This window comes from Ascaphus truei, chromosome 3, assembly GCF_040206685.1.
Source record: "Ascaphus truei isolate aAscTru1 chromosome 3, aAscTru1.hap1, whole genome shotgun sequence".
In the NCBI taxonomy this organism is placed as follows: Eukaryota; Metazoa; Chordata; class Amphibia; order Anura; family Ascaphidae; genus Ascaphus; species Ascaphus truei.
The window spans coordinates 367,779,517-367,851,605 of NC_134485.1; the positions used below are offsets into that span (position 1 = coordinate 367,779,517).

The following is a 72,089-nucleotide window of genomic DNA, read 5'->3' on the forward strand; positions in this document are numbered from 1 at the left end:
ACGGGATTGGCCCGTTACCAGAGGCCTCCCCCCAAGGTAGTGTATGTGTTTGTTACTGGGGAGGTGTAGTGGTACTGGGGAGCAGGGCCGCCAACAGATTTCCCGGGTCCCAGGACTAGAGTTACGTCCTGGCCCCACCCCCCTTGGCAGTATTCCAACCCCCCCCCCATTTCACACCTCACGAGCCCCTCTATTTCCCACCCTCTTCCCATGTATTTCTCTCCCCTCCGTCTCACTCTGACTCCCTTTTCCTCACTCACACACTCACTCCCTCCCCCCTCTCTTCTCACTTGCCCCCACCTTCTGTCAATTACCCCACTCTCACTCAATCCCCCCCACAAAATCCCGCCCACCTAAATATATAATAAAAATACAACCCCCCACCCCCAAATGCATTATAAAAAAATACACCCCCACCCCCAATGCATATTAAAAAATACACCCCCACCCCATATTAAAAAATACACCCCTTACCCCATATTAAAATACACCCCCACCCCAATGCAATTTAAATACACCAACCCTCAAATGCATATTAAAAAAAACACCCCCCAATACATATTAAAAAGACCCCCATCCCCCCAAAATACATATTAAGACCCCCACCTCCCCAATACATATAAACAAGATGCCCACCCCCCCAATACATATAAAAAGATCCCCCCATACATATTAAAAAGACCCCCACCTCCCAATACATGTCAGGAATCTGCCCCTGGGTTTGGCTGGAGCCCATCCATCCGGAACTTTGCAGGTTCCAGACAAACTATTCCGTTTCTGCAATCGCCTGCCTCTTGCTGCCTCCTGTGCAGCTCTGGCCTGATTGGCCTCCTGTGCTATTTAGTGACTGCCCCGCCCTCAGGAAGTTGCTGGACATGGACTTTGCAATCCAAGTTGCAAGTAACTGTGCTTGTCACAGATTCTCTGTTTGGCCTGCTAGGCCTCCTTGTGCCTTGTATCCTGCGCCTAGTCCCCTGCTGCCTAGGGCTTCTAGCATAGTACCCTCGGCACTGCTTCCTTGTTCCTGGCAGACTTCGCCTTCGCCGGGCTGTAGCGGCTACGCTGGTTTCCCCAGCGTTTCCTATGGCGCGTCTGCACCTCTGGTTCCTGCTTCCTCCAAGTGGAGGTCACTCCTGGCCTTTTCCTGACGCACTGCAGCATCTACGCTGCAGTGGCTTCTCTAAAGGTTCTAGCCTCCTATGCTGAAGTACCTTCACCCAAGATTTCCTGTTGATGACCTTGGCTTGCTTCCTCAACAACCACTCCTATGCCGCCTGCCTGGATAACGTTAACCCTACTTTCTCCAATCCTGACCTGGCTATGTCTGACTATGGAATCCGCACTCTGGACCTGACTCCATGGCCTAAGGTCGGTGCTTATACATCCCCACCTCAGCCCCACGGTCCGGTACCAGTTTGTGGCAAGCACGTACGTTACAACATATTCTAAAAAGCCCACACCCCAATAAATATAAAAAAAGACTCCCACAATACATATTGTGGTGCCATCGCTGTCCTCTAGGGGCTGAATAGGTTAGCTATTGGACTTTTGCACCACAGAGAGTTAATTTAATCCTCCCTAGAGAAAAACAGTAGCTGAAGCTAATCTGCCTACTCTGAATGATCAGGAAGTGCCTTAAGAGTATGGAAGCAGCAAGGCACTGAGAGACAGTTTTCCCCAGAGAAGGAGGGGGAGACAGAGGAGCTCCCCAGCTACCAGGATCTGATTAAAGAAGCTTGCAGAGAGTGAGAGACACTGCTGAGAAAGCCACTGCTGAAGCAGTGACATCTGGTTGCAGAGGACCTTAAAAGACTAAAGATAAGGCAAGCGCTTTGTTATTATCTGCAGACTTTGTATGGAATATACATGTTTTGCGGCTGACAACCGGCTTAGCTGGTGGCCCTGATAGTAAGGGCCTGAGAAGTCAGTTAGTTCCCTGAATAGGGATAGGATTTTATTTGGTTTTCTTAAAGGGACGGTGGGCCTATTCGTTTTGTTTATCCCTGTAAATAAACCCCAAGTATAGAGAAATACAGCGTTTCCTGCCTCATTTGGGATAAAAGAGACTGCAATGTGGTGTCGGCATCACAATATAAAAAAAAAGACTTACCTTGTGGATGATTGGGCCGGGTTCAGTGGATGTGGGGGCCCGGCGGCCGGCACTGCAAGTTGACCTCGACCTCTGGCCAAGCCCGGCTGCCGGTGATCTCGCGGCTGGACCCCAATGCCCCCCTCAGCAGCAGCCTGTATGCCTCTATCCCTCTGTCCCATGCCGAGCTTCCGACAGGCCTCCCTCTCATGCCATCGCGCGCCGGAAGCATAGAGCGCTGATGTCAGAGAGGCCCGTCGGCATGGAATAGAGTCATGCAGGCTGCTGCCAAGGGAGAGCCGAGGCCCGTCCCGAGAGAACCGGCAGACGGGCCTGGCCAGAGGTCAGGCCCAACTTGCACTGCCGGTCGGACCCTCCCCCCCGACTCACCGGGCCCGGGACGCCAACCCCAGCAGACCCACCCTGTTGGCGGCCCTGCTGGGGAGGGGGGTGGTATTGGGAGGTGGGAAAGTGGTGGGGGATGGGCGGGAAAGGAAAGTAAGAGATGGGGGTGTGGAATAGATGGGAGAGGGAGGGCTCTCATAAGGCCACTGACATGAGGAGTGGGGCAGTGGAAACTCAAGTCTTGGGCCCTGGGAAAGTTGTCTGCAGACCTGAGTATTTTTATGCACCAGTACAGGGGTTCGCAAACTTTTTCCCTGTGTTCCCCTCTTCTGCTCGTACCCCTCCCTTCCCCCACATTGGCTTCGGCGACAAATGACGCAGTGGGGTCATGTGACGTCCTATTGCCATGGTGACACGTCGCCCGAAGACATGGTAAGGGAATTTACAGAGGCCTCGCGTGGCCCCCGGCATTTAATTTAAATGCTTTGGGGAAGAGCGCGGGGCCTCTGTAATCACCGTGCCCCCCTTGAAAAATCTTGCACCCCCTGTTTGCGCACCCCTGCACTATGTATATGTTGTCCTGTTGTGTCCTCATATAGAGCTTATAGTGGATTTGTTTTGCAACTGCAAAGGGATCTTTATAGCAGAATTTCATGTTTTAGGGTAACGACTCACAGAAAATGAACATTCTGCAATAATAATAGCATGTTCTTGTATAGTGCTGCTAGTTTTACGTAGCACTTTACAGAGACATTTTGCAGACACAGGTCCCTGCCCCGTGGAGCTTACAATCTTTATTTTTGGTGCCTGAGGCACAGGGAGATAAGGTGACTAGCCCAATGTCACAAGGAGCCCACACCAGGAATTGAACCAGGCTCCCCTCTCAGTGCCAGTCAGTGTCTTTACTCACTGAGCCTCTCCCAATGCTCTATGAAGCCATATAAAGTAGTTCCTAATATTTTGGCATATTAAGAGCTTTTGAAATACTTTACTCATCTTATGACTGTCTTCCACACAAGTGATTTTTAGTTTATTTGTCCTTTGTGCCCTGAAGCTCAAAGATAACATTCCCATTAACTATTTCTTAACATATACTGTATGTAATCAATCCATGTCAAGAAATAGTACATAGTAAAATACATATATACAAATCTAAACTTATTGTACGCATGTATACATTCTCATTAGAATCACTAGTATAATTATATTTAAACAAAAAAAAAGAGATAGGCTTCCTTATATTTACATTCACCTAAGCTTTTTCTGCTAGGTAATAAGATAAGTAATCAGAAGTACAGAATAAAAAGGTGCTTGATAACGCTCTAACAAACCCAAAAAATATAAAATAACCACTTAATAATGTGTAAATTCGTGAAAAGTGATATAAACAATAATAAATAATCGTGCTTAAATAACAACGTGCACTATATTAAATAAAGTGAATAAGAGACTGAAAAACACACTGCAACCCTTGGATAAAGACTGTTCCACTTGTCTTGCATCAACTGTTTCTCCAAAAAAGCCAGGGGAGTGTATCCCGTAGTCATAAAAAATAAATGAAAAACATCACATAGTACAGTAATGTTAAAATACAGTGATTCTGTGTGCGAAGCTCAAAAAATGACTACTCACATGAAAGTAGCCAAAATCAAACAGCCATCCAACTTAGGGGTGGATGTGCCCTGTGAATATGCAGCAGCCACCAGCCACCAACCTCCAAGGAAGAAAAGGAAAAAGACCATATAGTGCAGACCAGTGGTTCCCAAACTTTTTCGGTTCAATGGTCCCTAAGGCGTTCAGGATTTTTTCAAGGCTCCCCAAGGTGACCAGGATTTTTCCACGGCGCCCAAAGTGAAAACAAAGTTGTATATACATACCTAACAGTTGGAGTGCGCAGTTTGTATGTCTCTCACACGGACACTCTCTCTCGCGCGCGCACTCTCTCTCTCACACACACACACTCTCTCTCTCTCTCTCTCTCTCTCACTCTCTCTTACACTCTCTCTTACACTCTCTGTCTCTCTCTCACACTCTCTCTCTGTCTCACACACACTGTCTGTCTCTCTCACACACTGTCTGTCTCTCTCACACACTGTCTGTCTCTCTCACACACTCTCTGTCTCTCTCACACACTCTCTGTCTCTCTCACACACAGTCAGACACACACACACTCAGACACTTACATACACACAGGGGAAATCAGAACGGGGGGGGTGAATCGGAGCAGGGGGGAAATCGGAGCAGGGGGGCAAGGGGGAAGCAAGAAAGGCCTGGAGCAGTACTCACCACGTGCTCCATGCAGGAAGAGGCGGGCCTCGCTTTGCAAGCTCGTATAGAGCTTGCTGCGGGCCCAAAAAAAATTCTGGCAGCGTGCTAACATGCTGCCTGGCGGATCGCGAGTACGCTAAATCCTGTCAGCCCATGGTGACGGAATTTATCGAGGTGCACGGCCACGCAGGGGCCCCGGGCCCCCTGACTACAGGACCCGGGACGCCAGTATCCCCTGCCACCAACAGAAATCGTGGGGCCCGGGACAAACATTTTAAGCAGGCCCCCCCAGTGTCAGCGGTATTGCCCGCTGCCACCCCCCCATTTCACACCTCACGAACCTCCATCCCATGTATTTCCGTCTCACCCTCCCGCCTCGCATGTATTTCTCTCCCCTGCTTCTCACTCTTACTACCTCTTTTCCTCACTCACCCCCTCTCTCCTCTCTGTCCGTCAATTACTCCACGCTCACTCATTCCGTCTTCCCCCCCCCCCCACAAGATATATACCAAAAAACTTCCTACCCCCCGAATACATACAAACAATCCCCACCCCCCAAATATATACAACCCCCCCCCAAATGCATACAAAAAAACACCGAATTTTTATATATATGTGTGTGTGTACACACACACACACACACACACACACACATACATATATATATATACATATACACACATACACATACACATATATATATATATATATATATATATACACACACACACATATACATACATACACATATAAAAATCAGACCGGTGGCTTGCGGGGGGGGGGGGGTGGCTGAACGGCCCGGTCCCTGCACGGGGAAGGTCAGTGCTGCGGGTGCCTGTGCCACGTGGGGGAGGGGGGAGGGAGAACTGCAGTGCTGCTGGGAGACATCTGTCTCCCGGTGCTGCTCGTCCAGCGCGCGCGCCGGGTCTCCCTCTCGCTTATTTTCGGGCGCTGCCAGCAGGGTGACCCGGCGCCGGGTTCAGAGGTTTTTTTATTTTTATTAATTAACTAACAGCCTTTGTTTCCCGCTGCTGGCGGCCCTGATCGCTGCGCCCCTCTAGCCAAGCCACGGCGCCGCGGCGCACAGTTTGGGAACCACTGGTGTAGACATTATTATATTTTGACAATAGATATACAAATTAAGGCTTACACTCTGTATGATCTAGATAGGCGAAAATGGATAGCGGGTAACAGGTGCACAGTGAGTCGCGATCTCCTGGGTTCCTCGTTGTCCTCCGCTTCACCGGAACACTGTATCCACGCCGGGGCTCCCGTCACGTCACTTCCGGTGCGTCGAGAACCACCGGGCCTGATGGTAGGAGTGGATTCTCGGTGTTCCTTCTCTTGGGTATTGCTAAACTGAAACACTCTGCGCGTTGCGCCGTTGTATGCTTACGGCAATTACCTACAGTAGTTCCTTCCTTATTGCCATACCCAGGACATACTTGAAAACGAGAGGTAACTCTCAATGTATTACTTCCTGGTAAAATATTTTATAAATAAATAAATAAATAAATCTGGAGTATAGAGAGTGCATATAGTGTGCTGTTACTGAAGTTCTCCAAAAAGTAATTGTTGGTTTTCAATTTATTAAGATATGTACTGTATTATATGAATACTTGTGCATCTACCCAAACTGTTTCATGAAGTAAACATGCGACAGAACACCTTGTGTTGATATTAATATATCTAGTCAATCTGAGATATCCTTGTAATATTTATGCTTAAAAAAAATGTTATTTGTTTTAATTTAACGCACATTTAAAACAGTACTGGTAGTATTTGCTGCTTCAATAAAGTATTCTTATATACATAGTCTACAAATCAGGTATGCAATATATTTTTAATTAAAGGCAGTATCAAATTAATTGAGGTAATAGAAAATGCTAACTAAAACGAAAGCCTTTCAGGTATATCATTGTTTAACCACACACAAAAAGTATTATTTGTAATGAATGTTGAACTATTAGTATATAATCTTCTCTTTTGGATGGACTGATCGTGAATAGAAGTTCACATCTTCTTAGGTATTCTGATAAATCCATTGGGTTTGATTTGAGGTGATTTTGATTCGAAGTTCTTTTTGTCAGTTCCAACGACAGTTTTAAGAAACTGCTCAAGTACTCTTCTCTCTGTAAATGCAAGTGCGAAAAATGTCAAGGTAAATCATATTGCACAAAATTTAATGATCTCACAATGAGCTGTTTGTACAACAGAAAAACGAAGGTGGTTAATATGGGTTCAAAAGACATATGGCCTCATTCTAGTAGCTCAGATCAGTTTGCTGCTACCTCGAACGGTTTGGCACGTTCTCACCAAATGGCTTGAAATTTGATTTATCACGGTATTCAGAAAGAATCTAAAGCCAACTCAAACTTTGCGGCAGGAAAATACCTAAACCGCTCGGGACAGCACAAAACTCATCTCAGCCTCACTCAAAGGTCTCCCCGTGCGATCTGGCTGCAGAGCTGCACAGAGAGCGATGCCTCTCCCTACGCATACAGTGGCGGCCGCCTTTATCCTAATGCGGCCGTATCGGCGCAACTCTGATAACCGCGGGCAGATGCAGTATTTTTATTTTTTTACGGAATATGTTCCGGTATTTTAGCGCTCATAATATTGAATGCGATGAAGTGCGTGGCATTCGGAAAAAATCCCATCAAAAAATTCGGAGATGTTGGAGAATAAAAGGGGCTGCGGCTGTATCTTGCCAGTGATTGCAGTGTTTTAATAAACATTTTAATACTAGTTAACGTGAGCATGGGGTCTCCGGAGCAGAACCGCGTTGATTCAGATCCGGGGAACCCCTTCTTCCCGAGACGAAGCCCCTGTTATGGAGTGCCGGTATCTCCTATGCAATTTAATATCCCGGTCACATGGCGCGGGACATTTAAACGCATAGGGATACCGGCACCCCATCTCGGGGCTGTATCTCGGGAAGCAGGGGGTCTCCAGACCTGAAATCAACGCAGTCCTGCTCCGGAGAACCCTTGTTTACGTACACTAGTATTTAAATGTTTATTAAAACAGTTTCATTACCTTAGCGACTAGCCGCTAAGGCATTTAAGGGATTCAACTTCAATAGCCTCTTTATTGACGGCAGAGGGGGTTGGATGAAGGTGGTAGTAGCCCCGGGGTGGGTGGTTAGGCCTTCCGGGAAGGTTGGGGGAGGAGTTAACCAATCACTACCATAGCGGTGTGGTAATGAAGGGATTAACCAGTCCCACTACCCCCAGTAGTAATTTTATTTTTTCAGGTTGTTTTTATTGTATTTTTTTCTTCTTATGTTATTCATTGCCCATTGACTGCTAATGTATTTATCTGTGCCCCTATAGGGTACAGATAAATAAAGTGCCATACAATGCATTTTTGGCAAATGCTTGTTTTAAATTGTTATTTTTTCTATTTCTGTTTATTGTTTGGAGTTAATTGTTGTGTATTTTTGGGCATGTTGATTTTTATAAATAATGCCCACTGACTGCTATAGTGACTTATCATGCCCATGCCAATATTATATAGGTATGATGTACCACTGTACCAATCAATAGGTAGAGGGTTGGAGTACTTGTGCCAGGGTGGGTGGTTAGGCCTCCAAGGTGGGTGGCGGGCGAGGGTGGGTTAACCCCTTAATTACTATAGGGGTTATTAACCGCTAAGGTGATTTAGGGGTTAGGGGCCATTAGATTGTATTTTTTCTTTCCTGCCAACGGAGGACATGGGCGTGGAGCATGGTGATAAGGACGCCCTTCACCCTGGCAGGGGTAAGTAGAAGTTGTATTTACTTTATGCTGCTGTATATTTTATTTACAATGGGCAAATGCACTATTATCCATATCTGGATAATAGTAATTTTGCCCATTACTGTACTGTATGTGTTAGGGGTAGAGGAGGTGGGTAGTAGGGTTGTTGTGTTTTTGAATGTTTATTGTGGGTAGATGGAGTGGGTGAAGGTGGCATTTGGTCCACGGTGGGTGTTTATACCCAATGGGTGGGTAGCGGGAGTGTTAACCCCTTCATTACCTTCGCGGTATTAACGAAGGTAATGAAGGGTTTAACTCCTCCCGCAACTCCCCCGCAAGGCCTAAACACCCACCATGAGCCAAATACCACCTTCACCAGATAAAAACACAGAAACACAGCGCACAACGCTCATAGTGCATTAAAAATTATATTAACACAAACAATTGTTAGAGTAGGTAATGTGCGTACATCAAAGTGATATTAGACAGGCATGTTAGGGAATTATGTTACCCATACAGTACACCACGTGGAAGCCGGATTGGATGTCGTCACAGGTACTGGAAACTGCTTCGTGATAACCTTGTTCCTGTTGGGTAGGTAGGAGTCTTTCAAAGTCCCCACTCGTATATATACAGAGTCCAGCCCATCTGTAGCTCACAGGAGAATGGCTGCTTCAGACAGAGCTCCATGCCGGCTGGATTCCTCTGGCTGTCCTCCGTTCAGGCACTTCCGGGTTGGTGACGTCACTAGTACTCGCGTCGCACACCTCCTGCCGGTTGCCGGATCAGCTACGGAGGACAGCCAGAGGAATCCAGCCGGCGTGGAGCTCTGTCTGAAGCAGCCATTCTCCTGTGAGCTACAGATGGGCTGGACTCTGTATATATGCGAGCGGGGACTTTGAAAGACTCCTACCTACCCAACAGGAACAAGGTTATCACGAAGCAGTTTCCAATACCTGTGACGACATCAAATCCGGCTCCCACGTGGTGTATGGGTAACAAAATTCCCAAACATGCCTGTCTAATATCACTTTGATGTACGCACATTACCTACTCTAACAATTGTTTGTGTTAATATCATTTTTAATGCACTATGAGCGTTGTGCGCTGTGTTTCTTGTGTTTTTATCTGTAAGTTCTAGGGGGTGCTCTGGGCCATCCCTGCAACCGCAGCTGCAGACGCTCCAATTTGTCTAGTGTTTGCTTAAGGTCACGTATTTACTCCATTTAATATATCACTAATTACTTCACGTTTCTTGAATTGTTTTAACTAGTTGCGCACTGATCTTTCACCTTACCACCTTCACCAACCTCCGCTATCCACAATAAATATGGCACTGGTAGTTAACCCCTTCCTTGCCTTAGCGGTTAGCTGCTACGGTAATGAAGCCGCCTGTAAATGCATGGATTAATGATGGGGGTCTCCGGTGCTGGTATTAATGTGTATCAGCTCCAGAGCCCCCCAGCTTCAATCCGATGCAGGATAAAAAAAAAATTATATGAAACTTCTATGCTGGCACCTACCAAATTAAAATTTCCCTTGGAGTAAATCGCCTTGTTGGAGACGGAAATGCAGTCCAGGAAGTGACATCACTGCTGGCAGAAGAGGCCGTTGTAACGGGAGGGGGTAACCAGGCTATACAATAAAGGTTAAGCCCTCTTGTTACCCCTGACATTGTTGGGTCCCTGGTAGCTACATAAGCATCATAAGCCAGGGACCAGGGATAATACATGTGGAAAATAAAGTTACCCTTGCTTTTTTCTGTTTTCATGTTCCCTTGGCCCTAGAACTGTGAGATTTTTTGTGTGTCAGTTTTAGCTGGGGTATTTGGGTAGAAATGCAATTATTTTGTTTGCAGGAATTCGGGGGGCAAAGTTAACGGTAGTCATTTAATTCTACCCGGCGAGCAGGCATGATTTGCCGGTATGCGGGGTGAATTACACCGGGGCTACCCAGTGTCCCCAAGACTCCTGGATTTCGAGCCCAAATATCCCCCATCCATTTCCCGTAGAAGTATAAGGTTCCCCACCTATGTTGCAATAAATTCTTTTTTCACTTCATTCAATTTTTTGAGACCAGCGTTTATTATTCATACAGTTGGGATCCTGTTTGGCTTAGGAGTGCCCTGGAGACTGTTTTTTCTTCTCCCCAAAGTGTATACTTTATTAAAGTGTATGTTATAATGTTTTAGAAATTTACTATAAGACTCTGTACAGTCAGCTAGGGCGCCGCCAGGTCTGTATAGAGTCTGTGGTTCAAAGGGGAGACAGGATGTTGAGAGGTGTCGGGGTGCTAAATGGCTGGGGCAGGGTGGATTACTGGGTCTGGAGAACAGAGACCCCCTGTGGGGTGGACCCTCTAGTCTGCCAGACTAAGTGGAGCCTGCCCAGTAGGTGGCAAGGGATTGACTGGGGGAAGCGGCAGAATGTCGGTGCATTTCCCATTGGTCAATTTGAATGTCCCGCCCACGGGGCATCCCGAGCTGGCTTGACACGACCCTTCTCTGGCGTCAGCCAAAGGACGAGACCCTTTTTCCTATTGGCTGGCAGGGAGGAATTCCCATGCTCTGATTGGTCGCTCCTCCTACCTCCATGTTGAAAATAGAACAGCAGAAGATATGTAAGGAGAAGTCCCAGTCAGAGAACCAGACCTTCCTGTTACTTGAGTCGATGAATCTAGGGCGGGCTTTTCAAAGTTGCTTTGTTCGAAATAGCAAAGTAACCGGCTTTGTTTTTAAGCTAAAAAAGCCTGCCTCGCAGAGACTAAGTCCCATCTTTTGCGGCCAAGTTCTACAAATCGTTGTAGCGGTCGCGGTCAGGATTGTGTGCCGAAATCGGTTCCAGGAGATTGAGGACTAGGTCCCGGGCAGAATTTTCTGCTGGATTTTGATCCAAGACGTCCGGAACAAGGTTCCGGTCAGGGTAAGACCTCGCAAGCAGGCGCCCTGCACCTAGCAAAGGCTAGATCTCATACCTGAGACCCCAGTAAGTATCTATATTTCTGTATTTTGTGTTTCTGTGTGTTTCCGAGGTCTTTATCCAAATACCTTTACCTGATTGTGATTCTTTTAATTGTCCAGCACCTATATAGAGTGCTTGTTTGCCTCAGTTTGTTACTCCTTGAGAAGACCAGTTGTTGGTTGAAACGCGTGGGAGGTAATTTTATTGTTCACCTGTGTATGCTGCAATAAATATTTTTTTCATCCTTACTCTACCTTGGGACCACAGTTTTTTAATTACACGGAGAAGAAAATCAGATTGTTTTTGGAGTGCCCTGGAGCCTGTTTTGCTTACTGGGGGAGGAGCTCACATTGCGGAAGTGCAGTGCAACCTGACTGACTACGGAGGAGGACGGCAGCGGAAGCTCTGTGCGGAGCCTGTGTGAAGCGGCAAGAGGTGATTTCCCTGCTGCTCAGCCTGTGAGGGAGGAGGACACTAGAGGGTATATCTAGCGGGGTAAGAGGATATTCATTGCCTTACTCTTAACCCACCCCAACTCCTCTCCCTGGACACTGCTGTTACTAGTTCATACTCCCTCTTCTGATCGTCTAGGATTCTACAGATTGTCTATCCATCTGTCCTTGAGCGCACGGCAGCACTTTTTTTGCTTTATCCAAATAATTTCACTGCCCATGTTTTGCCTATTGACTGATCCCTAAAATATAAATGTGTTAAAAGACCTTGTCTACCGTGACAGCCGTTATGGCAGCTGGGGCGCATGCGGTGGCCTCCTGCGCTGCGCAGGAGCCATTGCTGATGGCTTGGCGCACCTGCGAAGTAGACGCCGTCTGAGCGCACCTGCGCACTATCCACCAGCGCTGCAGACGCAGCACACAGACACACACACAGAGACTCTGAGACACCCACACACACACAGAGATGCCTGCGCAGTAGCCGCCGGAACACACACACAAACAGAAACACACAGAGACACACACAAGGAATTCACAGTTGGTATACACATAGAAGTGCGCAAATAGTTAAAACAGGGGGAGTGCTGCACACGCGCTTTATAAGTCAAACTTCTTTGCATTTTGGCACTTAAATTATCTTTTGATTTTTAATTAAAAACATCACCATCACAAATACTATTTCTGTGACAAAACAGTGAAAAAACACAAAGAAGTTTCACTTAAAATGTGCGTGCTCTGCACACACACTTTTTTTTCAAAGTCCTGCTCGCAGATCCCATCTCGCCACCCTTGGGCTGGCGAGATGAATCTTTGATAAACACGAAATTCCAGAGCTCTGATTATCTAATCGGGGCTACTAGAATAGCGCGATATCAGAAAAAATGCGATTTCCAGATGTTTTGCAGCTTCCGCGCAGTGTTTTGAAAATCGTCAAAAAATGCTATCCCCGTGCGATTTAACCAACTTATTGAGGCTTTCAGAATAGCTGCTCAAAAGCCTCGATAAATTGATTGTCGGAGCTACTAGAACGAGGCCCATAGCATTTGTGAAAAATGTCTGTGTAAAACTGATAATAAACATTTTTTTTTGGAGTGGATTATTAATATGGTCACAAAAAGCGATTTCTTGTATTAGTACACAACTGACTTTTTTCAGGTCCGCTGAAAAAAGTGTTTTGTCACAATCCTGCAATGGACTCACCATTATAAGTTTACATTTGCTGCAGTTTGCCAGGAGAGCAGAACTGCAGATGAATTTGGTTCCAAATAAAATGGAGTTGTCCTACATCTACACTTTTTACTCTGTATCCCTAATTTCTAATGTATTTGCACCTACTTCTACTATTTCTGTAGCCTTCCCAAATTCCTACAAGGTGCAACTTCACTGCTAAAAGTGCTCTTGATTTCTTGAAGGAAAAAATCCCACTGCTTTCTTACACCCCATTCAAGGGAACGAACTACAGTATAAGGCAGGGGTGCACAAACCTTTTTTCCTTGGGCCCTCTGCCTGCTCTCCCCCCCCCCCCCCCCCTCTTACCTTGTCTCCGGCATCAGCAGCGTCATTCGACGCCACGTTGTCATGGCGACACATCGCCAGAAGCCGGCTGAGAGGCATACGGAAGCATTGTGTGCTCCCATGGCACTTGATTGAAATTTTATGGGGAAGAGTGCTGGGCCTCTGTGAGCGCCAATCCCCTCCCCCCAAGAAAATCTCACGCCCCCCAGTTTGCGCTCCCCTGGTATAAGGTGTCATCTAGCATCAGAAGGTGTATATAGGCCATTGTGTTCTTGTATCTTACTGCATTATTTGTTTGTATGAACACAGTAGGTGCAATGGAAGAATAAATATAGAGAGTTACGTGGAGGGGGAAAAAAAAAAAGAGTAAAATAAATTAACATTCCAAAATAACTAAACACTATAAATAAAATACAAGGAAAACAAATTAAGTTTTAAACTTTCTTCAGTTTAACATAGCCAAATTACATTAACTTCTTTGTTGGGTATCAAAATGATATACTTGCAACCATAAATTTGCAGTGCGCAAGAATAGAATAAAGCCTTCTCTGGCAGTATTAAAAGATCTCACAGTACTCCCTTCTTTCTATCCTGTAAAATCTTAATCAATGTAATAACTCTATAATTTGTAGTGTTTTTTTGTATGATCAAAAGCCATGTATCAAACAAGTGATGAACAATTATTTAAAATGAATGTTTTGAAAGACCCTGTAGTCATATTCAGTGTTGTTCCATAATGTAATATACTCATTTTTTCTGAATATGAAAAGCTGTTTTAATATGAGAGTACAAAAAGAGATGGGTAAATGACTTTGGTCACTTAGTGCAGAGTTATTCCAAACTTCACAGGTTGTATTATAACCTATGTGTAGTATAAAATTACCTTTATTTGCAACACTTTTTAGATAGTTCTTCAGCTCTTCTGGATCCAAAGAGCTTACAACTGCGGAAAGGTCAAGATAATCCTTCCCAAAATGCCGCTGGTATGTGGTCAATTGTCTTATGTTCTCTTGGTTCTTGATATGAGCATATGTCACTGAAGGAACTAAAAAATATATATACTTTTTAGTAGACTGTATAACTGGATTAATTAATTGTATCCATGTACCCCCCCTCCCGTCACTTTTTTTTCTTTAATTTCTGTTCCCATTGTTTGAGTAAACTTCATTAAATAAAAAGTAATACAAAAATAATAACAGGAAAAAAAAAGTAACGGTTCAGTAATGTTATTAAGGGAACTGGAAATAGAGAGGTTACAAATAACAGTACTCTTATCTAGGGGGGCAGAATTGTTTTCATGATTGCAATCAATCTCCAGCATATTCCAAATAATATTAATTTAGCAATATCTACATGCTAAATAAATTCCCAATAATGTGTGCATATGCTTGAGAAACCACTCCAAATGTAACCTAACAGTTAACAAGCAAAAAAAATAGATGGAACATTTTTAAATTAAATCTTTTTTGACGTTTGTTTTCTCATATTCCTGCTTCATAGTAAACACAGTAACAGTGCCAGGGTTGTGTAATCAGTCTGATGCTTACCAGTTCCTTTTGCAGGAAGATGTAGATTTGAGTAGCATCCATATTTGTTGGTGAAATTCATGAGTTCAGGAACCTGTGGTTGAATTTGATAATTAAATCTTGACTCGGTATCTAGAGGATGAGGGATTTTGTTTTTCCAATCCGATGGAGCGTCGATGGCATATTTGACTTGAAAGCCTGTACATATCATTATTAGATTATAATAAGTCACAGATAGTCGCAGCATCTCTGAGCAGTGACAAAATTACCATATAAAATAACAGTTTGCTGCCACCACAATATAACAGAAAGCAGAAGAATATAATCTTGACTCCTGTGTTTGAGATGAGACTTCAACCGTGTATGTTACTGTACCCCAACCATTTTATGTTTTTTATTCACAAAGACCCTTATTAAATATGCTATGAACCTATTATCACTCTAGCGTCAAGCTGGCAAGCACCATTCCTTTTCTTAAAGTAGCAATGCCCTCAAATATTTTAGCTTAAATTAATTGTGGAGTCCTTCGGAGTTGATACATCATCCCCTGACCTCTGGGGACCTTCCGGATCCTGAGCTACAAGTGTTTAATTGTATTTTGTAGTTTCTTTGAGAAAAAAACTCTCCCAAAGATGTTGTAGCTTTCTATTGGCAGCCGGAGGCAAAGGTTGACCCCATAGCCATGTCCACAAAGCAAGTATTCTTGCACGGTGGACAAAATGTCTTGTCGCTCGAGAAGTGGAGGGGACTCCAAACAACGGATCAGCTCAGGGTGACCACACGATTCAGGTAAAAAAAAATGTAATTGCTGCTTTAACTGGGTCTTAAAGCTTCAAATATGAGGCGATTAGGTGGGTTGAGGGTATGAACAGTAGGCAGATTATTATGGTTCCACTCTGCTGCTCAGGATGTCACTATTTTCCAGTCTGTTTTGTTATTTCCTGATTAGGCATGCTCCTGACCTCTCCCACATAAGAACAACTTGACCCACCTAGTCTGTGACTGACTATGATTCTACTTTGCCCTCTGATATTATGGTAGCTTCTACTTATCTTATAGTGATAAAGTGAAAAACAGACTCAAACAGATAAAAGGGTTGAACACTAAATGTGAACCAATATAGACTTAAATAAGTGAAAAACAAGAATAAAATAAATTCACGTGTATACAGTTCCACCCCCTGCTCTGACCCACTGGGAGGGGTAGTCTTCACTCGTCCCCAAAGGTTACAATAGTAGACACGAGATCCAGGGGGAGCATGGGGAAGAAACAAACAAATCTAAGTGCAGCAGAATGGTAATGGGTTAAATGAAAAGTTCCTCAATCTTGGCTCTTTCAAAATGACTACTTACTAGATGTAAGAGTCATGAACAGCTAGGTTGACTATTAGACAGTGGAGAGTATGCGCAATAGTGGTCATCAGGGTGGTTCTGGTACTCAGGAGGATTGGTTCCACAATGCAAAAGAGAGAACAAAACTGGCATAGCACAGATCAACCAAGATATAAAAATGTTTATCTAAATAAAAGTAATACACTCACAATATGAATGATAAAAACGGGCATGTCACACTTCATAAGTGTATGAGGGTATCAGCAGCCAGCTGGCTCACCATCCCGCAGCTCTCGGTACTCGTCTGTCTCTGCCTCTGCTCCAGTGCGTCGTCGCACGGCTCAGCGTCTGACGTCAGATCCGGCTTCCTCGGTTTGGTGGGGGTTGACCTTCAATGACTCCTCTCCAGACAGGCTCCGTGCAGAACACTCCCACTCTACGCGTTTCACTACGTGAATCACGTTGGCTTCGAAGAGCTGCGGGATGGTGAGCCAGCTGGCTGCTGATACCCTCATACACTTATGAAGTGTGACATGCCCGTTTTTATCATTCATATTGTGAGTGTATTACTTTTATTTAGCAAAACAAGAAAAAACAAAAAAGCGCACCAAGATGAGAGATAGATATTGTATTAGCAACAAATAATAAAATTAGTAACTTACATATAAAATTTCTTTAATAATCCCCAATTCTGGTGTCTATCACAGGAGTAGGGCATCACATACGAAGTATGAAGGGTAATCTCAGTTCTGAGAGATCAGACCCGCGCGCTGGGGCTGTCTCTGTTCACTCTCCTGTCCTCCACGTGTGGTAGCGTGGTGCAGAGTGTAGCACACATGTGCAGGAACCGGGGCCTTCAATAGGTGTCCTTAGGATGCCTGTCCGTTTTTGATAGCATAGAAACGATCGGAAATAAGCAGGAACGGTACACTTGAGTGTGTACTGGTGGTGGGTAGTAAAACCGCCAGCCACAACAGTCGCGACTTCGTTTAACAAAGTAAACTTCTTCAGGCGACATATCGCCTGAAGAAGTTTACTTTGTTAAACGAAACGCGTCGCGACTGTTGTGGCTGGCGGTTTTACTACCCACCACCAGTACACACTCAAGTGTACCGTTCCTGCTTATTTCCGATCGTTTCTATGCTATCAAAAACGGACAGGCATCCTAAGGACACCTATTGAAGGCCCCGGTTCCTGCACATGTGTGCTACACTCTGCACCACGCTACCACACGTGGAGGACAGGAGAGTGAACAGAGACAGCCCCAGCGCGCGGGTCTGATCTCTCAGAACTGAGATTACCCTTCATACTTCCTATGTGATGCCCTACTCCTGTGATAGACACCAGAATCGGGGATTATTAAAGAAATTTTATATGTAAGTTACTAATTTTATTATTTGTTGCTAATACAATATCTATCTCTCATCTTGGTGCGCTTTTGTGTTTTTTCTTGTTTTGCTGATATTGGTACCACCATCGGGGTTCCGGTGGAGACCACATTTGGAGGTGGGGGAGACACCTCATAAACACAGAAGCAGCAAAAGAACTGAGAGGGACCAACACTCCAAGTTTAAAGAGCCAGAGCGCGGACTGAACTTTTCATTACTTTTATTTAGATAAACATTTTTATATCTTGGTTGATCTGTGCTATGCCAGTTTTGTTCTCTCTTTTGCATTGTGGAACCAATCCTCCCGAGTACCAGAACCACCCTGATGACCACTTTTGCGCATACTCTCCACTGACTAATAGTCAACCTTGCTGTTTATGACTCTTACATCTAGTAAGTAGTCATTTTGAAAGAGCCAAGATTGAGGAACTTTTCATTTAACCTATTACCATTCTCCTGCACTTAGATTTGTTTGTTTCTTCCCCATGCTCCCCCTGGATCTCATGTCAGCTTCTACTTCTCTTTCATGCATTCTGCTTAGATCTTAAGCTTGTCCTCACAACATTACATCAATGCTCTGTAATTCCACGCTTGTTTTAGACATACCAGTTTGTCTAATCTGCTGTCTGTCCAGACCTCGGCTTGTTTTGACTACATTTTCCCTTTATCCTCCATACTTCTGCCCTGTTCCAGGTCATTGATATCTATTCCCACAACTGCGATGCTTCTATTAGTACTTATATTAAAATATGAAAGTAAATAAAAGGTAAATATTGTGGCGTCTGAAAGTGATGTTTATTATTCAGCAGCCTACTATACCTTGTGGAATTCCTAAGTAGTCACTTTTATAAGTAGAGCAGTACTGTGCTTTCATTGCTCTTTGGACTTCTTCGATTGTTGGTGGCTTTATCCAGGGCGAGTAGCTGTCCAAAGATATCTTTTTTTCTTCATGAGGAAGCCTCCATATTGTAAAAGTCTGATGTTAAGAATACTTCAGTAAACAATACTAATGGTAACATTGTACACCAATATTTGCGCTAACAAATATCTTATTCATCCCTCCAATTGTTCCTGACCAACTGAAATGTAATCTACAAAATATTAAAAAAAATATTGTGGGTTATTCAATAATCTGTGACAGAGCCGATTGGGGCAATATAACATGTTAACTCAATGGGAATTTCTGTGCAATTGTTCCCCTGATCGGCACTAAAACAGTTCAATGAACAACTCCTAATGTGTCTTAAACACCAAACTTTCAAAGAAACATAGTTGCAGGCGGTAATCATACCCTTACTATGTAGAGCAGCGTTTCCCAAACTTTTTTTCCCGTGACCCGGTTATTTTTGAACTTCTCCTTCGTGACCCACTAAAAATGTAATCGCCTATAGGTAAAATAAAACAGTTATGAATGTCCATACAGATTTCATATATTCTCCCAATCCCCTCTATTCTCTCTCCCCCCCCCCATTCGCTCTCTGGCCTGCACAGACGCACACAGTCACTGAGCTACAGACACTCACACAGACAGACCAACACAGACACTGAACACGCACAGACACCGCCACTGCTGGCCTGCACAGACACACACAGCCACTGATACACACACACAGCCACTGATACACACACACAGCCACTGATACACACACACACGCAGCCACTGACAGACACGCAGCCAGTGACAGACACGCAGCCACTGACAGCCACACAGCCACTGAGCCACGCAGCCACTGAGCCACGCAGCCACGCAGCCACTGACAGCCACGCACTGACAGACACGCTGACACGCACACACTGACACTGATACATGCACACAGCCACTGACACACACACAGCCACTGACACACACACACAGCCACTGACACACACACACACACACACACACACACACAGCCACTGACACACACACACACACACACACACACACACACACACACACACACACACACACACACACACACACACACACACACACACACACAAACACACACACAGCTACTGACACACACACAGCCACACACGCAGACACTGCTACACACACACAGGCACTGATACACACACACACACACACAGACACTGACACACACACAGGCACTGATACACACACACAGACACTGATACACACACACAGACACACACAGACACTGATACACACACACACACACACACACACACACACTGATATACACAGACACACAGTGATATACACAGACAGACACTATACACACACAGTGAATTACAGGCAGCGACAGATGTGAGTGACTGGAGGGGGGGGGGGGGGCGGGGGAGAGGAAAGGACGGCGATCCAACAAGTAGGTGGCTCCACCGCCTCCCCCTGCCCGCCAGCGCAGCCACCCCCATCTCCCGCACCAAGGGGAAGAGAGCGCCAGGACAGGAGGCACAGGTACAACACCACACCCCCCCCCCCCCACCTCCTATCCAGGGCCGCCAACAGAAATCATGGGGCCCGGGACAAATGAAAGGAGCAGGCCCCCCCCCCCGAACCCATAGCGCACCTACCACGAAAAAATATCTTTTATCGCACAACTTTTACTTAACTGTTTTCTTATTGAGATATACAAATAAATAGGTTTTATTGTAATGTTTTTTTTTCTGTATTTTCAACAAGAGACATGTGACTGCCTGCCTGCGTGGGTGAGTGGGTGGGTGAATGACAGTGACTGGGTGGGTGAATGACAGTTGGGTGTATGACTGTGATTGGGTGGGTGAATGTGGGTGGGTGAATGAATTTGAATGACGGTGGGTGGGTGAATGAATGACGGTGGGTGAATGACGGTGGGTGGGTGAATGAATGACGGTGGGTGGGTGAGTGACGGTGGGTTGGTTGGTGAATGACGGTGGGTGGGTGGGTGAGTGAATGACGGTGGGTGGCAGACAGTGACTGGGTGACAGTTACTGGGTTGGTGGGAGACAGTGACTGGGTGGGTGAGAGACAGTGACTGGGTGGGTGAGAGACAGTGACTGGGTGGGTGAGAGACAGTGACTGGGTGGGTGAGAGACGGTGACTGGGTGGGTGAGAGACGGTGACTGGGTGGGAGACGGTGACTGGGTGGGTGTTAAACGGTGACTGGATGGGTGGGTGGGAAACGGTGACTGGGTGGGAGACAGTGACTGGGTGACAGTGACTGGCAGGGTGGGAGACAGTGACTGGGTGGGTGGGTGACAGCGACCAGTGTGACTGGGTGGGAGACAGTGACTGGGTGGGAGAGAGTGACTGGGTGGGTGACAGTGACTGGGTGGGGTGACTTACCTTGCCGCCGGACACTTTCCCCTGCTGCCCCCGATATCCCCGCGGCAGCTGCCCGGGACGGGAGGTGGGCTTGGGGCGGCGGGATGTGGGCTCGGGACGGGGGGTCACAGGAGGTAAGCTCGGGGGGAGCGCAGGAAGCTGGCCGCGGGGGGAAGCGGGCCGCAGTAGGAGCTAGTACGTCCCCCTCCATCCCACGTAACGTGCGGGCCGCAGAGGAGCTGGTACTTCCTCCTCCGTCCCACGTTGGGAGCAAGGGGGGGGCCCTGCTTGCCCTGTGCATGCGCGCGGGACCGCGGGGGAATCGCTGCCATTTTTTTTTAACTTGAGCGGGGGGGACAGGATGGGGACACCGCGCGGCCAGCCTCGCTGCAACCCGCCAATTATGGTTCGGTGGCCCGGTGCCGGGTCGCGACCCACCATTTTGGAAACGCTGATGTAGAGCATTATGGGGATTAATGTGAATAGAAATACGAAGAATCATTCTACAAAGCAAAACATGTAATGTTAAGGTGTGATGGGGAAGTTTAATTAATACCTTTTAGCATATTTCACTGTACAAACCTCACTAAATGCCTGAGTGTCTTACAATGCAGGTCTTACAGTAGGTTAAACATTCAGTACATTTAAGAAGCCAATATTGACCTTATTAGGGTTAGGCTTGTGGTTTCTTTCGCCAGAGGATGTTGCTGTCCTTATAAGGTCAGGTTTAGAGTATGGCTTCCAACAAAACTCGTCAGTATAAATGCTCATTCCAACTGGATCACTCAGGTAGTATGGGTTTCTGTAACCTTTAGAAGTTTTGGGACTGAGAAAATGAAAGTAGCAGTGAGAAATTGAACACAAAGTACTTGAAACAGGCTTTACAAAACCTTTTGAATATGACGTGTGGATCAATGTGAGACACGTCCGTAAGTTGACCTGTATTGCTGACAATATAATTGCCTTACTGAAACAGTAGCTTTTACAGCTGTCCCATAGTTTTCTAAAACCAAATACAAAAAACAGAGCATCTGCTTCAGACTTAACTATGTTTAAAATATCTCAAAATATCAGTAATTAAAGTCATTTGTAGCAGCATCTGAGAACTGTAAAATTACTGTGGAAGTGTGAGGATTGCCCGTCGGCTCCGCCCCCGTGACGCACACAATGATGGGACAGGTGACGCGCACCGCGCTACCAGGCTGGGGGACACGGCACTTCCCGTTCTAAGGCCCCGCCGTGACACGTCCCGTGACAAAGCGACTGACGCGTGCCGCTCTACCAGGCTGGGGGACACAGCACGGATCTCGCTCAGGCTCCGCACCCGTGACATCATGGGTGAGGCGCACCACACGCAAGCCCTGCACTACCATGGGCACACGAGGAGTTAACGCCATCAGCAATTATTCCACACCTGCACTCCTCCTCGACCCTGCCTACCAGTGGACTGAATATGTTTAGGGGCGGTTCTCATTCATTACTCTGCAGCTGTGTGCTCTCCTACCATTGGCTGCCTGTCCTTTAAATACTCAGCCAGCCCTGCTACAAACTGGCTGAGCACAAACTCTGTTATGTACTGTACTTGTGCTTGCCTCCAATATCCCGCTGCCCTGCCTTGGCCTTGTCTTGCTTCTTGTATTTTTGACCTCAGCTTGTACCCGGACTACTGCCTTCTCTGACCCCTTGACCACGGCTACGGATAACGACGATTCTATCTTCTATACTCCTGGGCACCAGCACCATGCGATGACTTTCTGATTTCTCCTATCGTAGACCACAGCGAGTATTACAGCCAATCTGTCCTCTCCTATCCTGACCCAGCTACTCGACTACCACTCTGCACTCCGAACGAGCTTGCGCGGTTGTAGTTCGGTGACTATCAACATCCCCACCTCAGCCCTGCGGTCCTGTTTAGTTTGTGGTGAGAACTTGTTACAGGAAGGAAGGCCTTGTGGTTAGGTCAGAAATTGTTCACATAGTGCATTTTAGGCTTTAACAAACTCTTGTGTGGTTTATTTCTCCACGTCAATAACAGATATGGGCATACTGCCCATTTAAGGCAAAACCAAATCATAAAAAAAGCCTACTCCAAATTAGGGAGGCTTACTAGACATACCAGTCTAACGTACTGACTGGCTAGCTAAGCTAGTTCCAGCCTAAACATTATACTTAAATGTCAGGAAACCAAAATACAAAAGTCCTTAACTGTGGTGTTGGGAATCCATCACAGGAGTCTACAGGAAATCCCTCTGGAACGGACACAATGCAGAAAGGGCAGCTGGGTGTGGTGTCCATCAGACCTAGGGAACCATACCAACCAGCATCCTTACAGGTTGGGGACAACCTGGCAGCTGGCAGCTTAATGACTGCCTTTAAACCCCTTTGCAAACAACAGTTAACTGGAACATCCTAGTTGATTGCCTCTCCAGGAGGTGTTGAACCTCCTGCATGCTGGAAAGCATACATACTGCATGCTCTCTCTAGCATACACAGACGGTAACTGTCACACTACACATACCAATTTTTTAGGAAATTGATTTTGGACTTACCGTACTGCTTCAGTTGGTGAGCACATTTTGCGTGTGTACTCACGATTCATTGTCGTTTCATATGGGTCCCACATTTTTCCTCCTGTATCACATTTAAGGAAATATGGATAAGAAATTTAGTCTAATTTAGTGAGAAATTCACTCATGGACATATAATCTTTTTTGCTTGCTACATTTCTCAAAAAACCTGTTTGTGGTAAACAATACATGGTGTTTAGAGAAAAAGAATGCAGAGAGGAGTTTGGGATTTTAACTATTGGTGTGTTTAAACAGGCACTTGTAAGTGATGTACAAATGTATAAAGCTCAGGACATTTTAACCCTTTCCCTGCCAGAAGGGCCTGCAGTGCATTGCAGTCAAAGGGTTAAGCTTGTCAAGATCACAAACCTGAGAAGAAAGGCAGATGAACACTCAAAAGTCATGTGAGAGCAGCAATGCTAATAATCTGCCCATATTTACTAAGCAGTGCTATTCCATAACACATCTTGTAGACCATTCACTTGAATATGGGCCTAAACTCAAGTCACTTATGTTATTAAAAAGAAATCATCACACACAAGTAACAGTATGAGTATTTTCAATATTTATTACAATGTTATTTTTAAACACAGTAAAGTAAAACTTGTAAGATTTCCCTTCCTTCAGTTCCTCCCTGTATGAATGCTCAGCTTTCTGGGCAAACTTGCGGTAATACTGGCAGTCCCCAGAAATGCTAGCACCGGTTTCTGGGTCTTGGGAACTGGCCACCACGCAATGGCTTCCCCCTTGGCAGGATGCCCCCTGCCTACCCTGTGCCCGATATATAGGGTGACCATTCGTCCCGTTTTTCCCGGGACAGTCTCAGTTTTTCGTGTGCTGTACCGGTTGCCTGACTGTCCCGGGAATGTCCCGTTTTTTTGAGTCGGCGGCGGTGCGCGGGGATGGGGGCGGTGCGCGGGGATGGGGGGGCGGTGCGCGGGGATGGGGGGGGCGGTGCGCGGGGATGGGGGGGCGGTGCGCGGCGGCGGTGCGCGGGGATAGGGGGGGGCGGTGCGCAGCGGCGGTGCGCGGGGTTGGGGGGGGGCAGTGCGCAGCGGCAGGGAGGAAGAGGATGCAGAGCAGCTCGGCAAGTATTTTTTCTTACTGCCACGGGTTGGCCTTTTGCAGAAACGTGCCGGGCCGCAGGGGATTGGATGGAGAATGCCGGGGGGCGGGGATGGAGAATGCCGGGGGGCGGGGATTTAGAAGGCCGGGCCACAGGGGATTGGCTGGAGTATCCCGGGGGCGGGGCTTTGCCTCTCCCCGGCACTCTGGCCTTCCCTCTGGCTCCTCTGCAACCCGGCTCTCTCCCTCACACCCCCGGCTCCCCCCCTCACTCCCCCCGGCACCACCCCGGCACCGCGGCTGCCCCCCTCTCTCCCCCCGGCTCTCCCCCTCGCTCCCCCGGCAACCCGGCTCTCTCCTTCAATCCCCCGGCTCCCCCCTCACTCCCCTGGCACCCTGGCTCCCCACCTCGCTCCCCTGGCACCCCGGCTCCCCCCCTTGCTCCCCCGGCAACCCGGCTCTTCCCCTCCCCCTCAGACCCGCTCACAGCCTGCCCCCTCCGCCGAACCCGCAGCCGCCACAGGTAGGCATATGGGGGGCCTGGGGAGGAGAGGGAGATGGAAGTGGGGGGGGGATAGATAGAAGTGGGGGGGAGATGGAAGTGGGGGGGGGAGAGGCTGCTTCTGCTGTAAACGCTGCTTGCATGAGAGTGAGTGCGACAGTGTGTGTGTGTGTGTGTGAGAGTGTGACAGTGTGAGTGTGACTGTGTGTGTGTGAGAGTGTGACTGTGTGTGTGAGAGTGTGACAGTGTGTGAGAGTGTGACAGTGTGTGTGAGTGTGACAGTGTGTGAGTGTGTGTGTGTGTGTGTGTGTGTGTGACAGTGTGTGTGTGTGTGTGTGTGTGTGTGTGTGTGTGTGTGTGTGTGTGTGTGTGTGTGTGTGTGTGTGTGTGTGTGTGTGTGTGTGTGTGTGTGTGTGTGTGTGTGACAGTGTGTGTCTGCTCCCATTGGGAAGCCACGAGCTGGGACCCGATCCCCACATCCTCCACAGAACCTCCCTGCCTAGCTTCCCCTAGGAGATTGGGCAGAGTTCTGCTTGCCATGTCTCCCGATGGTGGGCTACACACCGACATCACCACAGGGCCACTCACATGGTATTCTTTTAGCATGTTGATGTGGTAGCTCCAGTGTCAACCTAGTTTCTATCCCAGATCCAGACCTACCACGTAATTTGACTTGTTTACCCACCGGATTACTGGGTACAGGCCGGACCAGGCAGCCAGGAGTTTGTTCTGGCGAGTCGGCTTTAGAACAAGCATCTGCTGCCCCCGGGATCAACTCACTACTATGGGTGTTTCTATCATATAAGCGCTTCTGCCTGGTTTGACCTCCCTTGATGTTAGGCTGTGCTAATCCAATCAGATCGGCCAATCTATCTCTGAACTCCACCACATACTGGAGCAATGACGCATCCATTGTGGTTCCCAGTGCCCTCCTTCAGCTTCCAAAAATTGAACCACTCACACTGTCCGTTGGCTTGAGGATGGTACGGAGCTGTGCGGAGAGGGGTCACCCTGCACGCAGCCCAGAGACTTTGGAGCAGCTCCCTCATGAACTGTGCTCCCTGGTTGGTCAGGATCTCAATAGCGAAACCTATCCTAGTAAAAATATTTATGAGTGCCTCGAACACCTTCTGGGTGTCAATGGAGGAAAGAGCCACCGCCTCTGGGTACCTGGTCGCAAAGTCCACGACCGTTAAAATATGCCTTTTCCTTGACCTACTGGGGATCATCAGGGTCCCGATTAATGTCTACTGCCACCCGCTGGAAAGGTTCCCCAATCACCGGTAGCAGCCTCAGTGGGGCCTTGGTTCGATCACCTTGACGCCCCACTCGCTAGCAGGTATCACAGCACACAGAACGCCAATGTTTCCCACGATACCCCTGGCCAGTAGAAACTCTGGGTCAGTCTGGCTCTCGTACGAGTATCCCCCTGAAGCCCCGCTAGCGAGATCGCATGTGCCAAGTTCAGCAACTGTGCCCGGTACTTACTAGTTACCACCAACTGACATTTGGCGGTCCATGGTCTGTCTGGAGCTGCTGGGGCATTTTCCCGGTATAATAGTCCATGTCGTCACAGGATTCACTCTGATTCCGGCTTGGAGGATGGTTCAGCAGCACACTGCCTCATGCCCTCCATGCTCGGGTCCATTCGCATGCCTGATCACGGGCCCTAGTCCCACAGTAAGGGATATCAGGCACAGTCAAGGTGGGCTCCACTCATCCACCTGGTCAACCTCCTTTGAAATGTCTGGAGGCTCCAATGTCCAGGGAGCGATGGGTTCAGGGTTGGGACCCTGAACAACAGGTGATGCTGGGTCGGGATCCTGTGACTCTGGTTCCGACTCACTGCAGCCACAGCATCATCCTCGTAGCTGCATTGGAGCAGACCCATGTCATTGCCCAACAGTACTGCAGCATCTAAGCTAGGCAAAATGCAGACATTGCGGATGCCTTCGCCCGCTCCCCAGTGCAGGAACACGTGGGCTACTTGGAGGGATTTGCTGCCCCCATCCGCCAGGGTCACCTTCATCCCCTCCCGGGTAAAAGGAGCTCTGGCCCGACCATATCAGGCTGAACCAGAGTAACAGCAGCACTGGAATCCAGCATACTGGCGGTCATCCAGTCGTCGGTGGGACCAAGCCAGACCGTGGCAACCTGGGTTGCTGCTTCGGCTGAAACAATGGGGTCGGTCACATTGGTCGCTGCAAATGGCATCGGGAACATAGGAGATGTGTGCTGGATCATCTGGGCTGCCTATCCAGGTGACAGCCCGGGCTGCTGGGGTATGTTGCCAGGCCCCTGCATCCTGGGGCCTGGAGAAGCTTGGGGCAGTCTCGTTTCACGTGCCCTATCTGGTTGTACCCAAAGCACCACCATTCATGGACAAACTCAGTAGGCGCCAGCCGGGTGCTAGTAGGCACGGTGGCTGGCCACCAGTAGCTTGCGCCGGATCAGGCGGGATCAGGCTGTCGAGGCCGGAAAAGCACTGCAGGGTTATGGGGCTGCCTCTGGAGCTGGGGACGTGCGGCCACGAAGTCATCTGCCAGGGCGGCCACTTGCATCGTGCTGGCCGGTGACCCACTCTCGCACCTCGGGCAAGCATTTCAGCATGAATTGCTCTTTGACCATCAGGTCAGGGAAAGTCTTAAAAGGTGTCGCCTCACACCCAGTGATCCACCATTTAGACTGGTGCTCTAGCCAGGACATGAACTCAAGGTGCGTGTCCTGGGTCCATTTGTTCAGAGCTCTGAACTGGGTCCAGTAGCTCTCCAGGGTAATGGCATAACGTGCCAAGAGAACCTCCTTCACAACTGGGTAGTCCTTCGCATTCTCCAAGTCTATCTCACGATGTGCCACAGCTGCTTTGTCGTGCAGCTGAGGGACCAGGTACTTGACCCTGTCCTCCTCAGGTAAGTTGTGTATTTCACAATAGTTCTCAAAGGACCACAGATATCTATCGATGTCACCCGTGTCCTCGCAGAACGTGGCGAAGCTGCCATATGTGAGTCGGGGTGCCCGACTGGCCCAGGACCCTCGACTTCCAGAGGCGTTCAGGACCTTGATCAAATAGGTGCCCGAGCAGCCAGGAGCTGAAGCATGGTGACTCGCTCACCTTGTGCCCAGGTCTTTCAGCACACGCCGGATGTCCGCTGGCATGCCCACCTCTGCTGCAGGCGGCCCTGTCGGAGCCTCCACCGACTCATCGCTGGAGTTGGTGGGCGATTCCCATAGTCAGGAATGGCCCAGAGCCCTTGTAGGCTACAATTTCGGAAACCAGCTGCTTCTTGTCACGGTTTCTGGCAGGTACTCCACACTTCTCACACCGGGGTGCGATATGGTCATTGGTCCAGGACTGATACTTGGCCCACATCCTTGTAGTCTGTATGTCGACTAAGCTACAGGGAATGGTAAGGGTTGCAAGTCTGAATACTGGAGCAGTTGTAACTTTGAGTTCTGTGGTCTTCAAAATTGAGACCTTACTCAGGACAGATATTTATGGAAGAATATTGATGCTGAGCCTAGTGATCCCACCCCTGCCAACAGAAAATACCCTGTCATGGGAGACCAGGACTAACACACCAGGGATCAATTCGCCAGACAGAACAACAGAGTTAATCAAAGTGAATTTATTGGAAAATAATAACCACAACTGTTACAGACATAAGACACATAAAGGGAAAGAGCAGTGTAATAAGCGATGATGCGGTGACTGTGAAAAATGACACAAAATAAGTGACAGTATTATATACAATATGCTTTACATTTAAAGTGAGGGCTGCCTAGGTAAAAGGTTAACACAAACCAGTGCAAATAATACAAAAAAAGGGGGAGAACCGGCGCCTCTAAAATATAAAATCTGACCAAATATAAAGTCCAACAAGAATGAAGAGGACATAAGACACATACACTTCTGACTGGGGTAACTGGGGAATACCCTGCAGGCCTAGGCGCAAGCACCCCTGTGAAGACATTTTCCCTGTTCTACTCCCACGCAGGCACTGCTATCAGAGACCCCAACCGACACATCATGAACCCAGAACTCTAGAATTCCCACTAGAACGCTAACTAGGGGCCCCTTTCTCCACCTTTTATACCCGATGTCATGGGAGAGGGGGTTTGGCCCGGGATTAAAGGGGTTACACCCCATTTGGCCACCCCCTGCTCCCACTTGGGAAGCAATGGGTTAAATGGACTGCGGTCCAGTAATGTGTTTTACCCTGCTTCAGTACCCAAATGTGTACTCCCCTTTAGAATATGTATTGTTCCCATTCCAGTGTCTGCACAAACACAAACACTAGTATTGATGCGGGAGAGAAAGGGTTAATAGTTAGAGTGATTATAGCCCTTTGTTCCACTTTCCCGCCTTTTCAGGCTCCATTTTGCAGCTCTCCATAGGTCGCCATTGCAGCCCAATGCAACCCTATGGAGATTCTGGCGATTTGGGCCCGTTTCCGTAGAAGACCTGCAGGTGGCGCCCGAGAGGAGGAGCGGCGGTTCCCCATAGTAAGTCAATGGAGCCATTCATTTCAATGGGGATTCCTCAACGCCGACCTCCAGGAACGGGTTGGCAGCCATCCAAACCGCAGACGGCAGAAGCGAACACAATGTCTAGAAAAGAGCTTTGATCACTCCCCGGTCAAGTTCAAATACAATTGGCGTGGGAAACTTAGGTTCTAGGGCACCCAGAAATAAAATTATTTTTGCCTCTAGACCCTAGGAATCCCCACACTCGACCACCACCGGGTCCGGGAATGAAGGACCCCTGTAAAGGGTCACGCTCGCCAAGAGGGTCGCGCCATTGATTCTAATGGTGGAGCGGAGGTCCCATTGACTCCTATGGCGGCGCCGGCCCCATGCATTTCCTATGGCGGCGCCGGCCATAGTGAGTCTAATGGAGGAAAGACGCGTGGCTTTAAAACGGCTAAGTCCAACAGTGTAAAAAGTGTAAGCCTATATCTCCGTTTTTGTGAGGACCAGAGGGTTGGGATTTGGGTCGCAGGTAGTCACTGTTCCGGCATGACTGCATGGCCATTTCCAGCCCTCTTGGATCAACCAGGCGGAGTATAGGCAAATGTTAAGATTGTGAATTTTACCACTGACTTCAATGGCGGAGTTGCTCCATTGAAAGCCTTTAGAGGTGGAGCCCGTTGATTTCAATGGGAGGGTGAAAAGCAGAGATTTCTTTTAGCTATAGCGGAGAATCCTGCATTAAAGTTAATAGGGGATTTTAACTTGTTTTTTGTATCTCCGGTTCTGGGGGTTGTGGAAGGCTGAAACTTGGCCACTTTGGCAAAGGTCTTCCGGCATGAGGACCTGGAAAATTTCAGCCCGCTCAGACCCACAGAACGGATTATTTTAATATGTGTATATATAAAAGCATGTATTGTATTTTGGGTCTGGTAGAAAAACCCAGAGCCCATATAGTATGTTAATGCTCAGGGGAGAGACAAATGGTCTACAATAAACCCCTGGTCAAAGACTCCCCCACCCTGCTTGTGTATCACAAAGGAAAGCAGGACGTGGGTACTTTATGATAAGTGTTGTGTTTCACACTTTGGGACAAAGGGTTTCCTGGCCCAAGCAGACATTCAGATGCCAGTCTTGTGGGAGGGGGGCTAAGGAAATAAGCCCCTGATTAGAATAATATCCGCCCAGTGGGCAGGTATTACGTTGCCCCTCAAGTGAGGTGGCCAGGAGGGATTGGGTGCAGATAATTGTTCTCCAATGACTTTCACTCAATGCCAGAGTATAGGAGTGGAACTCCATATAAACGAGTGTAAGCTCTATACTCAGTGTCTTTCGTCTTTTGTGTCTTCGATTTTACCAACTACTTGATGCCTGATTGCTGTCTGTATTGCTAATCCTGTAACCTGATTACTTCATCATCCCAACCCCTACGTAAGTGTTATTTCTTGTCTGTTATTTGTATCATCTCGTGTGTTCACCTTTTTTAAGGAATAAACTATATTTATTATATCTAAGTCGTGTTCAATTCAACCCAGATATATTTTGGTGTGTATTATTGTAACCTATCACTAGCTACCGTGACACCCGATGCCACAACATGGATACATGAAGGGAGAGTTAAGGCCAGGTTCCTTCAATATGACCCAGCCCCTGACTGGTGGCTTAACATGCAAAATTACTTTGGGTACATAAAAAGAGTTACAAGGAAAAGGTCACTGACTACTTGCAACATTTCTCCTGTGTACAGAATGAACCCCTGGTCCCTGAAGTGCTGGAACCAGGCTACACAACACACACACATCTATATATAATATGAATGTATTACTGACAGGTTGGGGTAATGGCGGGATTAACCTTTATTAAAAGCAGCCACGTCTACCCCTACCAGCACAATGGGCATATGAAGTATTTGACTGGGGGCTAAAGTAGCATGGTATAAAAGGAAAGGAAAAACTGAGTAACACAGGTGGTGAAGGGTTATGGAAAATTATATATGGAGACCAAAAAACAAATATGAAAAGTTCAGAAGTACCTATATACCATATTGTGACCGTGCATTTTGATGGTGGCTGGGTCTACAATCTCTGGTGAGGTGAAATCATAAATACGCATCTTGTTCTATTCCTTTCTTAGATGGATTCTTGTTTTTGTGTACAATAAACTTGTGTTTTTATACAAATGTGAGTGCCCGAGCTCTTTACTCTTCCTTGGAAATCTGCTGTGTTTGATATTGCAATTGAACCCAGGGGATACTACTGGTATGTTGTATTTTTACCCTTGTATGATAAATAAAAAATATCACTTGTGAACACATTCCAGGGATTCTGGGAAATGACTTGCAAATGAGCACAGTGTCACCTTGCATTTCTTTCCCAGAATTCCTGGCTGCAGTGTAAGCACTAAGATAATGGGGAAAGGCAGTGTTGCTGTGAGGAGTCTGGCATCGCGGCGCCCGCTCACTGGCTTCTCCTCACCTTCTTTATCCCCGCTGCCGTGGTGCGTACCCCTTGCTGGCGCCGCTTACCTCCTGCTGCTCTGGGGGTTCACCGCCGTCCTCAGCGTTCTCTCGGTCCTGCGAGATCTTCCCTCTCCCATGCGGCTGCCATGTGTCCCGGCCGCGCGCGTGAACAGCGCGTGCCGGGTGAAGATAATTTATTCACTGCTCTAGCAGTGAAACCACGCCTCCAGCAGACTAATAGGACCTCCTGCCAAAACAAGAGTCCTCACCTGCCTGCCAATCAAGTGGACCTATCCAGGATGGCTCCACGCACTCCTCCGGGTCTGCCCCCACCTCTGATTGGTCAGCCACACTTTATAATGCCTGTCCTCCCACTCACTCATTGCTCGATATAGTTTCCACTAGGATTACTACTCTGGCATTCTCTCTCTTATTCTCTCAGGTTACGACTTGGCTTGGCGGACGTCTATCTCTGGCTCTCGACCCCTGCTTGGACAACGACCTTCCGGAATTCTCCAATCCCTGACCTTGGCTAAAACGGCAACGACGACGGCACTTCTTCACTGGTACCAGCAAGTATTGCTAGCTAACATCACCTGGCCTGGCAACGCCTAATTCACCACACTCCGGACATGCTCCTTTTGCTGCGGGTGCGTGCCCATATACGTTCCTCACCTCAGTAGAAGGGACGGGTCTGGTCTGCGGGCAGCACCGGCGTAACATTATGTCGAGCCCACAAGACGCAGACCAGACTGATGTGGACTCTATGATGACGGCCATGTACCAACAAATCCAGGCCTTAACGGATCAAGTGGCTCTCCTCTCCCAACAGGTACAGGACCTTTCTCTACAGGCACCACCTGCGTCTGCACCGCTGGCGCAGTCCGATTCAACATCCACTTTATCCTCAGATCCGAAGATTCCGGCTCCGAAGCCATACGCAGGGGACCCCCACGCTTGCCGTGGCTTTCTCAACCAATGTGAGATCCAGTTCGAGATGGCTCCGCAGCTGTATTCTACTGTTTGGAAAAAGGTAGCTTATGTATACAATCTGCTCACAGGTAATGCACTGGCATGGGCCTCCCCGATCTGGGAACTGCGTCCTGATATTACTCGAGATTACGCAGCCTTCAGACGAGACTTTCGACAGGTCTTCGATACCCCCGCACGACAAGAGACTGCTTCTGATTCCCTGCTGCAGCTTACACAGGGACGTCGGCCTGTGGCGCAATACGCCTTGGAATTCAGGACCATAGCAGCTGAGACTCGTTGGGGTCAGGAGGCCTTAGTCTCCGTCTTCTGGAATGGCCTATCGGACTCCCTGAAGGATGAACTTGCTTCACAACCCAGGCCAGGACTGCTGGAGGACCTCATCACCCTGGCTATTCGTATGGACCAGCGTCTTCAGGTACGCCGCGCTCAGCGTCAGCAACCCCGGCCTACGCCTTTCCGTACTTCCTTCTCCAGGTTCTCTACTACCTCGAGACCCATCTTCTCCCCGCTGACTGCGCTGGAAGCCCCAGAGCCGATGCAACTCGGAGTCCAGCAACCTCGGTCACCCTTACGACAATTTCGCTCGACCGGAGAATCGTGCCATCATTGCGGATCTTCTCAGCAGCGTACCCGTGACAATCCACCATCTCCGGGAAACGGCCAAACCCAGTGAGTACGAAGTGGTGCTTCCTGGGTGCTAAATCTCCTTGCCCCCTACCCAGAAGGGAACTCCCTAAAAGATTGACCATTTCCGTTTCCCTTTCCGGTCCTACCTTCCGCACTTCCTCAGCAGCATTTATCGGTTCCGGCGCGGGAGGGAACTTCATGGACCAGACCTTTTCTGAACAAAATCAGATCCCACTTTCCGAGAAGAATGCCCCCGTTGCCTTGGTCGGGATTGATAATCGGTCACTCACTCCGGCATATATCTCCTTGGAGACCGGACCTATCACCCTTTCTTCTCACTCTCACAAAGAGACTCTGGGCTTTGACGTGATTCATGCCCCAGGTACACCGATCACGCTTGGCTTGCCCTGGTTGCAGAAGCACAATCCGCTCATTGATTTGGTATCCCCTAATCCCATTGACTGGAGGTCAAGGTCAGAGGAATCTTCTTTGTCTACGGAACGTCCGTCCTATCTACTAGCTAACACATCCAATCCTCAGAGGGAGTTACCTTCCCCCTAAGCAGAATTTGTGGACGTTTTTAGCAATCCGAGCCTCTACCCCCTCATCGTTCCTACGACTGTCCGATTGACATGGTACCTGGATACACCTTGCCAAAGGCCAAATCTTATCCTCTCTCGTTGCCCGAGACGGAGGCCATGGATGAATATATTCGTGAGAACCTAAAGCGGGGCTTTATACGTCATTCCAACTCTCCCGCGGGGGCCGGATTCTTCTTCGTCAAGAAGATGGTACTCTCCGACCATGTATTGATTACCGGGGTCTGAACCATATTACTGTGAAAAATCGTTATCCACTCTCACTCATCTCCGAACTCTTCGACAGACTTCAGGGGGCCAAACTCTTTACCAAACTTGACCTCTGTGGAGCATACAACCTCATCCGTATCCGAGAGGGCGATGAATGGAAAACTGCCTTCAACACCCGTAGTGGGCACTACGAATACCTAGTGATGCCCTTCGGTTTGTGCAATGCACCAGCAGTTTTTCAGGACTTTATCAATGACATCTTTCGGGATGTCCTCAATCGCTTTGTGATTGTCTACCTGGATGACATCCTTATTTTTTCCCAAAACTTACAGGACCATATCATCCACACGAAGTTTGTGCTTTCACGCCTCAGAGAGAACCGGTTGTTTGCAAAAATGGAGAAATGCATTTTTCACCAGTCTACCACTTCCTTTCTTGGGTACATTATCTCCAACAGAGGCTTAGCCATGGACCCAGAGAAACTGAAAGCCGTCGTGGATTGGCCGCAACCCAATTCCCTGAAATCTATTCAGCGATTTTTAGGTTTTTCCAACTATTACCGGAAGTTTATTCGTAACTTTTCTACCATCATCGCTCCTATCACGGCACTGACCCAAAAAGGTTCAGATCCTTCATCTTGGTCACCTGAGGCAGCCACGGCTTTCAAAACACTGAAACAAGCCTTTGTCTCTGATCCCATCCTTCGACATCCGAACACTAATTTCCCATTTACCCTAGAGGTTGATGCTTCTGACTGTGGGGCTGGTGCGGTTCTGTCTCAGAAATTTTCTCCCCAGGACAAACTTCACCCTTGCGGGTTTTTCTCTAAAAAGTTTTCTCCAGCGGAAAGAAATTATGACGTGGGCAATAGGGAACTTTTGGCCGTCAAACTGGCTCTTCAAGAATGGATGCATCTTCTAGAGGGGTCAAAAGAGCCATTCACTTTTCTCACGGACCATAAAAACCTGTTGTACATTGAGAATGCCTGTCGTTTAGGTCCTCGCCAAGCCCGCTGGTCGTTATTTTTCTCCAGAGTTAATTATGTTCTCTCATATATTCCCGGCACAAAGAACGTCAAGGCGGATGCCCTCTCCAGGCAATACTCTTCTCAAGAGAGACCGGAGAAGACCACTGAGTCCATTCTTCCTAAACAAAGGATCATAGCGGCTGCGGCGTTCAAGAATCTTGAGAAGATCATCAAATCACAAAAACATCTCCAGACCGGTCTTGAGGTTCCGAAAGACACTTTGTACGTAGAGCCCAAATTCGTTCCTGAGATACTGGACTGGGGACATGCCGTCCGTTCAGCAGGGCATCCAGGATTCAAGAAAACGTTGGATCTCATCCGTCGCACGTTCTGGTGGCCCAATATGGCCAAAACCATTCTTGAATTTACACGGTCCTGTCCGGTATGTGCACGTAACAAGATTCCTCATCAGAAACCTCAGGGTCTTCTCTTACCCTTACCTATTCCGGAGCGTCTCTGGTCCCACATATCGATGGATTTTATTGTGGAGTTGCCTAGGTCGAATGGCATGAACACCATTCTTGTAGTAGTGGACCGGTTTTCCAAGATGGCACATTTTATCCCTCTCAAAGGATTACCCTCCTCACCCACCCTAGTTGATATTTTCTCCAAAGAGATTTTCCGTATCCATGGGATTCCCACATCCATCGTATCTGATCGGGGCTCCCAATTCGTCTCCAAATTCTGGAGGAATTTTACCAAGAGACTGGGTATCTCATCTTCCTTTTCTTCTGGATATCACCCTCAATCAAACAGACAGTCCGAGAGGGTTAATCAATTACTCGAGAAATACTTAAGGTGCTTCGTCTCTAACTCTCAGCATGACTGGGCAGAATTACTTATCTGGGCTGAGTATGCCTTTAATTCCTCCAGGAACGAGTCTACCCGTGAGACTCCCTCCTTTATCAACTACAGATTCCATCCGGCTCGCCTACCTATTTCTAAAAACTCCTCTGGAGTACCAGCCGTGGACGAGCATATTGCCCTCCTACAGGACTCTTGGTCCAGAATTCAATCTGCACTACAAAAAGCATCCTTGACATCTAAAACCCAGGCTGATCGTCCCCGCCGTCCGGCCCCCAACTACAAACCTGGGGACAAGGTTTGGCTATCCTCTAAGAACATCCATCTCAAGACTCCTTCCCTCAAATTGGCACCTAGGTTTCTGGGTCCCTTTTCCATCATGGAGCAGGTAAATCCAATTTCCTTCCGACTCCAACTACCTCAAAGCATGAGAATCCCGAATGTCTTTCACACCTCGCTTCTCAAGCCCTTCATCTCCAGTAGCCTCTTTCCGGACCATACTTCTAAACCAGACCCTGTGATGGTACAGGGTAACGAAGAGAATGAGATACAGGCTTTACTAGATTCCCGTCTTTCGAGAGGTAAAGTTCACTTCTTGGTCCATTGGAAGGGTTTTGGACCCGAAGAGAGGTCGTGGGTACCCCTTAAAGACATTCATGCCCCCGGACTCCTCAAACGCTTTCGAAAGAAGTTTCCATCTAAACCATGGAAGGATCGTCCTGAGGCGGGGGGGTACTGTGAGGAGTCTGGCATCGCTGGCTTCTCCTCACCTTCTTTAACCCCCGCTGCCGTGGTGCGTACCCCTCACTGGCGCCGCTTACCTCCTGCTGCTCTGGGGGTTCACCACCGTCCTCAGCGTTCTCTCGTTCCTGCGAGATCTTCCCTCTCCCATGCGGCTGCCATGTGTCCCAGCCGCGCGCGTGAACAGCGCGCGCCGGGTGACGATAATTTATTCACTGCTCTAGCAGTGAAACCACGCCTCCAGCAGACTAATAGGACCTCCTGCCAAAACAAGAGTCCTCACCTGCCTGCCAATCAAGTGGACCTATCCAGGATGGCTCCACGCACTCCTCCGGGTCTGCCCCCACCTCTGATTGGTCAGCCACACTTTATAATGCCTGTCCTCCCACTCACTCATTGCTCGACATAGTTTCTACTAGGATTACTACTCTGGCATTCTCTCTCTTATTCTCTCAGGTTACGACTTGGCTTGGCGGACGTCTATCTCTGGCTCTCGACCTCTGCTTGGACAACGACCTTCCGGAATTCTCCAATCCCTGACCTTGGCTAAAACGGCAACGACGACGGCACTTCTTCACTGGTACCGGCAAGTATTGCTAGCTAACATCACCTGGCCTGGCAACGCCTAATTCACCACACTCCGGACACGCTCCTTTTGCTGCGGGTGCGTGCCCATATACGTTCCTCACCTCAGTAGAAGGGACGGGTCTGGTCTGCGGGCAGCACCGGCGTAACAGTTGCAGACCTGTTTGAGACGTGAATGTACTTGTCACGGGAGACCAATGCTTTTAACACCAAAATACCAGGATCCTTTGATTGAGCAAAGCAAGAGATAAAATAAATACACTTACTAGTTATGATGTTAATAGAATGGAAAATGGTGCTCAAAAGTACTGTGATCTGTGTTCTTGTATTAGAGGAAAAGAGCAAATACTGGGTAATAAATGATAAAATAATCAAGCACTAAACCTATAAAGGGCCCTACAGTACCCTGAAGGTGGGGGTAAGTGCACGGAGACACCTCCCCTGCCTCATTGGGTAGGCACCAGGTTAACGTACTCACGAACTCCCAGTTGCTCTGTCCAAAGCGTGCTGCTGTATCCAGGTCAGGAGTATCCAAATGTTGAAAGAGAGCAGATCTGGCAAAATAAACTCTTTAATGACAAGCCATAAAAAAGAGTTTATTTTGCCAGACCTGCTCTCTTTCAACTTTTTGCTGTGCGCTGCACACATACTGCATTTAGTTACGATGTTAAGTCTGGTTACAGGATGGATCTTTCACTGCATGATGATTCTTGTTACATGATGGAACTGCTTCACCATGGGCTGCAGGGTTTTTTATGCGCTCAACAGGCCTATACTTAACCCATGCAGCCAATCTACTCTGTGGGAATAATTCCTTCCCCCTATCACGGAGTTGCCACGACTTTTCAAACCTGGCAGAGGGGCTTCTCAGTCTGCTCTGGGCATGTGCTAACTTTGCACCTGGTCCACTTAGCATATGAGGCCCGTCCCCTCTATCTGGCGCTGCTCAGTCTGGGCAGAGCAGCCATTTGCCAGGGTGGCTTTGAAATTCTCTTCCTTTCTAACAAAATGTTTAACACCTCCATATCCTGGATCGCCTTTGAAGCTGTTGCTAACAAAAGGTTTAACGCTCCCATATCCTGGACTGCCTTTGAAGATTGGAGTAGCCACTCTGTCTCTGGTGTGTTAGATGAAAATCCCCATATGCCTAACATGTTGGTACAATTAAAATAGGGGCACTTTAACTCATCCATTTTTTATATAACTCTATAAAAATTGCGCGACATGATAGTTCCTGATTTTACCCAAAGAGTGCTAACAGCAAATCTCACGGCGCTAGGAGCTTCCTAGCGAAAGTTAGCAAAAAGCCGCTTGCTAAGCTGCTAGGTTTTAAAACCATTTTTCCTTTCACACGCTTACACGAAAACACTGCCACAGTTATACACATAGGGCCTCATGCAGTAAGCGACGATTATGTGAAATCGGCAAGCTTATCGATTAGTCATGTTATTGGCGTTTTTCCCTCTCCGTATGCAGTAAGTGCCGAATACATTCAAAATCAACCAGAAAACAAATCCGCCCACTCTCACGATGATGAGCCGATCACACACAGGTGTATCGGCGTGCGTGGCGGGGTGCTGTTAGGTTGCACAATCACAAATCTTGCTGAATCAGGCGAAACAAGCATGTTTTTGATTGCGCGCCATATTTAAAGGCAACGTGTACTGCTAATCATTCTCTGTGTTGTTGGGAGTGAGAGAGAGAGAGAGACGCACAGAGCTGGACGATTGAAGATTTGCATATTGACTGAGAGACTTGTTGTGTATTGGGTGAGCTTTGTCCTTTGTTGTTTTGTTACATCTTTGTCTTGTTTTATATGTGGAAGTGGGTCGTGTGATTGCCTGTACATTTCTTGTCTGTTTTTTGTGAGTGCTGGAAGTATGCCCGCAAAGCGTGGGAAGAGTGATGCTGGTGGGAGTGGGAGTGCTACTCGTGCGAGTACGCGTCGGAGTGAACGTTCTGTTCAGGGGAGTGATGTTGCTGGTGCACCGAGTGGTGTTGCTGGGAGTGGGAGTGCTGTTGTTGGGAGTGGGAGTGCTGGTGCTGCGAGTGGTGTTGCTGGGAGTGGGAGTGCTGTTGTTGGGAGTGGGAGTGCTGTTGTTGGGAGTGGGAGTGCTGTTGCTGTGAGTGGGAGTGCTGGTGCTGGGAGTGGGAGTGCTGTTGCTGTGAGTGGGAGTGCTGGTGCTGGGAGTGCTGGTGCTAGGAGTGTGAGTGCTGGTGCTAGGAGTGTGAGTGCTGGTGCTAGGAGTGTGAGTGCTGGTGCTAGGAGTGGGAGTGCTGGTGCTGGGAGTGCTGCTGGTGGCGCAGTTGCTGATGGGGTGTCTGGTGGTGGCGTGCTTGCTGGTGGCCAGCTTTTGGAGGCTCTTCCATTGGAAGAAGGAGAGTCCAGTCAGCACCAGCCAAGCTCTGACCCTAAACCTGCTCGGAAAAAACGTGTGGAGAAGCCACGTAATCCTCGCTTCAATGACCAGGAAAATAGGGCTCTTGTCACTGGCATTCTGGAGCACTATGACAGTCTCTATGGACATTTAGTAGGTAAGTGTAACTTTACATTTATTATTCAAATACATGTGATCCTAGGTCATCTGAGTTTTGTTCATATGCAAATATGGGTACACAATATCTTTCTATGTTCATTAGTGTGGAAACACAGCTTTTTATCATGCCTTACAAGGACAAATAAACACAGGCGGTCAATTTGCCAGAACTGCATACAATATGAATGCAACCTTGCTTACATGTATAGGTTTAGTAGTGAATGCTCATGTGCTTCACATATTACACATAAAACAGCATGTTTGCTATCTCTTGGAACAGCTAGCAGTGTAGGAAACTGGTGCTTATATTATTATTAATTTACCTCATATCTTTTATATGTTTTTCAAGGGCGGACAAGTGCAGCAAGCAAAAAAGAAATGTGGGACACAATAGTCATTGGTGTCAATGCCTGTGGGAATAGTGTCAGGGACAAGTATCATTGTCGGAAAAGATTTGATGATATTAGGTCCAAATTGAAAAAGAAAATACAAGACCAACGCGTGCATGCTACTGGCACTGGAGGTGGGCCCACACCACAACGTCTCATATTGACTCCATTGGAGGAGCTGCTTCGGCCAAAATTACTTACCGTCGTCGTGGAAGGCTTGGCTGGTGACCGTGACATTGGAATTTATCCGTCACAATTTCCAGCAGGTGATAAATATTACTGTACTAGGCGTGTCGTTGCTTACAGTTATTTTGCATATTTACACTGCTTTTTATACTGTCTTCACAATATAAGCATACCTGCATCTATATATGTATATGTCTGATTCTGTATATATATATCTCAAAATAGACATATATGTAGTAGTCCTACTAAAAGCAGTAACTAATATAGCACGTGCCATTGCGTGCTCATTTACATGTGAATTCCCAAAATGCATAGCTGCAGTGGAAGCAATTGATGGTGGGCGAAGATGGGGAACAACAGGGTAGTACACATGTGTAACACATGTTAATCAGAAATTATTAGTAGCTACAGGTACAGAACAGAAATATGTATCATATTATTGTGTATTTTATTGATTTTACTCCGACAAACATGACATTACTGCCTATTTTAAGCATGCATCAAAGAAATTGCATGTAACGGCCTACAAACATCACTGGCACTAACACATCTATAGTTGCTTATGAAAAGGTCCATTTTTGCTTTATGTCATATACAGACAGCATAATGAGGCACACGTATCATATGTTATGTCATTGTTTTCATAACTTAAACACTGCAGATGACTACTTAGCTCATCTACCATTGTGTTAAAGCAGCTGCAATTAATATCTCATCACAGCATACACTTCAACAGAGGGGGTGGGGTTCAGCACACACACTAATTACAGCCTCATTTCACGGTCAACTTAGTTCACACCATTTGCACCTGTTTCAAGTCATTGAAAGGTGTGGCTGATTAGGCTTTTTGGGGAAGGGAATACCTTTCTTACAACCTGAATAGCACAACTGAAGTTAATCACACTCATTTGAAAGCTTAACTCTAGCTACTAAATGCCCCAACAACTCATTACTTATCAAAGCGTACGTCACACATTAGTTCACTCATATCTATAGTTGAACTACTATGAAAGACACATTATCACACACTGCATGTGTTGTCTTGTTGAGTCACAGCCACATTCAGGTGTGCCACATCTTCGATTAATGTACCACACATATCCTCTACCAAAAACAACACTTTTTGCAATATGACCACCTTCATGATAACCATTGTGAATGGTCGTCTCATGATAGTTATGTACATTATGATACTGATATCACTACACAACATATGATTTTTATGTACTCATTTAATCTATTTATCCTCACGCATTACTGCAGAAACATAGTATGTTGTATGTTAGGGAACTCAAAAATTCTAAGTACACAGGCATGTACAGTGTTATTACAACTATTTATGTTCACTTTCACACACATTTTCGGTTAAGGAACTGATGTTGTTAGTTAATCATAAATACAGAACATACAATAAGTGTTTGTTCAATATTTACACATGTAAATGTAAAACTTATGTTATTGTTATATATAGTTGCCCCTGGAGGACATGTGTCACCTGAGATGGAACAAGTGTCTTCACCTGGGTCAGCCAGCTCAACACTACTAGAAGGTGAGTGTATCATTTGCTGGCCATATAATATGTGCTCTTCTATATGTTATGTTGTCATGTGCATTATTTGTTTTGCACATCTTCTTTAAATAGGATTACTTAGTGTCAGTGAAAATTAAGTGTAAGGCAACATGTATTGTGTTAGTGATGTTAATTATCATGTAGGACTTCTGAGTTTAGAGCAACTTTTCATTCATTCATATTTCATACTGAGTCCAAACATTATTCGTAAGTCAAGGTAGTTTTTAATGAGGTTATAAAACGTATGCTAACATGTTAGGTGTTACTTAGGACACAGTACAATTACATAGTAACACAGCATACATTAACATGCCATTTAATAATGTGTACATTTCTTTTTAGAACATCATGGTGATGAGGATGATGAGTATGATGAGGATGACGCCACAGAAGAGACTGAAATACAATCATGTGACCATGAAGAGGTGCCAATAGAAACTGTTGTACCGCCAAATCGTCCATCAACTTCCACATACGATGCAATTGTAGCTTCAGAGGGAAAAATAGTGGACGCAGAAAATCGTCGCCATTCAGACATGATGACAGTGCTGGAAAGGATGATTGGACTGCAGGAAGAAACAGTATCACAATTGGCACATCTCCACAGAGTCTTCATTGAAGTGCCTAAACAGTTGCAAAAAATCAACACCTCATTCGAAGCATTAGTTGTTCAGCAAACACAAGCTAATTACTGGAGAATGACTAATGTACCACAATTCAACACCTCCCAGCCAGGATCTGTTCATGCAGGTCAGTTTTCACCACATTCATCTGATATTCATTCACCAGGCCCAAATGTTACCGGTCAAGTAGCAGACATTGCTGTGCAGGTTCCTGATGACATCCTACCGCTGCCATCTGTACAAATTCAGCAGCAGACACCTACAAAGGAGGCGACAAAAACAAAATAAGACACACATGAAACAGACCAACCATCACTTGTGCAGTGTCTACCAACTTGCTCACATGTGTCACTGGGCACAAGCCCTGTCCGTGAACAGTCACTACCCAAAAGCCCTGTAGGTGAGTCGCTGCCCAAAAGCCCTGTAGGTGAATCGCTGCCCAAAAGCCCTGTAGGTGAGTCGCTGCCCAAAAGCCCTGTAGGTGATTCGCTGCCCAAAAGCCCTGTAGGTGAATCGCTGCCCAAAAGCCCTGTAGGTGAATCACTGCCCACAAGCCCTGTAGGTGAGTCACTGGCCACAAGCCCTGTAGGTGAGTCACTGGCCACAAGCCCCGTAGGTGAACAGTCACTGGCCACAAGCCCTGCCCGTGAAGTGCCAGAGGCCACTCAAAGTGGCTCTGTTGTGCCTAAAGTTGGTGGCAAAAGAAAAAGGAAAATTCAAGAGACAACAAGCAGGCCTGTTACTCGCTCGCAAAAGGAACAAAAAAAATAAATGTTATAATTCAGAAAATATGTCTTTGGCCTTGTTTTGTTGACTTCAGATTATCTAATTACTATTGTATGTATGCTGAAGACTGTGTTGTTTCCAAACTTTCAACTATGTTCTTGTACACGTGAAGTTTTGGAAATGTTAACACTCATAATTAATTGTGTTATAAATATTTATGTTGTAATCGTCTGTTCAGTAATGGTCCACCAGGAGCCAGTTGCTAAGTTTAGAGAAGCTGCCATTGACTTTGCAGCAAAACATTGCATTTGGGTGTGTTAATTGATGTAAGAATTGCATATGCATATTAGTCACATGCAACTATTAAAACACCTAAGTAACTGCAAACATCTTTCTTGTACGTGTACAGCAGGATTATGTGTAAATTATTACTTACCTTTGCCTTGCTTGGCCATTGTAATTTTGTCCTTTAATCAGTTGTGTGTTCGTTTCTATAACATCTCAGAATGTATAATAATATATATATACACACACACACACACACACACACACACACACACACACACACACACACAGAGTGAGTGTGAGTGTGAGTGTGTGAGTGTATATATATATATATATATATATATATATATATATATATATATATATATATATATATATATATAGTACTATATAAACTGGTATACACAAACTAATACACTTCATGCTTCCTTGTGAAAACACTATTTTAATAATACAGGCCTAATGTTTGAGAAATATCCTAAGTATGAGACTCTAACAGTATTGTGCTTAAACAAATGTTTATTACTTAATTCAATCATGTTTCTCACCATTTAAATAGGTTTCATACAAGGTATACTTAATGCCATCAATGTTGTGTGTACTCCTGCAATATAAAAAAAAAAAAAATATTATATATAAATATATATATATTTTTATAAGAGATATATTTATATATATATATATATATATATATATATATATATATATATATATATATATATATATATATATATATATACACATGTATTTAAACTCATGCAGACAGGGAGTTAACCAGACTTTCACATACACACAGAAATGTAAGCGGGGAAAAAACATTTCTTTTTGCAGGTGTGTTTTTACTGATATGCCTGGCTAAGAAATATTTTCACACACTGGTCTTTGTTAGTTTTCAAAAAAACACTATGTGAACGCATTCACAGTCTAGGGATGTTTTTCACAAACGAGATAAAAGAAGGAGAAATGTTTCTCCCACAGTCCCATATCACGAACCACAACTGTTAACCCAATTAGACAAACAAATCCAATTGGCGTTTGAAATAAGGAGTCAAAGTAGTTACTTTTGTTGACCTTGACAAGGAAAAACAGGAGTTTGTTAGCCATTCAGCACATTCATTTTGATGAGCAAATAACACAGACCTGCACACAGCTTTTGTGCTACTCAGACATGGCTGATGAATTCGTTAACAATATTAATCCCCTTTTAGGGTATAAGTACATGATCTGTGAAGCCATCTTGAACAGTCGCGGACAGAAAGCAAGCACACGCCAAATCGATGATTTCATTCGAGCAAAATATCCTTATTACCAAGACCGTAAGCATGCACGGAATTTTAATTCCTCAATAAGATTCACTTTATCAAGTAATGACTTTTTTGAACGTGACCAGGATAAGCTACAACACACCTATGGTTTCTGGAAGATTGCCCCGGAAAAACAATTTATCCTGAAAGACGGCACTTATATTGTCGTGAAAGGCATATTTATTCCTAATGGCAATAGCAATGTATCCGCTACTACTGATCCGTTTGAATCGATACGTGCTGCAATATCTGCAGCCTCCATTCCTGAAACCCACATTGTACAAGAACAAAAGTACTATGATTATGTACCAAGCCTTTCAGCTGAAAATGCATTGGAATGGGAACCGGAAGAAATGAACCTACCTCCCGACCAATTATTTGAAGAAAGCAGTGGCGATTCCTATGAGCGCATCCTGGAGGAGATATGTGCCATACTGGATTCAGCGGTTGGGTTAAGCGTGGATGAAAATGGCTTGCATTTCTGGAGCGACCAGTTGCAGCCAGGCGAAGAGTTAATTCTAGAAGAATGGTAAATATAACAATCGTTATGCGTTGACTCTGCGTTTAAATTTTTTTTTTTTTTGTAACCACCATTTTCACTTTCAATGCGTGGATACAGCGTAACATTGCAGACTGCATAACATGTAGCGATCACAAACAAATTGTTTCCTAATACAATATAGTAGGACCTGAAAGAGTAGTACACATTGCTGACGGAATAAATATACGTACTTTCCTATCCCTTTAAACATATTAGCAACATTTTACCATTACTCTAACACATACCTGTTTTGTTATCATGCAACATCTACAACATTGAAAACCGGGTCCACCACGTATGACGTGGGACCCTTGTCATGGGCCAAGGCGTCCTTAAAAAGGATTAGTGATGTAAGTCCCGCCCCCAAGCGACGTGCGCGCCTCAAAGCCTATTGGCTGTCATGTTTTGTTATAGTAACGGTAACTGCAGTGTGTGATGCGTGCGGCTCAGTGTTTGTAGGCGTACCCTGGGCGTTAGCCGAATGTTAATTGAGTGGGAGGAGTGTTAGCGTGCGTTTCACGCTGGCTTAACATGACGTCACACGTATTGCATTTGCGCATTGTGTTATCGGCCGTGCTTTCTGTTCAAACACGTCTGTTTAAAAAGAATACAGATGTACTCGTTTAGAACGAATGTAGTTTCGTCTTCATTGTATTTGAAATAAAGATGTTATGTTTACTGGTATTTTCAACATGTATTGAACGCACAACGTACGCTTTGTTTTGCGCATGCGCTAACAGTTAGTGGAGCCAAGCGTGAAGTGCGTGCGCACACAAAGATGTGCGCGCACATCTTTCAGTATACAGGCAACGTTCACTTCTTATACATAGTTATGCCTGCTACAAATTTAAAGAAACATTACATACTGATGAACAGTTTTACTTCTAACATATAAGTGAGTGACGTGTGTATCTACACAATCATATAGAGCTGCGTAACGCGTTGTCACGGATGCATATCTAGTAAGGTGCCATCTTTGACCATCATGTGTTTGCTGTATTTCAGAGATGTCGGGGAAGATACAATCGGATCAATGTATGATTTCAGAAGAGTATACCTTTATATGAGATGATTGTGAGGAGGAGCCACCGACTACTATACTACATATGGAACTAATTTTATATTGCTTGCAGCGCTTATTAACAAACAATTAAAAATGTGATACCCTTATGCCTATATTGCATAAGCACTTAATTAACATAATGATGTTGCAAAAGAGTGCCTCATGAATTTTTATTGAGTGTTCTTTAATGACTACTAACATTTTATGACATGGTGTGTTTTATATATAACAACCATTCCCACTCTGCTAACACATTTGTGTATTCTAATATGTAATGGAACGTATGACTGTCGAAACTATGTAACAATAATAATAATAATATGAGCATGTTCATGTATAGGGCTGCTAGTTGTACGCAGCGATTTACAGACACATGTTTCAGCCTGAGGTCCCTGGCCCGTGGAACGTACAAATGTTTTTTTGCCGCATGAGGCACAGGGAGATAAAGTGACTTGGCCAAGGTCACAAGGAGCCCACACCGGGAATTGAACCAGACTCCCCTGCTTCAAACTATCAGTGCCAGTGTGTGTCTTTACTCACTGAGCCACTCCTTCTCCCAATGTAAAGGACACTTACAACCAAGTAGCCATTTAAATTTAAAATCTCTTGTTACATGGGTATGTAGATAAAATGGTTTGGGACTGTAGCAAATAATGTTACTGGCCAGATGTTATGGTCCCCTCCAATGCATGATGTTCTGAATATGACATCACCATCATGTTATGAAGTACGTTTCTGTGTATATTTCATTAACCTAACTAACTATAGTTTACTGTGTTTATTAATCGTTTAGAAATACATAGTATAGTCAATATGATGATATAAGCTACCATAATAAAGCTGGTGTTATCATTTGTCGGTGTTATACATGGATCCTACACCAATTGATAGAGACACAAACAGTTGTCTTAAAAAGTGTGTCTATGCTAGTGATGAATGTGCTCCCGTAAGTAAACAAATAAGTACAGTTATCCCCTTTTCTCCAACCACCTCTATATTACATTAATGGAAATTATAAGGAAACATACATAAAATGTGATGAAATGTGAGTAATCATTTTGTAATACAATGCACATGAAAGCTCAAGAGTAGCTAAATGCATATACATGATACAGAAAGTACATATATGTAACATTTGTGTTTAAACCAATATGTTGGGTTTTTAGTTCCAATAATTATAGGAAGATTGAGGTAGCCACATCTTATGAGAGATGTCAGCAAATATACATACCATGATCAGTCATACTGGAGATATACCTATAATGCAAAGGAACAATATATAAATTGCAAACATTGACATGCCATCTTCAGTACCGTAAACAACACAGCAAAGTGTGTATTTGGTGTTAAATGTACAACACCATGTATATTTCATGACATTCAAAATGTAAATCAGCCTGGTGTACACATCATCTGGATGTACATGTTACACTGCACCAATAACATTGTATGTAAGCATACTAGAAGCATGAATGATTATGGGCATAATATGTGTTTTGTCTTAGCATAAGGAATAACACAATGCTAAAATATTATTGCTTTGTTACCCAAGTTGTATTCACATACACACAACTAAAGTACAATTGAAGAGGGATTATATAACCTGTGCAACAATAACATACCGGTGCCACATCCCTTTGTGCACACAGCAGAGAAAAGAAAGGTGTGCAACCCATATTCATCTGTGTCCTAACAGAAGGTTATATAAAGAAACATTATTGTTAATATAACATAATTAAACTATAAAAGTAGTACTAGGAACATATGAGTTTGTACTTACAAGAAAAAAATGAATTGATGAGATTCTGTCGTGTCTGGCCACCACTGGCTGTTTGTTCATTTTCAGCAGCTACATGGGTGGGATGCTCGTCTACCAAAGCCTCAGCTAGGTCTGACTGTACATTGTGCCTGAGTGCAACATTGTGCAAAATGCAACAGGCAAGGATAATATCAGACACTTTTTGAGGCTTGTATAGAAGAGCCCCACCAGTTCTGTCCAGACACCTAAACCTGGTCTTGAGTAGGCCAAATGTCCTCTCTATAACAGATCTTGTAGATATATGGGCTGCATTGTACCTGTCCTCTGCTTCAGTTTGAGGGTTTAGCACCGGAGTCAAGAGCCACGGCCTAATTCCGTATCCTGAGTCACCTATAATGAATGGAGCACACATAAGCTGACATTAGTGATCAAATTGTACAATGCCAACATTCCTAAATCAACATGTGTTTTGTGTTAGAACATGTAAATATGTACTCACCCAGCAGCCAACCAGGTTCAAAATGTCCCTCTTCGAACGCATGGAAGACTGAAGAGTTCCTCAGGATAGAGGAATCGTGACTGGAACCAGGGAACTTGGGTACCACATGCATTATCCTCATCGTGGCATCACATACCACCTGTACATTGAGTGAATGGTAGTGCTTCCGATTGCGGTACACATGCTCACTCTGACTAGGTGCAATCAAAGCAACATGTGTGCAATCGATTGCACCCAGCACAGATGGTATCCCTGCTATATTATAAAAGCCAGTCCTGACTTCCAGCCACTCTGTTGCCTCTGTAGGAAAATGAATATAATTCCTAGCGCGTCTATTGAGTGCATAGAGAAACTGGGTCAAGGCCCGCGAGAATGTAGATTGCGAGACCCCGCCCACTATGCCCACAGTTGTCTGGTATGACGCGGAAGCAAGATAATGTAATGAGCACAGCATTTTAACAAGCCCAGGGACTGCACGACCTCTGGCTGTGAAAAAATCTAAATCCCCCCTTATCTCCTGATAAAGAGCTAAGATTGCTGCTGAACTCAAACGATAGCGACTTACAATCTCCTCCTCACTCATCCCATCTAACAGGGTTCTCTCCCTGTACAGACGCGGACGAGGCACAAGTTGTCTCCTCTGTCTTCTCCTCTGATCTCCTGTCCCTCTCCCTGTCCCTGTCGTATCCGCGTCACTGTCACTGTCCCTCGGTGTGTCCCTACCTTGCCCTATATCATTCTCTTGATCAGCAAGCATGTCATAGAAAAGAATGTTCCTGCGTCTCCTAAACATTCGCAACATTTTGAAATGAGTAGCTGTGAATGAGCAGGTAATGTGCGTCCTTTAAATAGGTATGTGATGATGTCAGGTGACATAGTAAAATGCAAGGTGTTACATTAACATAATAAAGTACTTCTGTGGCAAGCTGTGTGCACTTGTTGTTCTAAGTATTTGTTGTGTGTATTCTGCAGGGAATGATGATATTTGGCAATGATGTGACGTGAAGCTTTGTACAAAGATTGCTTGCAAATAAATAGTTGCATGTGCAATGCATGTAACACTTGTGAACGCAAGAGTCAGTCATGTAATGAGACAAAAAGGCTGAGATTGACGTGGGAAAAGTTTTGTGTAACATGTGTAATTATCCATGTTATTGTGACATGTTGGCAACAATGAATAGTCGTGTGCATATGCATGCATTTGTGTAAGGAGGATAGTTGGTATAGAATGAGTTTACAAGGTGTCCCAATGATGAATTACTGTACATGTGTGTATAAGTTAGGTTGAAGTGCTTGTAATGCAACGGTTACAATGTAAACATGCAATGTGATTGAGCGTCCAATAAGTGACGTCATGAAAATAGGGAGGACCCAAAAGTATATGTAAACATGAGAAGACAGATGTACATGAACGTTTAAAGATGCGTGTCACATTACAAGCATTGTGTAATGTAAAGGAAGATGAATATACTGTGTATGTGTGACATGTGTGACATGTGTAACATCATGTAAATAATTGTCGCTGAGTTGAGTAAAATGTGTGATATGATGTGAGGTTCTCCTTTAAGAGTGTAGTATAGTATTTTCCCTTGCCACATCATCACATGATGAGTAATGTGACCCGCAAATGCTGAAAACATGTAAAAGTCGAATGTTATGCAAATAAGACACATCAGCTGTGACACAATGCAGGGAATGCCCCCACACTGTAATGCAAATCCCCCTTGTATTGTGAGCAATGAAACGTAAACAGTACTATACTGTTATACGTCCCCGCTCCATTGACTTCCATTGATGTACAGAAGATTTTTTTTTTCTAAGTGCCGTTCCGGCAGCCTTAGCGATCGTTCTCCCGTCCAAAATGCCAACTTTAGTTGGCGGGAGAAATCGGCCATAACATCTCAATTTCGTAGTGCCGATCAGCCCCGATAAGCTGTTTTTTTTTGTTGAATCCAGCCGATTTAAAAAAGTGGCGATCAGTGTCGAAAACAGGCTTATCGGCAGGCGACTGGCCATAACCAAATTATCGGCTCCGAAACCTGGCGATATGAAGCACTTATCGGCGCTTACTGAATCTCAAACCCAATTTTGGCTATAACATGGCCATATTTCCCTTATCAACGCTTACTGCATGAGGCCCATAATCTTAAAAATGACTTTACTCTGAACCTCCCCCCCTGGTTCTGGGGTTCGTGGGCATATACCGGGGGACCTGAATGTAATTCATTCCTGTCATAATCGGGGTATGAGGGGTTAATGGGATCTGTGTATATGTTGATCTGCATCCCCCTGCCCCAGGTCTGAGCTGTATTCCCCCAGCAGTCTGTGTTATATTCTTGTATGTGTAGAAATCATGTTGGGAGGGAAAGGGTTAACCATATTGTGTATATGTTGATCTGCATCCCCCTGCTTCAGTAGAATTAATTGCTATGTTATGTATTAACATGGAGAGAGGGTTAACTGTGTATTTGTCATAATGTAAACCCCATAGAACCATATCTCTGTATGTGTTTGTGCTACAAGGCTGAAATTTGGATATGCTTTCCTATGCAACGAACACAGGTTGCATAGATATTGTTAATCTGATTTAAAATATGGGAGAAATAGTTATGTTATCGCTGTTTTTACTATAACTTTGGATGGAAGTTTGGAAGCTCGCCAAATGGCCCCTTTGATATGTAATTGTACAATCAAAGGAGGCCACTTGAAAGCCTCATTGCATATGCAGCCAGGTCTCACAACTAGGTGATAACCATTTCACCTGTCAAAAGCGACACCCTACATGAAAGACCCCTGCCCAAAAAGCATTTTTTGCTAGACAGGATGGCAATGTAGGCATCATGTCATAGTTTTTTATAAATGGGCTGGCCAAATAGCTACAGGGGAGGGTTGTATTAATGAGGGGCTGGGTAAACCCAGCTTTTTGCGTTACCTGGCAACCTGTGATTGGGTCAAGATTTTTCTTCACCAATAACCGAACTGCCATGGTAGGAATGGGGGTCTGCGTCTATATAGTTGCTTGCACCCCTTATTCCTGTGTTGGTTGCTTGTTGCTGTCATTTTGTCGTGCTTGTTGTGACCTATAACAACTAAGGAGCTGCTATTCGGCTGAATATCTCCTTGTCCAACCTCAGTAAGTGTAAATATTTCTGTAATGTTATTTGCTTGATGTATTGTCTGTTCTGCTCATAGGAAATAAACTCATTCAGTTTACTATATCCTAGTCTTGTTCAATCTGGCCCGGTTATTGTATATATGTGCTGTTTTCTCGCGACAATTCCCCTGCCCGGTCTTACTATTCTGGTCTGTGCTGAAGCAGGGAAATGTCTGCTGATTAACACTCCTGGAATAATAAGACATACATATACAGTTTTATCACAAAACACAGTGTTTCTGCCATGATTGGGTTGCAGAGCTGACAATCAGAATTCCCCAATATGGCTCAGGGGCACCCAGCCTGGCCAAATACCTTTATTTACTGGCCTGGTACCCCTTCACCGTCACAGTGCTCACAAGGGATATTTTTATTTACTATACGGTGGAGGGTTTTGGGCCCTTTTGTACCCACCATAACTTATATAATGTGTGGTTGTACCCTTTTATTAACACAGACAAGTGGGTACAACACAGTGTGTGTGCAGTTCTTCTGTTTATACTGAATCTGACCCCCCTAACAAATATGTTTTGTGTAAATTGCAATTTTCACACAGAGGAATTCTGAAATCCTCTTTTTTAATTTTATGCAGAAGCCTAAGCAGCCCCTGAACTAAAACTGGAAGTCACCTACCACTGATAAAAAACAGAAATTGTATTTCTTCTATTATACAATTTATATTACAAGGTCTTTGGACCAGGTATTCACTACTCCAGCGTTTACTTTAATGCCTGATGTGTCTTTCAGTGAACTGTGATATAAATTAACTATCATTTCCTATATCTTATATTGTGTATGCTTTCACTGAAACATACTGTAGTAAAGCATAAAAAAATAACAATAGTAAAATGGAGAATACAGAATAAGAGCTAACGAAAACAAAGTGTAATAGTAATGGGGAAAATTGAAAGTACCCACAAAAAATAATTAGGAGGATGTTAAAAAATATATTTACAAAGGAAAGAGTATAAAGGCATACCCCGGTTTAAGGACACTCACTTTAAGTGCACTCGCGAGTAAGGACATATTTTCAATAGCCCCATACCCGTGTCCGTATGCTCGCTTCGCGAGTACGGACACTTATTCTGCCCTACAGACCGCCGTAGTAGTGACGCGCCGATTCCCCTCGCCCAATAGGAAAACGGCAGCTCGCACATGCGTCTGTCAGCACGTCCTGAACAGCAATATGGGCTCGTTACCTGTACGGAAGCATCGATAAGTGGAAAAAAGGTAGTGCTTCACCTTAAGTACATTTTCGCTTTACATACATGCTCTGGACCCATTACGTACGCTAATGCGGGGAATGCCTGTAATGGAGATAGGCCTACTTGATGTGTAATATGAACTGTGGTATTTCATAAAAATCTATTTCAAAAGAAAAGGGTCACAATAAATGGTGAGCAAAGAAAATAACTATTAATAATAATACAGTACCTTTGCTTTTCAAAGATTTTCAGTACTGGCTCAAAAGCCTACCAGAGGTCTATGTTGTATTTTGAGATGGTCGCCTTGGTAATAGACTACTCATATTGTGACAAGGAATGAACTGTGACATTCTGAGAGTTGAACAATTATTCTGAGCCCATCTTCAAAAGGAGTGCTACTGAGCGTGGCCAAATGTATACAACAAAAGACAAAAAAGCACAAAGCTACATCCAATGTGACAAAAATACACAGTGAAATACTTATATATTCTCTTGAATAAGGGTCATTTAGTTAAATCCTTTGGCCAAAGCATTATAAGCCTGCAAGCCACATCAAGACATGACCAGTAAGCAGGTCCTAACACTACCTACCTAGTGGCCCCTCCTCCCAGGGTTTAAGCTCACCGACCCCACTTTTTAAGTAGCAAGGTTTTATTCATGTTCCTGTGCAGTACAGACCCACTGAGGTTATTCTCCCTCTAGCAGAGGTAAATGATAATTTGCATAGGTAGTGTTAGGGTGCGCGTCCGACATTGCGCGTGCACGCATTTTGTGTTTACAGGCAAAGCTATGATGCGTGCACATAGGAGGCGTGGCCATGACGTCATAAGGGTAGGCCTCCCTGTGATTGGCTCAAAGTGTCACGTGGCACGGCAGCCGCTCAAAAATACAAATTTCTGTGTATTTCCACCAAGCTGCCGCGCCAAGTTGTCTGCCAAGGATACACTGTCATAGGGAGACAGGTATCTTTCATTGCCGCACGTGCGCATGCTAGCACGCCCGCGCTTAGTATAATACAAGCCTTACCCAGTGTGGCCATAGCTGTCTGCGGTCTTTGTGGCTTTAGATCTGTGGATTTGGGATGTTTGATATTGCTGCTGAGTTTGGTGGACAGCAGAAGACAGCCAGCCAGGCGTTCACACTTCTCCTTCTCCCCCAGGGATTTGCTTCTTTCTTTCAGGTAGCTCAGCTGCTCCATGAACTGAGGCTTTAGGATATCCCCATTGAGCTGGCGAGTGATAGAAGAAATTAATGACATTTGATAGGACACACGATGAAGAAGGAACTTGGTCGGGATAATCATGTATGTGGTCTGGGACCAGGCATGGAGAGAGACAAGACATATTGTTTTGCTCAAAGAATGATCCCGGTAACAAAAGTGTAAATAACCTGCTCTCCCATGACAATGGTCTCCCCTAATTGTCCCTTACATGTAGGGAATATAAATCACCCAATTATAATATGTGAAAACAGACCCTTATATAAAACATGAGTCACTCACAATGGGTACAACAGACGACAGAGAGAGGGGTTCCCAAAAAGAGCTTGCTGGGGTTCTGTGTTTTGTTCACTCACAATCGGTGACACAAAACAATGGGAAAAAAAACAAAAAATGAAAAGGGAGAGTCACCAACTCTTGAAAATGAGCAAGTTAACTGCATATTAACACTCATGAGAGGTGGTAAATAACATAGTGTCTGTGTCCTCAGATATGTTTGGCTGAGAAGACCCTGCTGTAATGGTAACAAGTTACCACAGAAATAATTAAGTCAGGTTAAGTGTACATAGCTAGTCGCTACATACTATGATAATGATATTATATCCACAGAGTAACATAAGTTGATCTCTATGATATAAATATACTATATCAGCGTGTTCTCATTGGGACTCTACTGTATATTCAGACCAATGTCTGCCTATGCAGATGTTTCATATTAACATTCCGCTGGTTAGGATCAATATACCTCTGCATTTAGTTAACTCTATAATCTTTTTTGTGGCTCAATCCCAACTTCAATACCATATTTCCTCGATTGTAAAATGCCATAAATAGTGCGTCTTACAATCGAGGAAAATTACTTCTCACTTTCCATGTTTCAGGAGAGGTTCCATGTCAGCGGAAGATGAAGCGGGCGGCGGCGGCAGGACAGGTCCCACGTCTGCAGAGGAATGAAGTTAAAACAGTGGGCGGCGGCAGGAGAAGACCATCACAGCATGAGACCTGAGCAGGAGGAGAGCGGCATAGAGGAATGGCTGGGGAGGATTACACTATCACTGGAAGTCAGACACCGGGCAACTTTCGGTGTTACAGTGCCCTCCTCCCCAGCCATTCTCCTATGCCGCCCTGCTCCTGCTCAGGTCTCATGCTATGGTGGTCTCCTCCTGTCGCCACACGCCCTGCTGTCTTAACTTCAATTCTCTGCAGACGTGGGATCTGTCCTGCCGCCGCCGCTTCATCCTCCGCTGACATAGAACCTCTCCTGAAACATGGTAAGTGAGGAGGGGGTTACTTAAGTGAGTTAAGTGAGGAGGGGGGCCCCCTAGCAGACACTTAAAAAAAAAATTAAACATCGATTCTTAGACACACCCCGGCTTCAGACATGTGAAAATCGAAAAAAAGGTGCGTCTTGGAATTGAGCAAATACGGTCGTTTGAATTGTAGCTAACATAATGATCCTGAACTACCTGTATAGTAGCTGCAGTCCCTAAAATACGGATAGCTACCTGAGGATAGTCAGTCCCAAACAAGGTCAGACCTGTAATCAAATTAGCTAGAGTAGGTTAGAATCTATATAGGCTTTAAATAAACCTACCACAGGCTAGTATGAATATAAATTGTTGTATATTTAGTCTCTTGCTCGTAGCGGGATAAGTCTCCCTGCAGAGACTGGGATGCGTCCAACGCCAGACGATCCCTATGTCGCTGCACCCAGTCTCCGAGTCGTACCTGTGATCGTTTCGCTCTGAACCTGTGGAGCTTCTTTGAGCTAAGCTTTTTTCACATTTTATAATTGGGTGATTTATATTCCCTACACGTAAGGGACAATTAGGAGAGACCACTACACTTGCAAACATCTTAGTAGAGTTCCCCTATATACCTAAGGGGAGTGTATTATTGGACGATCTAGGTTCTCTCAACCCTATAGAAACACACATTTTTACAGAGGCGGCTCTTATCAATTGAGTGTGTACCACACAGGCTGATCATATAGTGCAACATACCGAGTTCGCACCGATGTCACTTTATAATATGTTTCTAGATTTAGTTTTTAGAATATGTAATAACGTTGTATTATTTTGAATCTATCAGGAGGCCCTCTTGAGTACTAGGGTCTAGGGTTCTGTTCTTTTGATAACCCTCAAAAGCTTTTGTAAACCAAGGGAAAGTTACACGTTTTATAAAGAATCTAGCTATAGCTATACTTATCTTTTATTTTTATTTTTTAAAGGTGTTAGTCAGCTACATTTGTACGTTTAACCCATTTAACCATTCAATCTGTTAAACATAACACTGTCCTTAAATCATTCCAGTCCGAGGAATTGCCCTTTTCACACATATAATGTCACTAGAATAGAAGTTGCTTCCAAGTTTGGATTCCTATCATTTAGGTTTGATGTGCAGGGTCACGGCCACAATACTGGATGGTAACCAAACTCCTTGGTGCCTTATTTCTTTCACAATCACTCCGCTTACGTGTCACACTAAATAATGAACCAGCACTCGACTCTTGTGACAATTTCTTTGAACCTTTTTACTGCCAGGGCCTCCAGGGAATACATGATGATCCCCCACCCACCTTCTGGTAACCAAACTCAGGAGTGCCTTATTGCCCCCAAATGGCAGCATTAGGAAAATTCACCCGATTCCAAGCCCTTGTTACAATTAACCCTTTCAGTGGCAGTAGCTGCAGCAGCATTGCAGAGAAGATGCGGAATACACTGTCCTGGTGGGGCGGTCAGTGGGTGCTAGTACTGGGGGGTGCTATAAATCCGGGGTGCTCAACTCTAGTTCACAAGCCGCCCCACACCCCAACAGGTCAGGTTTTCAAGATATCCCTGCTTCAGTACAGATGGCTCTGATTGAGCCGCCTGTGCTGCAGCTGGGATATCCTGAAAACCTGACCTGTTGAGGGGGGGGGGGGGAGAGGAGTTCAAAACACCTGATTTATAGCACCCCCCCCCCCCCCCCCCCACAGTGTGAGAGGTATGGATGTGTACCACGTTGCTGCATGGCCGCTGCTTTGGAGCAGTGAGTGCAGGAGGAGAGGGGCAGTATCGTATCACCTGGGCGCAGAGCATGGCGAGTCCCACGGGATCAGCGAGGAGGGCGGGTCAGGTTCTGTCTCGGTTCGGTTTGGTTCAGGCTCTCCTGGGCTCGGGTCGGTTCAGGCTCTCCTGGGCTCGGGTCGGTTCAGGCTCTCCTGTGCTCGGGTCGGTTCAGGCTCTCCTGTGCTCGGGTCGGTTCAGGCTCTCCTGTGCTCGGGTCGGTTCAGGCTCTCCTGGGCTCGGGTCGGTTCAGGCTCTCCTGGGCTCGGGTAAAGTTGGGTTGGTTCGGGTCAGGCTTTCCTTGTCTAAGGTAAGGCTGGGTAGGTTCGGGTTAGGCTGTAATTGCAGTCACTGTTCTGACAGCCTGAGCCGCTCGGACGCTTCGGTTGCCAGGTAACGCGGAAACCACGTGACAGAAGAGGAAAGCGTCGCTGAGTCTGTTCTGTCTACACTGAATAAACTCACTGCAATGATTGTGTCTGCACTGAACACACACTGCAATGATTGAGTGTCTGTACTGAACACACACTGCAGTGCAATGATTGTGTCTGTACTGAATAACACACACTGCGCAGTGCAATGATTGTGTGCCTGTAGTGAACAACACACACCATGCATTGCGTATATACTTAGCAACAAATCTTGTGATGGGTTGTGTGTCTGTACTGAGCAACACATTCATTGTAAAAAAAAATATCCGTACTGAACAACACACTGTACATTGCAAGGTTTGTGTGTGTACTGATGAATACTAAACAACCCACGCATACAGTGGAAAGCTATTATTGTGATGCACACACCCATGCAGTTTCAGCGCAGTGCATGACTGTGTAGTTAAATACAACGATTGGGCCTGTACTGAGCAAAAACACAGATGCAATAAATACAGAAATTGTGCTTTTACTGAGCAATACACATATACTGATGCAATTATTGTGTATCCTGAACAACACACAACAATAATGTTTGCATGCAATTGGTCTGCATACAGCACAATGCAACAATTCTTTATACGTACTGAATAACATACACATTGCAATGCTAATAAGCTACAAACAAAACTATGATGGTTGTTTATTGAGCTACACACTACTACTATAGTGTGTCTATAATTAGAAACAGTGTGTGTACTGAGCTACACTAGCTGTATTTCCTTATTGAACAAAATGCACTGAGAACAATGATAATGTATCTATTGAGCGCTACATATACATGTGTTGTGGTGTTCCCCTGGCCCCCCTTTCTTGTACCTCCGCTGCGGGTGCTGTAGGGACAAGCGGCAGGACAGCTGGCACTTCAGGAAGGTGGGGGTTGAGCAGGCAGCGTTCGGGTGCTTCAGAGGCTCCGCGGCGGCCCGACAAGCACAGGGCGCCGCCATATTGGATCGTTGCGCATCCGCAGTATAGATGTGCTGCGGGGAGCTTCTGGAAGGTCGCGCAGGGTAAGCATGCGAACGGCTGGCCAATAGGTAGGAGGCTCTGAGCCGGAACTACAACTCCCATGAGCCTCAGTAAGGTCAGAGGGGGCTCAGGAGCCAATAGAATGTGAGGATTGCTGAGAGGCAGGAAAGGGAAGCTGGCTGGAGAGACCATGCTAGCCAGTGAGCCCTGGGGAAGCAAGGGAAGAGGAGGTGTGTGTTGCAGGGGGTCAGTGACTCACTGCATAGGCCAGAGATTCCCCTTAGGCCCCAGTGCAGGTCCTGAGTCACCACCAGCTTGTGGTACTGCAGGGAACGGCCACAGACAGGGACAGCATACCCTTTACTGAGATTACCAGACAGGGACACAGTATCTTCTTGTGCTGCTGAGCGATCGGTGGTTTGGGATCAAGCTGCTGGATTCAAGTAAAGACTCGTGGGAGACTACGCTGGATCGGCGGATCCTTTGCGAAGTACAGTTACCGGCTGCTGGAGTGTCCGGAAGGTACTATAATAAGTGCACCAAAACCGGTACCTGCAGGCGCTGATCCCGCCTTGGGGGAGGGTTCTTTGGGGACACTGAGGACTGAGTGACCAAGGCACTGGTCCAGTACATTGGACACGGTATGGGGTACACACGGTGGTGGGAAAGGGACGTTACTCCAGGGCGGAGTGTGGCAAAGCCACAGGTATCATATTATTGCATTGCCATATATGCATGCATGGTGGTTATATATATATATATATATATATATATATATATATATATATATATATATATATATATATATATATATATACCATAATACTGAGTATATACTTAAGTTATGGTGAGTAAAAAAAGTGACAAAAACCCTCCACAGGAAAGCAAATATGCAAATACAACTGTATGCTCATCTGCATGTCTTAGGCAGGTCTGCAACATATTATATATATATATATATTGTTGCAGACCTGCCTAAGACATGCAGATGAGCATACAGTTGTATTTGCATATTTGCTTTCCTGTGGAGGGTTTTTGTCACTTTTTTTACTCACCATAACTTAACTCAGTATTATGGTATATATATATATATATATATATATATATATATATATATATATATATATATATATATATATATATATATATATATATATATATATAACCACCATGCATGCATATATGGCAATGCAATAATATGATACCTGTGGCTTATATATATATTCTGCATTCACTTAATAGTAAAAGGTTACAACATTGTGGAATATTACTGTTATTCTTGTCCAGGGGAATCTTACTAATTGGGGATCCTGGGCAAGTGGAGGCGCTGCCAAGTACATACTGTCGCCCCAGGCTCCCAGTTAGCAGAGGCCCAGATCTCGCCGAGCCAGCAGGTATACACAGCATTAGTAGTCTTTCTATGTCAGCAGGAAAGAGGGCTACATTTGGAGGCGCTGCTGAGATCTCAGACCTGGGGTGCCCTAATCAGTATCTAAATTGTGCTATTCCATTCCGCTATGTTTGTACCATCCCAGACAGAGGTACGCAAGTGGGCCCTACAATACAAGATACCTCTTAAATGTGCTATCGCGGTGGGGCATGTACCTGCCTCTACGTCCTTGGGCACAGAAGGGGACCAAGTAAGAAACTTCCCTTCCCTGGCCAAGTTATGGACCATAAGTATGATTCTGATCACACGTGGCGCAAAGTCCTACTGGTCACTGAACACGAAATATGCCCAGAAGCGGTACCTCCCGTTCTAACCCTACCTGAGGCCCCGGGAGTCCATTGTTCGCTGGTCCACGTGGACGTAGCCGCCCCACTGGCTATGTCTACGCCCTAACCTGGTCGCACTGACCCCTCTCTTGAGTTAACTTATACTCCGTTTCGTACACTGGAGAGCAGCCTAGCCCCTACGTGGCCGGCAGCCACTGGACTAGGAGTGTCCTTTACACCGCCCACTATCCGGCCCTCCCAGAGCAGAAGTGGCCTGTCCCGACTTAGCTCAGATAGTCATCGCACTGGAAGTATCACGTCCAATGAAGTGACGTTACCTGTGCGGGTGGAGGCCCTACACCAATCTTCACAGTCGCAGCAATATAGGAAATGCAAGGCTTTCTCCAGAGACAAACAGACGCCATTAGGAGAGGTCGAGTTTGAAGAGTGGAAGGATCATGCTGAACAAGTACTGCCAGAATGGACCTGCACTGATGCGGTGAGGAGGCAGCGAATCATTGAGGGCCTGCGGCCGCCCGCATCCCACATAGTGCATTGCTACAGAGATGACCATCTGGAGGCTGATGCTCACGGGATAATACATGCACTCACCAAAGCCTACGGAACACCGGTGGACTCGTTCTCCTTGATGGCCAAATTCCATGCTCTTGTCCAGAAGGAGGGAGAAATGGTGCCTGACTTTCTTCGGCGACTTCACTTGGATCTCTGGACTCTGGTAAAGAGGAAAGTCATGCAGAAGTCCAATTCTGATGGAGTTCAAACCACACAGTTCCTGAGGGGACTCCTATCATTACACCCTGTAGCTGTAAGAGTCAGTGGGGGCCTCGTGCCGGGTCAAGCCTTGTCCTTTGATGAACTTATGGATCGAGTACAGGCTCATGAAACTGTGCTGTTAGGTCGGGATTCGAGCCCAGCTAAGAAAGCGGGGATCACCTCCAAGGAAACCAAGAAAGGAGAGGCTAGAGCGAGGCCAGCCACAGAAGCGAGTCGAGAGAAGGAGGACCATGAGGGGTGTGAGGTCGATGCTGAAGACTCTACATCAGGAAGAACCTCTCCTGCTCTTAGGAACCAGTCTGCTAGGAGTATTGTCCAGTGTTTCCACTGCGGCAAGATGGGCCACATCTCCCCCTTCTGTCCAGTCAAAAAGAAGGTGACCATCGGGACTGCAAAATCCATGCTGTGCACCACCTTGACAGCTGAACCCGCTCCTGTGTCAGAAGAGGCTGCGACCCCAGAGTCCACTGGAGTGCCGGTACCACCCCAGATGGGTGGCCGCATCGGACCCGCGGCCATTGTAAAGGTCGTCATTGAAGGCATTTACGTGTCAGCATTACTGGATACTGGTTCACAGGTAACCATTGTATATCGATCATTCTATGATCAACACCTTCACCGGTTGCCCCTGCTGTCTGCAGACACTATGAGGTTGCGAGGGTTGAGCCATGAAGATTACCCTATTGATGGAGTGGTACAGGTTCGTCTGGATATTCCACAGCTGAATACCGGCAAGCATCATCCGATGGAAGTGGAAGTGTTGGTGTGCCCTGAACCACAAGAACACCCCAGTGCTCCTATAATCATGGGAACCAATACCGACATAGTACAGGAAGTGATCCGTATGTACTTACAGGAGACAGGCGAAGTACCGTTAGTGGCGCTAGCAGCATATCCTGTGTTGCAGGAAGAATGTTGTAGGATAGCTGCCCAAGAAGAGCATGGGGTCCTGTACAATATTGATTATGGATTGACTGAGATTCCACCAGGGGGAGGAAAGATGATGAGTGCCACCTGTTGCTATCCAGAAAGAAAATAGACAGATTGGCTGTTCTCACCGGAAAGTACTGGGAAGACGACCAACAGCACAGATACAAGCTGTTAGCCTCGGTGCAGGAATGGCCGTCTAAAATACCGAATAGAGTACGGGTGTATGTACAGAACATTTCTTCCTATCCCATGACTATTGACTACGGCAGCAGTTGGGCAGAATATATCCTGTCACTCCGGTGGAGAAGATGGAAGCTAGATCACAGGCAGCTACCATATTCACTGTCGCCCCTCAACTGGAGTTTGATTTTGGAGACTCTCCCTTGATGACAGAATGGAAGTAGAGGTTGCAGACAAGGTTGGAAACCAGACGAGGGGTATTCTCCATCAGTGATATGGATGTGGGATGTAGCCGCAGTGCTCAGCATACCATACGGCTTAGTGACACGACTCCCTTCCGAGAAAGTTCCCGTCGCATTGCCACGAGGGATGTGGAAGATGTGAGAAAGCTACTACAAGAAATGGAGGCAGCCAGCATTGTCATGGGATCTCGTAGCCCATAAGCATCGCCTATCGTGGTGGTGCGAAAGCCGTACTTACCCGTTCTTCTATGTGTGGACTTTAGAACCTTGAATAATCGTACTGTACCAGATCAGTATACCCTTCCGCAGATTGAAGACCTCCTACACTGGCGACACACTTTATTCGAGCTTGGCTAGTCCCACGAATTCGGGTATACCCTGGTGTATTGAGGTTTGTGACTGTTTTCTGCCCGAGTGCATTGAGTTATTTTCCAAGCAGGGATTGAAGTATTTTATTCCCGCTGGCTGCAATACTGCACAGTATATATATATATACTGCATTACAATTCATGAATTTATGCCATCTGGTAGACACGCGAAGCATTGCAGCCTATTAAATCCTAATCATTATCATTTAACAGATCAGCCGCCCGTCAGCCAGGCATGAACCCAGGCTGGGAAGGCAAACTCAACGGGGCTTGTCAGAGGTGAGGAGCAGCGCATTCCAGGTATCTGCCAGGTACATACCGGGTATTTGCTCGAATAAAGTGTGTCGGTGCAGTAAATGCCCTGTCGGGGAAAAAGTGGTTTAGTGTGTTGGATCTGAGGTCGGGGTACTACCAAGTGCCAATGAACTCCGAAGATCAGGAGAAGACTGCTTTCGTTTGCCCGTTAGGGTTTTATCAATTCATGCGTATGCCTCAAGGGATATGCGGTGCTCCTTTCAGCGTCTAATGGAAAAGACAATTTGGGGATATGAACCCCAGGGAATGCTTAGTGTATCTGGAGGATATTATAGTGTTCGGGAAGACGCAGGAGGAGCATGAAGAAAGGCTGATAAAAGTGCTGGATCGACTCAGTGCCGAAGGACTCAAGCTGTCAATTGATAAGTGTCGGTTCTGCCGCACCTCGGTGACCTACGTGGGTCACATTGTCTCTGCAGAGGGAATATCTACTGACCCCGGGAAGATAGAAGTAGTGGTGAACTGGCCGCGACCCAATAACGTCATGGAATTATGTTCGTTCCTGGGGTTCTGCGAGTACTACCGAAGGTTTGTGGAAGGCTACTCATGCAAAGCGAAGATTCTTAACAACCTTCTCAAAATCTACCCCGAGGACACGGGGCGTAAAGCCACTTCCGCTCAAGCACCCTTCGGGGACAGGTGGACTTCTGCATGCGAACAGGCATTTCTGGGGTTGAAGATGAATTTAACACAGGCTCCGGTGTTGGTGTATGCAGATTTGGATCGACCGTATATATTCTGCATGTGGATGCCAGTTTTAACTTTTTGGGAGCGATGCTGCACCAGAAATATGATACCGGACTTCGACCGGTGGCTTGTCAGTCGGAGTCTAACGCCCAGTGAACAGAACTATCCTGTACATATGTTGGAGTTTCTAGCCCTCAAATGGGCTATTGCGGACAAGCTGCATGACTACATGTATGGTGTCACCTTTGAGGTCAGGACTGATAACAATCCTTTGACATACATCAACACATCTGCAAAGTTGGATGCTACCGGCCACCGCTGGCTAGCTGCACTTGCAAATTATCAATTCACCCTTAAATACAAGCCTGGGCCTATGAACATTGGTGCTGATGCCCTATCTTGACGACCAGGACTAAATCCTACTCAGGATGAGGGTATTTGGGAAGAGATTCCGGGACCCGGAGTACGGGCCTTGTGCTCTGTAGCAGCGGTGGTGCAAGACCAAGTAGCCTTTTCTGAATTGAGGATAGTGGATTCATTAGGGTGTCAATCAAAGGCTATTCCAGGGGCGTACCGCCATCCAGAAGGAATGAACATCACTCCAGATAGATTATTGCCTGGAAAGATTTGGTACATCAAATTCATGACTCTGGTAGGAATAGTTCGTCAAGCTCTACAACAAGATAACCCTTCATTGCTCAAACGGGCCCCTAAAGAAATGGTAGCCCTGTTAATGAAAGAAATGGACAAGTTCGAGCTGGATAACTGTCTATTGTATAGGGTAGTACCGTATCATAACCATCCAGATAGACGTCAGTTGTTTCTACCCAAGATACTGCAACCCATGGTCCTCCGAGCATTACATGATGATCACAGTCATCTCAGCATTGACAAAACATTTGGGTTACTTCGTGATCGATTTTTTTTGGCTAAAATGAGTCTGTGGAGCTATACTGTAGGCGGTGTAACCGCTGTATACAACGGAAAACGTTACCCACCCGGGCTGCGCCCATGGCCCATTTGAAAAGCTGAGGACCTATGGACCTGGTGTGTATGGATTTTCTTTGCATCGAACCTGACACCCGAGGTATCGGAAATGTACTGGTGATCACAGATCACTACACCAGATATGCCCAAGCCTTTCCTACTGTAGCCCTTTTTCTGAACCCTCCCAAAGGAACTACTGGTCGCTGTACAACACCTGCGGCTCCAGGAGATCTGAGCCTCCGCTAGCTGGGAGCCTGTGGTAACACTTACACATTTCCTTAGCGCAGCGCCTCCACTTACCCAGGATCCCGTGTGTGAGATTCCCCTGGGCAAGAAACATACAACACCTTATGATAACCAATACCTTTTACTTAAGAACATACACACATATATCAACAATAGAATAACAGGTGTCCCTCTACAGAGGAGACACTAATAACCAAGGCGTCTCACCAAACACTTCCCCCAACACCGAGTGATCCCACCCAGTGTCCATAGGATCCCCACCCAATGTTCCGCACTCTTGCAGAGAGAGAATATGGGTGACTGTGCAGTCACTATTAAGCTAAGGGCCCGTTGGTGCACTTGTGGATGTAAAGTACCTGCCGAGCACTCCAGTACTCGGATCAGCAACTGCTTCACAAAGGATCCGTCGCTCGGTGATTCCGTCTGATCCCAAACGGGTTCTTTGCACGAGGACCGCCAAGGGCGATCTCACCCTGGATATAGTCTCTGTGGGCCCCGACTTGAGCCCGAACCTCTTCACAGGAACCGCAGTGTCCGCTGTGTCCCTATCTGTCACTGGCACTACGTGACACGGTCCCTAACCTAGGGCCTGTCCCTGTAGCACCACAAACTGGGGAGTGAGGACCTATCTGGGACCTAAGGGGTTAATAGCCTGCTCCGCTCCCCTAACTCTTCCCAGTCCTGACTCTAGCTAATACTAACAGCGCCTGCAGCAAACACACTGCACACACAAAGTCAACCTGCAGCAACCCACTGCACACGCTGCATACACTGTGCCTACTTGTCAGCGCTCACAGCACTACCAGCCGTGACACTGACAAACCTGCACACTCTCATACCTAAGGGCAGAGTCCCTCACCTAGGGGCTGTCCCTCAGTACCACCCACTACCCTGGTGGGGATTGGGGCCTGCCTGGGACTTGGGGATCCTTACCTGGTGCAGGAGCCACTTGCTCCTTACACCCTTCCCCTTCCTGCTCCCAGCTCCAACTGCCAAACGTGGTCCCCGCAACATTGTAGCCTTCCTCCATAAGGAGAAGCTGCAAAATCCTATTTGCTGGCTGGCTGCACGTGATGTGGGTGAAAGGGCAATCCCCAGAGGCTGCTGGGAATTGTAGTCCACTCAGGACCTCTTTAGCATTGGGACCGCGTGCGCTACCCTTACTGCGCCTGCGCGACCAATGCGCACGCTCGCGCAACCTGTCATGGCGGCCCCCGCTAGTCGGGTACGCCGCAGAGACTCTGGGGACTCGGAGCTCTCCCTGCTCCGGCCCCCACCTTTGCGTTGTGCTGGCGGGTCTGTCGTTGCCTCCGGCGGCACCCGCGATCGCTCGGCACACTACAGAGGGGGTCTCTGGAGGCAAAATAAGACCAGGGCTACATTCTCCCCCTCGCAGAATCCCAACGACCTCGCTTGGGTAGCAACCATGCAACAGGGGATTATATAATGAAAAATGCATTGCAAACAATACAGCACACACAACATGCATTTGTTCACCGGTACCCAACATACTCACGTGGATACCCGAGGCCAGCTGAGTCTCAGAGTGGAGTGCCCCTAACTGATTGGGTGAGGGTATCCCACCTTGACTCCTGTGGGTCTTTTGGAACTCAAGATCAGGTGTTACAGTCTCTACCGCTAAACCATCGCCTCCCCCTCGCAGAAAAAATAGTAAGGGGTCCTGGGTATTGACCCTTGCCGGATCCTCCGATTTTGTCTCGCGGGAGACAGGGAGGTTCAGTCTCTTGCCTCGGTCCACCACATGGTGAATGGAGCGCTCCTTTTTGGGCTTAAAGGAGGCAACTTTCCCTGAATCCTTATTCACACAGTCTTTGTCCCTACAAACTGGCGAAACTTCCACGGGGAAGCGAGCAATGGACAATGTCTCTCTCCTCACCATCTCGGGTTCACCCGGCATGGGGTAAAGGGTACATACCTTACCACTGCCGTGATTCACGGTGGACAACAGATCCTCGGGAACACTGTCAGTTCCCACCGTGGCTGTCTCGGGACCTGTCCTCAGCACTTCTGGGGCAGTCCACTTACATGCTGGAACTTCGGGAGCGTTGGATCCCAGTCCTGGGACCACTTGGGTTGGAGCGGACGGGCTCACACTCAGATCAGGAGCGGTTATCTTCACCTGGACGATAGGCGGTAGGTACGGGTCCACTCGCACCACTGGACAGCTATCTTCTAAGGGGGACACCTCCGCCAGGACGCGATGACGAGGTGAGCCCATCGCCCGGGTGACCCTACCTTCGGAGCCGCCAGGCTCCGCGATCACCGGGGAGCTCACACCCGACACCCCTGGGGCAGTCAACTCACCCTTGTCGTAGTCACCAGGTACTGATCCCAAGCCTGGGACCGCTGGTACCTCGGTGGTAGGCTGGACTAGCCGTTGCAGGGCACACGGGCCCACAGCAGGGTCCGCAGCATCTGGATACACCTCCTCTAGGGCACACGGACCCACAGCAGGCTCTGTATCAGCTGAGATAGTTGACTCGGTGACTTCACTAGGGTGGTCCGCCGGCAGGCGCATCACCACGAGTGGTTGGTCGCTGGAATCACTAAAAGAAGATGGGGGTATAGACACCTTACCCTGTGATTCCAGAATCGGCGGCTCTGGGCTCTGTGGTTCCTGCTCAGGAACCGTGTCTGGAACCGGCATCTGGGGCTCCAACATCTGTGACTCTGCCTTTGGTGGCTCCGGCTCGGGACCTGAGTCTAGAATGTCCATCTGGGCACACGGCCCCTCCACAACCTCCATAGCTGAGGTAGGTGAACTAGCAGCGGCGTTGACCACCGGGGTAGAGACATCAGGTGCCTCTTTCTCCACGGGTTCCGCCATCAGAGGTTTCTGCTCCACCACTGGGACGTCCCCTTTGAGAGGGTCTGGAACCGTGTCTGCAACATGGGTCTAGACACACGGGTCCCCTGAGGCCTCTGGAATTAGGACAGACTGATTTACCAGCATAACTCACTTTAGTAGAGAGGTCAGGCTCCTCCTCTTCTTTCTCGGCTGGGTCCGTAGGCTGGAGTATAATAGGCTTTAAGAAACGTGAACCGCAGCAGTCACATTCGAGCTCCCACGCCAGTGCGCCTCTAGAACAGTCACAGGTGGGGCTAAAACACTGTATACACGGTTCTCCGTCCACCTCGGTTGTCTTGCAGTCTATCAGGAACTGGGACGTGTCGACTCCCTTGGCATGGGCTTCCTGAATGCAGGGGCACACTAGCACAAAGCCATCTATTCCTGGCGCTTGCCAGGACACATAGACTGCCAGGTTACACCCTAATGTGTATCTCATTCTCGGGGGAAGAATAATCCGTTTCCGCAACAGTGTCCTCCTCTTCCTCTGGAGGTTCTTTAGGCTGCGGCAGTCGGGGTTTCAGGAACTGCGCCTCACAGTCAGGACACTTGGGCCCTCGGGTCAATTCACCGACGGGGCAATCACATTCGCTCAGGCAGCAGTGCATGCATTCTTCCCCATCTACCACTGTCGTCGTGAGCGCTACGGCTAACATAGGTGACCCGTCCGTCCAGCCACCAGTCACCTTCCAGTCTATTAACGCACACGGGCATACTACCATTGGCAAGACTAAATGTGGGGACCGTATGACTCTATACAGCCAGGGGTGTGTTTCTCTGCATCTCGTACTTTCCTTAGGGAGAACAGACATCGCTGATTGCTGCTCACTGTGCTCCCTCCTATTGTGGGGGCGGGGCTCGGGTTTTCCCGCCAGTCCTGGATAGATGTTTGCAACATTTTCCCGCGCGGGCGGGAAGTCAGCACATGGCCTCTTCCGCCTTGAGGGCTTCCTCATGGCGGAACAAAAATAGCACAATTTAGAAAAAAAATTACCGGGCACCCCAGGTCTGATATCTCAGCAGCGCCTCCAAATGTAGCCCTTTTTCTGAACCCTCCCAAAGGAACTACTGGTCGCTGTACAACAACTGCGGTTCCAGGAGATCTGAGCCTCCGCTAGCTGGGAGCCTGGGGTAACACTTACACATTTCCTTAGCGCAGCGCCTCCACTTACCCAGGATCCCGGGTGTGAGATTCCCCTGGGCAAGAAACATACAACACCTTATGATAACCAATACCTTTTACTTAAGAATATACACACATATATCAACAATAGAATAACAGGTGTCCCTCTACAGAGGAGACACTAATAACCAAGGCGTCTCACCAAACGCTTCCCCCAACACCGAGTGATCCCACCCAGTGTCCATAGGATCCCCACCCAATGTTCCGCACTCTTGCAGAGAGAGAATATGGGTGACTGCGCAGTCACTATTAAGCTAAGGGCCCGTTGGTGCACTTGTGGATGTAAAGTACCTGCCGAGCACTTCAGTACTCGGATCAGCAACTGCTTCACAAAGGATCCGTCGCTTGGTGATTCCGTCTGATCCCAAACGGGTTCTTTGCACGAGGACCGCCAAGGGCGATCTCACCCTGGATATAGTCTCTGTGGGCCCTGACTTGAGCCCGAACCTCTTCACAGGAACCGCAGCGTCCGCTGTGTCCCTATCTATCACTGGCACTACGTGACACGGTCCCTAACCTAGGGCCTGTCCCTGTAGCACCACAAACTGGGGAGTGAGGACCTATCTGGGACCTAAGGGGTTAATAGCCTGCTCCGCTCCCCTAACTCTTCCCAGTCCTGACTCTAGCTAATACTAACAGCGCCTGCAGCAAACACACTGCACACACACAGTCAACCTGCAGCAACCCACTGCACACGCTGCATACACTGTGCCTACTTGTCAGCGCTCACAGCACTACCAGCCGTGACACTGACAAACCTGCACACTCTCACACCTAAGGGCAGAGTCCCTCACCTAGGGGCTGTCCCTCAGTACCACCCACTACCCTGGTGGGGATTGGGGCCTTCCTGGGACTTGGGGATCCTTACCTGGTGCAGGAGCCACTTGCTCCTTACACCCTTCCTTCCCCTTCCTGCTCCCAGCTCCAACTGCCAAACGTGGTCCCCGCAACATTGTAGCATTCCTCCACAGGAGAAGCTGCAAAACCCTATTTGCTGGCTGGCTGCATGTGATGTGGGTGAAAGGGCAATCCCCAGAGGCTGCTGGGAATTGTAGTCCACTCAGGACCTCTTTAGCATTGGGACCGCGTGCGCTACCCTTACTGCGCCTGCGCGACCAATGCGCACGCTCGCGCAACCTGTCATGGCGGCCCCCGCTAGCCGAGTACGCCGCAGAGACTCTGGGGACTCGGAGCGCTCCCTGCTCCGGCCCCCACCTTTGCGTTGTGCCAGCGGGTCCGTCGTTGCCTGCGGCGGCACCCGCGATCGCTCGGCACACTACAGAGGGGGTCTCTGGAGGCAAAATAAGACCGGGGCTACACTACTAAAAACCAATGGGCCGTGACTGTGGCTAAAGTCTTATGGGAGAAGTACTTCCTTCATTATGGGCTACCAAATCGATTACTTTCAAAGTTCCGGCCTTGATCCGAATGCAATCTTATACGAGAATTGCTTAAGTTGCTGAGTATCACCAAGTCTCGGACGACACCTTATCACCCAGAAGGGGACGCTATGCCGGAACGGTTCAACAGAACACTGCTTGACATGCTTGGTACCCTGAAGGGCTCACAGAAGACTGAATGGAGTAAGCATGTAGAGACGTTGGTGCATGCTTATAATTGTACTCGCCATGAGTCCACTGGATATACGCCTTATTTTCTGATGTTTGGACGAGAAGCTCGGTTACCAGTGGATGTACGTCTGTGGATATCTACCGATGGGGTATCCAACAGGATGCATTTCAAGTATGTGCAAAGGCTAGAAGACAGTTTGCAGCAGGCATATAAATTAGCAGAAAAAGCCTCGGCTCAATTAAATGCGAATAATAAGAGACGCTACGATCATAAAGTGCAGCATAAGGAAATTCGTCCAGGGGATGCTGTCCTTCTTCGTGTAACGCCTGTATGCCCACAGACCTGGCCAGTCCCCAGTACTGAGGTGGGTAAGGGTATAACACGCACCCACAGCAGTGAGGGCGTGCCCGGAGTGTGGTAGTTGCGTTGCCGGGCCTGGTGAGTAAGGGTTAACGTTATACTTGCTGAGTCTGGGATGCCAGAGGTCGGAAGGTAATGTCCAAGTGCCAGAGTTCAGGGGTTGGAGAGAGCAGCATAGTAATGTCCGAAAGCCAGGGTTCAAGGGCAGGAGAAGGCAGCGTAGTCAAGTCCAAAGCAGAGTTCAAGTTAAAACCAAAGGAATCCAAACAGGGGCAGGGACAGGAACCAGAGCTGAAACAGACAAGGGAGCTAGACATAGACACTGCACACACAGGAGCTACAGGAAAGCTATGCGGAGCAAGGACAGAGAGGAAGGAGTGGGGTTATATGGGAAGAAGGACCAATAGGGGTGAGGGGAGGAGCAGAGGTTTGAGTGGGTAATTGCAGAGATAGGTCTGTGAGAGCAGGGGAGGAGACAGGGAGGTAATCTAAGGTAATAGCCTGCAACCGACGGGGGGCGGAGCCAGTGCCTGGGTACGGCTGGTAACTAGAGCGGGTGCGTGCGCCTTCTGTAACCTTGTTATGTGCGTGCACCAGAGCGTGGGGGAAGCATCGCAGAGGAG

General features: G+C 46.8%; 1 protein-coding gene across 1 annotated transcript; it reads right to left on the reverse strand.

Annotated features, from left to right (window-relative positions):
• Nucleotides 1-6,468: 6,468 nt before the first annotated feature.
• On the reverse strand, nucleotides 6,469-58,009 carry TEX26 (testis expressed 26). The gene is made up of 8 exons (XM_075592158.1): nucleotides 57,635-58,009; nucleotides 54,377-54,578; nucleotides 23,414-23,495; nucleotides 21,528-21,690; nucleotides 18,434-18,590; nucleotides 14,917-15,093; nucleotides 14,253-14,414; nucleotides 6,469-6,834 (listed from the first exon to the last, which is right to left on the reverse strand). The coding sequence occupies exons 1-8, from the start codon at nucleotides 57,647-57,649 to the stop codon at nucleotides 6,716-6,718; spliced, it is 1,077 nt and encodes a 358-aa protein (XP_075448273.1). The 5' UTR covers nucleotides 57,650-58,009; the 3' UTR covers nucleotides 6,469-6,715.
• Nucleotides 58,010-72,089: the final 14,080 nt, after the last annotated feature.

Coding starts and splice junctions, on each gene's coding strand:
- TEX26 (XM_075592158.1), bottom strand. Junction 23,496..54,376: donor GACAGCTATGGCCACACTGG/GTAAGGCTTGTA, acceptor AATGTGATACAG/GAGGAAAAATGTGGGACCCA. Junction 21,691..23,413: donor TCACCAACTGAAGCAGTACG/GTAAGTCCAAAA, acceptor TCATTTTCTCAG/TCCCAAAACTTCTAAAGGTT.